At 27.2% G+C, this 72,089-nt stretch overlaps 1 protein-coding gene and 1 long non-coding RNA gene across 4 annotated transcripts; both read left to right on the top strand.

Annotated features, from left to right (window-relative positions):
* Positions 1 to 7,614: 7,614 nt before the first annotated feature.
* Positions 7,615 to 10,697, top strand: LOC145844244 (uncharacterized). The gene is made up of 2 exons (XR_014370277.1): positions 7,615 to 7,744; positions 10,206 to 10,697. It is a non-coding gene; the product is annotated as an uncharacterized LOC145844244 (long non-coding RNA).
* Positions 10,698 to 25,492: 14,795 nt separating this feature from the next.
* On the top strand, positions 25,493 to 55,646 carry LOC145843766 (uncharacterized). 3 transcript variants are annotated; one of them, XM_082950986.1, is made up of 53 exons: positions 25,493 to 25,633; positions 27,190 to 27,453; positions 27,797 to 28,090; positions 28,912 to 29,060; positions 29,351 to 29,491; positions 29,926 to 30,024; positions 30,692 to 30,726; positions 30,940 to 31,088; positions 31,609 to 31,764; positions 31,968 to 32,088; positions 32,659 to 32,903; positions 33,082 to 33,324; positions 33,588 to 33,707; positions 33,814 to 33,988; positions 34,286 to 34,420; positions 34,647 to 34,754; positions 34,979 to 35,111; positions 35,441 to 35,698; positions 36,035 to 36,213; positions 36,462 to 36,666; positions 37,357 to 37,445; positions 37,613 to 37,779; positions 37,866 to 37,928; positions 38,415 to 38,513; positions 38,689 to 38,826; positions 39,334 to 39,420; positions 39,720 to 39,814; positions 39,966 to 40,092; positions 40,546 to 40,691; positions 40,866 to 40,986; positions 41,518 to 41,632; positions 41,852 to 41,960; positions 42,027 to 42,288; positions 42,475 to 42,624; positions 42,948 to 43,070; positions 43,696 to 43,814; positions 43,947 to 44,051; positions 44,551 to 44,678; positions 45,209 to 45,354; positions 46,959 to 47,164; positions 47,475 to 47,615; positions 47,919 to 48,104; positions 48,407 to 48,575; positions 48,829 to 49,108; positions 49,730 to 49,872; positions 50,232 to 50,325; positions 50,655 to 50,809; positions 51,068 to 51,271; positions 51,601 to 51,739; positions 52,015 to 52,439; positions 52,561 to 54,269; positions 54,485 to 54,588; positions 54,885 to 55,646. In XM_082950986.1, the coding sequence occupies exons 1-53, from the start codon at positions 25,561 to 25,563 to the stop codon at positions 55,027 to 55,029; spliced, it is 9,771 nt and encodes a 3,256-aa protein (XP_082807112.1). In that variant the 5' UTR covers positions 25,493 to 25,560; the 3' UTR covers positions 55,030 to 55,646. The 3 variants fall into 3 exon arrangements, with proteins under 3 accessions (XP_082807112.1, XP_082807111.1, XP_082807115.1); XM_082950985.1 differs by having other exon boundaries at positions 42,027 to 42,294; positions 54,885 to 55,645; XM_082950989.1 differs by having other exon boundaries at positions 42,027 to 42,294; positions 54,826 to 54,921.
* Positions 55,647 to 72,089: the final 16,443 nt, after the last annotated feature.

Raw genomic sequence — 72,089 nt, 5'->3', positions numbered from 1 at the left:
TTATTTTGTTTAATAATTTAACTTGAACAGTAAAAACAATTTTACATTTGAATAGTTAAATAAACTATTTCTAAATTTGTTTAAGAATTTTTAAGAAGTGATTTTTACATTAACTTAACTTTTATAAACGAAAATATTAAGATAAGTACTGTAAAATTTATGCTTTTAACAAGAAAAAAAACAATAATCACTATTTAAAAGATAACTTTTAAGTTCATCCTGGAACTTTCCAAAATGAATTATATTTTTTAAACATAATGGTAGCTTAGTCCAAAACTTACTACCTTGGAAGGATAGTGATTTATGACCTATTTTGCTGTTTATTTATAATACAAAACATAAAACGTCGATTTAATTAACCTTTTTAATAATCTAGTGTACACAGTATTTGAAAAGGTTTGAAATTACTGTATCATATTTATAAACCATTTGCAACTTATTATTAACAGATTACTCATTTTGTTTTACATTTATTTCACAAAGCTTTTCAAAACTATACTAGTGCCATTTTCAAGTGGTAAATGTTGAATAAATTTTGAATTTTTTTTTCTTTGGTTAGTAAACAGTTTAAAAAATAACTTTAAACTATGACGTATGAATAAATTCAAATGAATACAAACTTTTGAGATTTAGCAAGTAAAACTAAAGTACAGATATGTTTATTAATAAATTGTTAATAATTTTGCTATTCCATTTAATGCTATTCGCGTATTTATCTTAGATCGCTCTTTCTCAATCAATATTGATTACAGGCTGTAGAGTTCGCTTTGCTTACATCGTTTCAAAATTTTAAAGTTTTTATTTCAGAGTTTTGACAGGGTTGGCAACTAAAAAGATGTTCAAAATTGCGCTGTTTTTCCGCAGTGGTCTGTATTAGACTTTTAAAGGTCTTTTCCCGTTAGTGTCACTACTCACTAGTAATATTACAAATCATAATAACGATGCTTACTCTAAGACAATTTAGCACAGAATATATTTTACAACATATTTGGTTTGATAGAAACAGTTAAGTTGTAGAAATTCAAATATTATCATTTTGGGCTAAAGTTACGCCGTGCTATTTATCTTTTTTAATGATACAAAACTTACAGCTATCATTTGTTTCTTTTTCCCCAATTGAGCTTTTTCTGTGCAAAAAAAAACTTTTGATTTAAAAATTTTTATTGTGTTACTCTCTAGACAATTGCCTCCCAACACTGTGTCCCTCGTGCATTTAAGCGTGTCCGTACAAAAGACACACTTTAAACTTGTAGCGACTAAAATTGACACCATTTTAATTGTTTGATTAGAAAAAGTCTGAAAATGACCAGGGGACAAACATCAATGAATAAAGATAACGTACATAGTACTTTTGTTGTTTGATTATTATAAGTTTTCAAGTTCCAACAAACTTAAGTTTTATGTTAAATATTAAGTTTAACTAGTACATAGTACAGTTTTAACTAACTAAAAATAAAATCAAAACTTAGAATTTATTAATACAATGACTTTCAAATAATTTCAAACTTATTTTTAGCTTACACAAAGCTCAATAAAGTCTTTGCTTTTGGTGGACTAAAAGTTAAAAAAACAACATTTTAAATAAGCTGCTCAAAACCTTTTAAAAGTATAAACAATTTACCGATACTTTTAGTTACTTATTCTGTTCATAAACTACAAAGGCTATTAATAAAACCTACTGAGTAACTTATTTTTCTTTCCTAAAAAAAAGAGCATTTACATATTTAAAGGTAAAACATTAAATAATTAGCAAATGTACTGTGCATTGCTAACAATACTTAAAAAATGTATATTGTAATTAAAGGAAGATTTGTGGGTTTCACTATGAGCTTAATTAAAGATTAGTTTTTTTTTATAACACATCATAATTAAACAAAAGCTCAACAATTTAGCCGAACCACTCCTATATCTATTTGATAAATACAAACACTTTAATACTTAATACACTTCGGTTTAAGACAAATATATACTTTTATTATAGCATTAAACTATTGAAAACCTTTTGCTTTTTAAATTCTTTACAGATGATTTGTATTTTTGTTTAAAAGAGTTTTTGTTCAGTTGTAAAAATGTATTTATAACCTATCGGTAAAATCTATCGGCTTGTTACCACGTTTTAATTTAAATGGGATTCAGCCATTAAAGGTAAAACTGCGGTGCGCGAAAGATAAAACATGTCCGCAAGCTTGAAATATTGTCCCGCGAAAAAAACTTATTTAATGTACAACCAGATGTTCCGGAAAACTTAATTTTTTAAAACTCACACTAGATACATAGGATGGAGTGAAAAAAGGTCTTATGTACGTTTTACGGGAAATTAGAAAATTACACTAGATATTTCGGATCTATTATGAAGAGTTGAGACAAAACTACAACTTCGGCCCGCGAGTATTTTAGCCAGCGACCACCAAAAGCTTGTCGACCATACTTGTTAAAACAAATCGGTTTAGTTACTCGAGTAAAAAAATAATAATGAAAATAAAACAAAAGTTTATACACTTCGGTTATCAGTTGGTACAGAAAATATCAGCATTCTGACAGATCTGCTGCCTACACCTGTTCTAGTTTAATAAAATTAAATGTATCTATTTCTTACTTAAATACTGTTTAGTAAGCACAACGTTGGTCTTTTATGTTTTTTAAAATCTGTGAACACTAGATTACACAGAAAATACTATTGGAGAAACACTACTTTTCAAGATTTAGTATCTTGATATATCGTTTTAATGTCAAGATTAAGAACTATCATTTTATCTTTATTTAGCTTTTTATCCTGGACATGACGTTAAACTGTATCCAATCCGTGGTGTAAGACTCGACAACCAAATGGTTTTTGTTGAGCGCTTTTTTTTTCGTTCAATAAACAAATAAACATTTCTAATAGAAAAAGACAAAATATACTTAATTAAAAAGTATTTCAACCTTTAAGTTTTCTGTTAACAGTAAAATAACTTCTTGCATATAAGTTTGCGATGAAGATCAAAGTCATAATGATGATTTTATGATCTTGTAAAACAAAATTTGCTTAAACTTGTTTTAATACTATACTAAGTAATTTATTATTATTATTTATCTTAATTTATAAATTTAACTTGCACATTGGGTTACAACATTTCATATATTATCTTGTTTAATTTTTTTTAATTACCAAATAAGTTTTACAATTTGAATTAAAATATACCTATATTATGTAAAGTCTTTGAGGCATATTCAGAAACATTTTAAAGCAGTTTTGACAAATTTTTATGGTTTATCATGTGATAAACCACTGAGTGTTGTTGTTGAAAAGTGCCACATTCATCAAAAACTGCAATCTTTGAATTCTGCTGCAAAGCTTTTGCCTTAAGCAACAATAAATACTGTTATTTCTGCTTTTTTATATAGTGAAATACCATTTATTAGTTTCCATATGTAAAGTTTACTAATATATTTTAATACTAAAATAAAAATCAAAACAATTTTACTAATTAACTGATAAATAAAAGTGTTAAGATTTGAAAAGTTTCAAAAATGTCAAAGCTAATCAGTTAGTTAGTTTTTTATGGTAAATGTATTAAATTAATGAAAATCTAATTATAATGTCTTAATGATGCTTTTCGTTTTTATATTTTAACCCACTCAAAGTTCCATTTGTGTTGTTTTTATATTAAAATAAATCAGTTTTATTGTTGTTATGTACTAAAGTATGATGGAATATATGTTTATACTACTTTCTTTTATTATAACATCTATATTATCAAAAGTTTTGTTCACTGTTGTTTTGAATAGCGCCAATTTATTAAAACTAATTTTTAGAACTCTATGTTCTTTATAACTGTAAAGATGATTTTATTTTGTTGGTTCACATTAGTGGCAGTGATCACAATTGGAATGTTGGTGTTTTTTTTAGTTCCATTGTCTTGCAAAAGGATTCAAGAATTTTATTGCACTAATTAGTTTATTAACCTTATTTGCTAAATAACAATATAACCAATGGTTTTTTTATTTTGAAATGTAGTTTTGTTTATTTTGGATAATAAAGTTTTAGTCATTGAAAGGGCTGGCAAAATTACTTATGATAAAACTTGCCTTGATTTTTGCATAACTTTATTGTTGAAGAGGGCAGACACTGGTATGTAACTGAATAAAAAACTGTTTTGAAAACATTTAAAACTTTAAAACATACTTGAAGTTTTCTGTCCATAACAAAAGTTATGACAGATGACACATAGCTATTAAAAAGTTTTTGTTTAGATTAAATTTTAATTTTCCTAGAAAAATTTAAGCAACCATCAGAACAAAGTAATTTAAAATATAGTTTTACATACTGTGTTTTTTATGGCTTAAAAATATATTTCAAAGTTTTGTTAAATAAGTTTGATTCGTAAAGTCATTTAGAGTTTTTATTTTACTTTGCGAAAAATACATTATGTATATTTTGTCCTTAACCTAATAAAATTCCAAAGGTTTTAACAATTTCCACACTCATCAGCACATTTTTTTACAAAAATTAACTTTGGCTTTTATATGAAAGCTTAAAGTACAAACTACTAGCCAGTTAATTTTTTTAATAAAAAAAAAAAATATGACAAAAATTAAAAAAAAAAGTTTTTTTTTCAAAATAGTTACAAAAAATCAAACGATGGTTTAAAAAATCTACAAGTTTATTGCATACTTTAGTTCAAAACAATTTCGGACAACAGTTCTTCTTCAGTGAACTTTAAACTAACAGAAATAAAACACATTCATGCTACTTGAAAAATATATATTGTGATGTAGTAATTCAAAACTGTGAATAAAACCAAATTTTTAAAAGCTAGCAGATTTTTTACATTATAATAATATTTTTGTATGTAAAAGTAAATCCAGATGAAATTGTTGATTTTTTGTGACTATTGATGCAGGGAATAAAATCAAAGTAAAAACAATTGACTGTGTCCGATTTTAGAATTTAATATAAATCTTGTCTTTTTTCAAAATAAAATGGTATTTTTACTAAAAAATTTTTAAGTCCAAAGTAATGTTTTTTGTTACTATATAAAGATTAGACTGTGAAAGTTTGAAGAAGATTGCTTGAAAAATGTTAGAGGAGATAGTTTTTAAATGAAATTGTTTTTTTTCCTTTCCCATAGGGAACCTATTATGTGGCCCAACTTTGACCGATCATATCTTAAAAAATAATTTGAATTTTTCAAAATAGTTAAAAGCAGTTCGAAGCTCAGTGAAAACTCTATAAAGTAAGACCAATTTGTAAGAAACATGGCCTACCTCCTTATGGACTTAAGTTATGAAATTTTGTTTTAAAACAAAAAATCTATCATATAGATATAATTGTTTTTTATCATCAAATTTTTTTATTTAAAAAAACATTTAAAGTAGCTTCACAGTATCATTTCAATGTTGTTGTACTATTTAACACAGTTTTATAGTTAAAACTTAGTTTTAAATAAAAGATAAACCCAAAACATGTACTTTTAAAAAACCTTGAAGAAATTTATCAAAAACAGTTGGCCTACCTGCTTTAATCTTTGTTGTTAATTATTTTAAAAACTTGTATGAAGTAAATTACCTTTATATTTTTTTGTTTTATATGGTTGTATCAGATTTTTTTCATAACTGGTTATAACCTAAAAGTTTTTTTTTGTTCTATATAAAGTATTTTATGGTATATACTCTAAACTTGTAAATAAGAGCTAGTTTTAACTTTTTTAACAAAAATCTTTGACCCCCTTATGAGTTTAACTTTTAAAAACCCAGAAGAAGTTTTTAAAAAATCAGTGGCCTCCTTGTATAATGGATATATTTATGGATAAATATAACAAATAACATTTGTCTTGTTTACGTTTTTAATATCAAGAAAAACATTTGTGAGAATTTTTTTTTACATAGTCTTTTTATTTATTTTAGTTTTTGTGCAAAAAATACAAAATAAAACAATAACACAAATTTTGTTTATTAATTTGTTTCTTATAAAGTTTTTTTTCAAATTAATGGTTATATTTTTTAAGAGTATTGAAACAAGTATTAGCACAAAGCTGTAAAAATAATCTTCTTGTTTGTTTTTTTGATATAAAAATTTGTATAAAAAGAAACAATTTGTATATAATTTATGTTTTCAAGTGTTCTAGCTTTAAGTTTTTGCATAATTAAAACTATTATCTTGGTATTTTCAGGTTTAATAAACATTAGTTTTTGTAAATAATATTTTTGAGTTGGTATACTTTGTTAGTTAAAATAAAATTGTAATTTGTTAGTCAAACATCCACCACCGATAATGAGCATCATACTTATTCTGCTTATTTTAAAACTCATATTTTAAATAGATACATCACAATTAAATAAGTTACAAAAATTATAATATAAACTTGTATTTAGTTTACTCGGCAAGTTGTGATAACTTCTCTTATTTTTAAGGTTATAATTTAGAAAATTTTTGGAAACTATAAAGTTATTATTTGTATGTCTTTTGATTTTATTCTTGATTGTTTTCTTTTGTTGGTGTATTTAAATATTTTAGCTGACAAGCAATCAATATTTGTTAACAAAGTAATAAATAAAGTTTTTTAAATTATATATAAGACTAAGTTAAGAAGTAAAGTTATTAAGTAATTATATTTTGGTCAAACTCATAATTTTCAACTAAGTAATAAATAGTGTTGTAAAGTTATTCATAATACTTAATTTAAATTCTAAAATTATTAAGTAGCTACATTTAAATTTATCTCATAGTGTTTATTAAGTAATAATTAGTGTTCAATTTCTTCATAAAATGTAAGTTGAATAGTAAGGTTATTAAGTACTTACTTTTGAATCAATCTCATAGTCACTAACTTAATTATAAATAGTGTTGTAAAGTAAATTATAATAGTTAAATTAAATAGCAAAGTTATTAAGTAGCTACATTTAAATCAATCTCATATTTACTGCATAAGTAATAATAATGTTGTAAAGTAATTCATAATACTTAATTTAAATAGTAAAGTTATTAAGTAGCTACATTTAAATTAATCTCATAGTTTTTAACTAAGTAATAAATAGTGTTTAAAAAGTATTTTATCAGACATAAGCTAAATAGTAAAGGTATTAAGTAGTTACATTTAATGGTATTTTAGTAAAAAAGAAGTGTTTCCTAACCTTACATTGAATAGTTAAGTTGTACATTTGAAAGTAAATTAAAAACATAAAGTTGATCAAAATGACTTAGTAAGATCAAGTAAAGGCTATAAGTGGCTACAGCCAAAAGTACTTGCAGAAAAGTTTTTGTAAATATGAGTTGTATTAAGTTAAGTTCAACAGTAAGTTTAAATGAGTTACTAGGCAACCTTCTGATACACAAATTAAGTCTACTGGGTATATAATGAACAAAGTTTATATTATATCAAGCAATAGTCAACTCTCACAATACTGGAGGGATTGTAAGAAAAAAAAACAAAAAATTTGTTTACCAATCCTAGTTGGTGTCCAAACCAGTACCCTGCAGTGTTAGCTTACATGATCAGCTTCAAGTGAACGTATCAATATGAGAGTTTGAAAGTTTAATAAAAATAAATCACATATCCAAAAAAATCTTACCCTGGAACACTAATCTAATATAGTTGATAATTTCCTTTTTAATAAAAACAATAAGTGTGAACAGTTATTCTTTTACAGTTTTATTCTAAAAGCTAAATTATGTCGTCTAAAAATGCCGGTGAGCCGATTGAGCAGGACAAGTATGAACATTACAACTATGAACAAGACAAGTTGACTGGTCATGGTGGAAAAGGTAAGATGTTTTTTAGTTTTGTAAGGTATAATTGGATATAATACTAAAAAAAATACTAGTCCTGGACAAGATGTTAAAAGGTATCCAAGTGGTGTGCAACTCAATAACCGAAAGGTTTTTTTGTGCACCAGGTCCTAGGACCAACTATTTTGAGCAATTTTATTTTTGTTGTTCAATAAACAAATACTAGGCATTTACAATTTTTATTAAAAACCTTTTAAGTATCAAAACTTATTTTGTAAACAAATTCATATATGTTAGTTTAAGGATTGTTAACACACAGTTAGCTTACGGCTTTATTTGGCCTATTAACAGAAACCTCTGGCCTGCTATGGGCTAGTTAGCTATAAAAAATCTTTTGAAAACCATTATAAATTGAACTTTTATGAAAATATTTATTTAAAAAGGTATTCTTAGTTTGTTTCACAGTGTAAACAGTAGTGCTTGTATAAATATTTTATTGTTATTTTGAATTTGAAATTAAAAGCTAAAAAAATTGTACAATTTCTAAAAGTTACAACACCCTTATAAGAATGAAAAAAAAGTTATTTAATGTTATATACAATAATGAAAACATGAAAATGTCTTCTTTTTATGAATATAAAGTTTTAACTTTTCAATTGAAAAAAAAGTTCATAAAGATTTCACAATTTCTTATACTAAAGGTCTTTAGCTCAAAAAACTAAAAAGAAGATAGAATATTAAAAAATTTAAAGTTTCCAAAAAAAATATTGGTAAAAATGTGGTCCATTTGTTTTTTTTTTCAGAAACTTTTTTTAAATTATTATATCAATCAAATAAAAATTTTTACACTTTATACAAACTGACTTATAGTTTATACTATAAGCTTTCATATAAAAACTGATATGTTGAATATTGTAAAAAAAATATGGACTTCATACACCCTTAGTAAAAGTAATAATAAGCAACCTTAGTGCTTTAAACATGTATAATATTAAATTTCATTTACCAGTTAGTTATTTTAAGTGTTACTTATCGATTGAAATTGCCCAATAATCTATGAAAAATAATGATAATTTAAAAAAGGCTCATAAATTTCAGATTTTAAATTATGGAATGTTTTTTATGCTGATTTAACTGTTGCCTGTTATTTAAGTAATTTTGTTTTTAGAAATAGTATTTAATCTTAATACAAACCCCAGAATATCCAGTTTTAAATTTTAAATTTCCACTAAATTGTAACAGATCCTTTTTTTGCATTTCATCACAAACCACATAATATAGAGTGAAAGTTTAAAGAAATTTCTTTTTTTGGTTTTACCTTTCGTGGGCTGAACCCATTTAAAATTCAAAAAAATCTCTTTATAGCTGCAATTTGCCAACCATTTTGTTTTAAAATGTTAAAGTAGACTGAGTAAGACTTAGCTTTGTTGAGTTTGATACTGTTTTTGTACTTTAAAAGAGATATTTTTAAAAATAAAATGATCAAAGCTTACAGATTTTCTTATATTAAAACACTTTAAATAAAAGTTTAGAAACTAACCTTTATAATCTAAGACCACTTGTAAATTTTAATTAAAAATTGTAATTTTTGTGTTAGTTAAGAGTTTTTAGTGGAAGAATTATTTGTTAAAGATATAGGGGTAGGTCAAACATTTCTTATAGCAGAATTAACTCCTGTTTTAGAGCTCAAATTATATACTATTTAATACTGTACATAAAGCTTAAAATATTTGATTAGTTTTTAGGGTATAGTTAATTAAGCAAAGAGTTTATGCATCATATGGAGAAATGCATTGATTTTTTTAGATTTAAAAAAATTGACTGAAAATTATTATTTTTCTTCTTTTTTAATAAAAATTCTCTAGGTTTCAAGAAATATGTGTTGCAAGGAGTTAAAAAATTATAATTTTCTGACAAAGTTTTATTTTTTTCTAGAAAAAAAAGTGTGTTTGTGTAGTGTGTTATTTGATTATTTAGAATCAATGAGAAAAATATACAAAAATCTATATCCTTAGTGTTTGATTGTAAGATATTGATGTAAAAAAAGTAAGCTTTAATTACTTTCTGTATGACAATACAAAAACTGAAAAATATATACTTATGTACATAAAAGTTTTTTTTATATATTTTTGCTTTACATGTAGTTGAAGTATAAATATAACATGTATTTAGTGTTCCACAAACCTTTGTATCGTTGCAATTTATACTTCGTATTTAGAAAATTTCATTTTTATTTTTAAAATATTGTCGATTTTTGTATTTCTAGGCTAATTTGATGTAAAAATAAAATAAAAACTAAACTTTTTATGTAAAAAAAAATAGTAATTAAGAACTCTTGGTGAATGAAAGCTATGCAAATAAAGCAAATGCAATTTGCCCTACAAAGTACATGTTTTATTTTACTTGAAATTTCAGGACACAAAACAACTTCTCATATTTTATGGCAATGAAAACAAATAGTTTTTATCCCAATCAACTTACTTATTTTTTTTGCTAGGGCGCTCAAAAAAGGAGTCTGATCAACTGAAAAACAAGGATCCAAGCAAGAAAGTTCCTGGTATGGTGAAAAATGGAGAAGAAAAAAGAAAGAATGAAGCTATTGGAAAACAGTAATAAGTACAAAAATATTTAGTTGTTTTGGCTACTTGTTTTTTAAACAAAGTTTTTTCTAATTTCCACAATGATTAAGTTTAAATAAAAGAAGCTCTTTTTTTTTTAAACCAAACAGTAACAAAATAATGATACCATTTGTTTTTGCTGAATATGATATTTCTTTTTATAATTTTACTTCATCAAGTAGTTTACGTGTTTGTTGCAAATGCTTTTATATTTTTATCCTTACCAATCCTTGTGGCCGTATTATGTTACTCTAGTATACTCTTCTATACATACAATAAAAACAAAGTTGTTCTTTATGTTTTACAAGTATTACTATTCTATTTTGTTTCGTACTCATGTGAAATTTACTTAATAAAGTGCTTCTGTTTTCTGTTGCTTCAATTAAAAATGTATTCTGTTTAGTAATCCAGTAATTAATACCTAAAAACCATTTAGCCAAAAGTGTTATATTTTTTAGATTCTCATGATTAAGTTGTTATCTATTTTATATTTACTAATAATTATACAATGTACAGGTTTAAAGATTGAGTTGGAGTTTAATAACTTATCTTGAATTTAGTTGAAAGAGTTTAAAAATGTATTAAATTTATTTAAAGTATAGTGAGATCTGTATTTTATGACCCTAAAACATTTATGAACAAAAAATAAGGAGTAAAAATAATGATTAGAATTATAAGCCAAGTTTTTATTGTTTATAATTCTATGAAGTTATGTGCTGAATTATGTTATTGATAAAAATCTTGTAAAATTTACTTATTATAATTTGGTAATATCTAGTAAAGCGTAAACACGTTTAGTCATTTTCATAAGATATGTATTCGTCATTTAAATAGTTTGTTACGTATATTATACATGCTAAAACAAATTTTGATACTTTGAAAAACTTTACTTTGCCTTTTTAAAGTACAAGTTCTATCCGTAAGCCTAAATGTTGTACTTTCGAGTACACTAAGAGAAGCTATCAAGACGCATATTGATGTTTTAGATTAGTTAAACTACAATAGCATACTAAAAATAAATTTATACATAGGTATTTGAAAATTACTATAATATTAATATTTTAAAGTAATTCAATAATAAGTTAGTCTCCCAGCCTTTAATAAAAAACAATCACTGTAAAATAAAGTTTTGTAAAAAACTGTTTAATTTACACATGTACTTTATTAAATAAATTTAATTTAAGAATGAAAAGATGCATATTGGAAAGGTTTTAATTATATTTTTACTAAAGAGGTCTATTTGTTTGATTAGTTAGGATTTACATTTTTTTACGTAAAGTTAAAACCTAAATCTAGTAGAAAGTTAGTATTCAAATTTTGGTTGAACTATAATTTTTTTATTTAAAGCATACATTTTGATTATTTATATTCTTTTAAGGCCTAAACAAATTTATTTTAGCAAGTGAGTTTGAAGTGAAAGAAAAATCCAAATGAGAGAGAAGAAAGTTGTAAACCATTATTACAAAAAAATAAAGAAACAATTACAGATTGAAAAAAAATCTCTTTAGTTGAGTTGAAAGGAAGGTTAAAGGTTACGTTATAAAAGTTTTCATTTAAAGCATAGATAACAGCAGCATTAATGGTAAAAAATTGCTTTATTAGATTGATTGAGATACTTGTTGTTAAACTATGTTTTCTATTACGATTTTTTTTTTCATTCTCTAGTAGTTGAGTATTTTAAAACAATTTTGTTCTTTAATAAAGTTTAGTTGTTGGTTTTTTGTTTCAAAAGGTTAGACATTAAAAAATAAACAGTCGAATTTTAATGCTAATTTTTAATAGACATTGCTGACTAACACAAGTTTGGAATTTTTAGTAGTTGAATTTAAAAATAAGTTAAAAAATAAACTTAGAGCATGCTGTAGTTTTTATTTACAAACAAACAGTCTAAAATTAAAGAAATTTTACATTTTATTGTAGTAATGTGTATACACAATTCTTTTGAGTTGATTTTTAAATATATAAAGCAAAAATGATAAAAAATATAAAAATATAATGTATATTTATTTTCAATTGTTCAATTGTTGTATCTAAACACATAAGAAGAGCTTGTTTAATATATACTTTTTTATCATCACTAAAAACTAAAATAGATTTGTAGGGCTATATAGTTTTTTCTATTAGAGTTAAACTATCATAATATAAAACATGTTTAACTACACCTGTGTTCTGTTTGAGGTTACTAGATAAATGTTTGTATTTTTTTACAGAAAATGCTAAGCTAGACGACCGTAAGTTTTTTTTTGTATCATATAAAAAACGTCATATAAAATTTTTTTAGTCAAGTATCAGTATTTTAATAAAATTAGGACAACAATTTTTTTCTAAAAACTTTAGTACAAAGATATGTGTTAGCGTAGTGTATATATTAATATATTGTAAAAAACTCTAAAGTTTTAATATTTATTTGATTTTTAGATGAATTTTTTGAATTTATATTGTCATTTTTATTTGTTTTAGTGAAATATTCTATAATATAACAATATTGCACCTATCTAGCATTGTATTTCAAATGTGATTAGTTTCAATAGAAATCTTTATGTTGAAAACTGCAGAAAACTAAAATTTTGTAATGTTGAAGAACAAAAAGTACAGAATACGCTAACTAACCAAATTCCAACATCAAACAAAGTTCATATAAACACATGTGTAAAAAACACAAAAACTAGTGTTTTCTACATAGTATTCAAAAAAATAACTTATAGTTTTAAAAATTGCCAAGCATAACAAGTTTATATGCTGTAAACTTACATGTAAAAACTTGACTTGTAAAAATACAGTGAATGGTCTGTAACTTTGAATTTAGTTTTACTGCTATAAGCTTACTTGAAAGTTTTTTGTATCATATGAAATTTTTACTTTGATTGGTAAGTTTTTGAAAATTTGTTCCTGTATAAATAATATTATTTTTAACTGTATTTTTAAAACTTTACTAATATGGCACGCATAAAAATTGTACAAATGTATTATTTTATTATGTAATTTAGACAATATGCCGTTTAGTTTTAAGTTTAGTATATAGTGCACTAAATGTTTGTAAATTGAAATATATCAAATTATTAAAAAAAAGTCGAAACTTTTTACAATTGTTTCAAAAATTGTGCACAAAGTTCTCATCAGAGCAATTAGTGAATACTAGAAAGCAATTACTCAGAGAGTTACTTAATGATGCATAAAGCATCAAGTTTGAAACAATTGTAAAGTGATGTCGGTTTTGTTTAGTATACAACATATAAACTGTAGTTTTTTAACCCTAAAAAGCTATTTGTATCATCTTTAATAAAACAGTTTTGTTTTATAAATAATTTTAAATGTTTAAATTAGCTAAAAAGTAAAGTTATTTGCTGCTAACAAGTAAAAAAAAGACATTCAAAATGAATTTATACAAGATAAATTTCATACCATCAGTTGTAACATAGCATGTAATAACTTAAAAATTCTCAAGAAGTCTTAAGTTCTTGATAATTTCTTATGAATTTCTTGAGAACTTCTTGTTATAAATTCTTAAGAATAGTTAGGAAATATTATGCATAGCTTTATGCAACCGACGTGAGTAGCACAAAACATATCTTGTATAAACTAAATTTTGAGTCTCTTTATTTATCTACATAACATTTAATTTGTACTAAATTTTTAATCTTACTGCAAGTCTACATTTTTTTGTCGTAGTTATCAGACATAAAGGTGCCATTGACGGAATGAGTTCTATTTGAAATCTTTTTAAGAAACTTTTAATAAATTTTCTGCGAATTTTTACAAAATAAAGCTTTGAATAAATACCAAAATAAACTTTAGATTTAAGTGTTCTTTTTCGATAAAAAAATGTTATTAATTTATAAATTTCTTTAAAAAAATATTTCATATTTTCGTTTTTTTCTGGATAACTCTTATACTTTGAAAAAAATTAAGCAAAATCACATTTTTTAAAGCAGCTTACTCTTTTATAAAATTTTTATTAAACTTATTAAATGAATCAGAAAATTTTAAATTTAATAAAAGCTTTGTAAATGTTTTTATTTAATCTTAGTTGCCGTTCCTACAATCTTAAAGTGTCTTCAGTTTTTCTTAAAAGTTGTTTTGAGTTTTCATGACTTTTAAAACGTAGTTGTGAAAAATATGCCCTTTTTCTAAACCATTTGATTGTAGTACTTATTGAAAAAAAGTCTAGAAACAAATTACTCATTTAAATTATCTGAAGTTTTAGTAACATTTTTTTCGTTTATCTTCATTTTATCAATTTGCAAAGTCCTTTTATACGCTTGAAATTCAATTCAAACAAGACTTTCAAATTTTTTAGACATAAATGTTTTTTGTTTTAACTAAATTATGTTTGAAACGTTCTAACCGACACATAGTATTCAAAAATATTTTTATTTCAGTGAATATTTAAAAAAGAGCACTAAACGCATTGCAACAAAAATACCATATTTTGAGTACACAAAACCAAGCTGTATACACATAAAGCTATCAAAAGTTTTAAAGTTTTTTCAACTTGTTTTAGATTTTATTTAGAAAATTTACAAAACCTTAAATTAAAATGAGGTACGAATCCGTTAATAAAAAGAATTAAATTTGTTACATCGTTTAAAATTATGTTTTTTACAGTTTTAATTTAATATTAAAAGTTAAAAATAAAAAAACATTTAATTTCTTCTTTTACAGAGTTTTTAGATTACTTAAATACTTTAATATCTTATACACTTTAATATTTGAAATTTATTTAACTATCAATTACAAATTTTATTTAAACATTGCATTCAATTAACTTGTTTCAAAAAAGTTTTTTTTCAGAAATAATTATGAGATTAAAAAGATATTGTATGAAATGGTGCAATTATGACTTTGGTAGAAATGAATTTCTAAATTATCTTGCATATCTTATGTTGTTTATTATATTTTTATGGAACTACTACGTTTATAAACTTTCAGTTTATGTATCTGTTCGCGAATTTGAAGTAAAGTCTCTTGAAAAAAGTGAGTTGTGTATTTGTTACCTAATTTATTTATTCAATTAATTTATTGCAGTAGTAAAAGCTTAATTGTGTTTTTTATTCGACTATGATTATTTAAACTATATTCAACAATAATTATTTAAATAAAGAATATTAGTTGAACTAGAATAAAGAACGTCCGAATTCAAACACCAAAATTTAAAATATGACAAATTCAACTCGTAAAAAGTGTTTTAAATATCAAAACTTTTATATTTATTTTTTACGTTTTGTATTTTTTTATTAATTTAACCTCAATGTACACTTTTATTTATTTACTTCTTATTTTCACTGACTGTTTCAGGCGACATCGACTTCTACCAGCTCAACATTGAGGCGCTGCCTCTGGAAAACCTCTACTCCTCCCACATCAGGGGAATTTACCAGATGGGAAACCACCTCAAGCTGCCCCCGCCTCCCCCCTTCACCATCTTCTCCTTGGACCACCCGATGAGGTACTCCCAGCAGCGCGACTTCGTGCTTTTGAAAGATTCTCCCTACAGGTGCGGCCGGGAGAATTTCGAGGAGGCGGACTTCCTGAACCTGGATCGCAACCAGGTTCTGCTGCTGGTCGCCGTCCGGTCGACCTGCAGGCACGTTGCCAGGCGACGGGCGATCAGGAGGACGTGGGGCGACGAGCGGTTCTTCGGGATGAAGACGGGTCGAGCGATGAGGCTGGTGTTCGTCATCGGCAGGTGCAGGAAGGGTTCGGACGCGCGCGAAGTGGAGATTGAGATGAAGGAGAACAGCGACATCTTGCAGTTCGACTTGGAGGAGGAGATGAGAAATTTGACGAGAAAGGACCTGCTGCTGATGCAGTGGTACCTGCGGAGGTGCCGCCACGTCCCGTTCGTTTACAAGGGCGACGACGACGTCTTCCTCCACACCGAGAACCTCCACAAGTTCCTCACGACCGAAGTGAAAACTTTGGAGGACCGAATGAACCTGGCGGCCGGCTTCGTGATGCGCAATCAGCGGAGGGACAGGTACGCGTTTTCTCCCTACCACGTCCCCTACAACCTCTACCCGCACCACACCTACCCCGATTACCTGTCCGGCACGGGGCAGGTGTTTAGCGGTCACGTGATCAAGAAGCTGTTCCAATCGTCGTTCGAGCTGAGGGTCCACCCGATGGACGACGCGTTCATTGGCTCGCTGATGGAGAGATCGGGGGTGGTTCCCCGCCACGACGACAGGTTCCGCATGTGGGGGCTGGCGAGAAAGGGACTGGAGTGGACGAGCTGCAATGTGGACAGGCAGCTGCTGGTGACGTTTCCGGATGTGGTTGACAATCCGAAGAGGTGGTCGGATTTCGACGCGTTCATCTGTGACGAGATCGAAAAAGCTTGGAAGAATTATTTGACACTGGACAGGTCTACTTGCGATTAGTTATTTAAGTTGTTTAATTGAAAGCTTTCGTTGTTTTTACTGCTATAGTTTTTAATGACTTGTGCATGTATTTAGATATTGAAAAATTTCTTGAATTTTTTTGTAGTTTAAAATGTTAACTTTTACTTATTTTTTTAATTTCTAACTTATGTTTAAGTTGTATTGACAAAAACATTAAAAATTGTTTTGAGCGTATTGACAAAAACACCGAAGTCTGAGGTTTTAAAGACATGCTTTTATTTTATGCAAATTACTTTTACATTCGCACTCTAAACAGATCTTTTAAGTAAAATTAGAAATTTCTACATTTATTTGAAACATCAAAGTTTTGATGAAGCTGCTTTATTTAGCTTTTTTTATTTAAATTTTGCTTTTTTACTTCGTTTCTGTTAGAATCATATGAGAAAAAAACCTCTTCTGTATATTTGATCCTTTACTCGTTTGAAAAACTTTTAAATACATCATTTTTAAATTTGTAGACTAAATTATAGTAAATTAAAATTTGTTTATAAGGGTAAAAAATAACAGTCTAGAATGCATACTAAAAAGCTGTATGTATTAAACATTTTCAAAGAAGTTTTGTTTATAAGTTATTCTCTCTTTGATTAATTTATTTTTTCCAATTGATTTCTTTAATCGTTACAAATCGTTTACTGTGAACAAAGAATTTTACTTACATTTGACAATAAGTGGTACAATTTAGTCAAAACTGTTAGATATTAAACTAATATAGTATATTTAATTATAAACCTATTATTTTATACTATGTTTATTTAGTGCATGCCAAATTAAGCATTTATATGCATAGACATATAAACTTTATACATTGTACAGGAAACTTAGAGAGCTTAAGAATGTTTAAAAAATAAGTATTATTGTTTTTTAAATAGTTTTGTTTTTTATACTTACAAAGACTATGAGGTTAAAAGTTTTCTTATAAAGCTAAACTGAACTGTTTATGGGTTTGTTCTTAGTGGTCAGTAGGCACACCGTAAAAAAGTTAGTATTTTCATATTAACCAGGGTTGCCAAAAAAGCTGGAAAAACCTGGAATTTGACAATTTAGGCTAAATAATTAGTATATGATAGATTGAATACGGCTAATGTGCCTTCTGTTCTTTACCCTCTCAAACATCAAGTTTAACAACTCATTGAGAAACAACATTCAGGGTTCGTGCGCGTCAGGCTAAATCAGGCTAAGTCAGGCTAAATCAGTTTTTTGAAAAAAGTTGAAAAACGTCAGGCTAAATCAGTTTTTTTATTTAAAAGTTTGAGAATCTCAGTTTTTCTCAGTTCAAATGCTTCAAAATTTTTGATTAAAAAAAGTTGAGAAATTTTTTAAGATCAAATTGAAATATGAATTTATTTCTAAATAAAGATTTAGTTATTAAAGACAAATCAGTCAGTATTTGTAAATATAAATGCTTAAGACCTTTTATTGAATCTCTAAAAAAGTTTAAGAATCTCTATTATTTTGTTTTGAGTAGATTATATACGTCATAATTATGAAACTTCATAAAAAAATTAAACATTACAGTTTAGTTCAACAACTTTGCTGTTTGTTTGAATTTGTTTACGTCAGCTATGTTTTTCAGAGCTTAGTTAGTTGAACTTTTTTAATTCCTAATTTAAAGGCTTTATACCAAATACTTTTTATATTAAAACTCTTAGCGGTTTATTCATATATTTTAAAGTTATTAGAGACATTTACAACACTAAAACTTAGCTTTAAGATATAAGTTCTAAGTTTTGTGGGAGTATAAACTTTAGGTACAATTAATTTTTCTTTCCAAAAACAAAATATTAAAGGTTTTTTATTTAAAAGTAAGCTTTTTAATTCTGATACGACGTCAACAATCACTGTATTTATAGTTTAGGATTCATAATTATGTATCAATTTTAAGTATTAGTCAAAATACTATAATAAACATTTTTGCTTATTTTAATACTTAATACTCGTGTAAACGTTTCATTTTAAATTTTATTAAAACGCGACAATGCACGTCAATTTATTTTAAATCTTCTGGTTACAATGTTTTTACTTAGTGCTTAATTAAATTGAACAATTGTGTTTAGTAATATATATTAAATTTGTTCACTAGTAATAGATTAGATATAACACTTATTTTAAAATTTATCACTGAATTTGTTATGTAAAGGGCATAGGGGGGTTAAATCACCTTGTTCACAATTTAGTCTTATTTTATTGAGTTGTAGCTAAGCTATGAGTTGCTTTTTGCAGATTTTTAATGCTCAAAATACTTTTTAGATAAAGCTTGTTGAAGTCAGAGACTACAATAGTACTAATCAAGACCCCCCAATACCTAAATTGACTTCTAAAGGGGGTTTTCCTTACTTTGAAAAAATGTCAGGCTAAATTGTTCTCAGTCAGGCTAAATGAAAAAAATTTTGCGCACGAACCCTGAACATTGGTAAAATAAAAAGTAAAAGTTGTCTATTTTCGTATTTTTTATATAAGAAAACAAAGACTTTCAAATTTTTTTTGGTTAATTTAAATATTTTTCTCGATCGTTAAGAAACAACTTTTTGAGTTAGAGCGTTATTCTATAAGCTAGTCGTTAAAAAAAGTTTTTAGTACAATTAAAAACCTTCATTGATGAATGTTAGCAGTGCTACCTCGAGTATCTATGTTCAACTACATTGAGCGATAAAAAAAACTTTGCATTTCAGCGTTTAACGTTGTATGTAAGAGCAATTGTCGACTAGCTTAACGGTTGTCACAACAAACGTATATTATTTTTGACTCGTTAATAAACACTATTAGCTTATACTGTTCTGTAAGGCAAAACAAAAGATTGACCGATAATATTCAAGCCATAATCCTAAAAAAGCTCTTTGTTTGTTTTTGATTTTATTATAGTTATTTCTTCGTAGTTGTTAACTTAATTTAAAAGTGCTGTAAAAGTGTTTACGCTTGAGAATTTAAGCAGCTAATTTATAGTGGTGTTATTATTGGCATACGTGCATTTATCTTTCATTGTAAGTTTTATAGTTACGTTGTATTAGTGTAACCTTATTTTGTAGAAGTTATGTTTTTATTGTACTCGTTGCCATTGCGTCAAAGGCACTATTTTTAAGGATTAAATTATACTTACATGACGACTTCGATAAATTTTGTAAACAATGTACTGTAATAAGTGGATAGTTAACACTGTTTGACTTCGTTGAATTTTTTAAACTATTTCATCGATGAATATTGGTAGCAAATTTTGTTCGCAATGTCATAAAGAAATTTACTTTGTCTAAGAAATTTTTAATGCGGATTTTCGATAAAAAATTAAACTCCCAAATAATTTTGATAAACTTTCCCATAAGAGCAGTTTAATTCAATTTGAATAAATTTTAGACTTGGACTAACCTTTTGACTGTCGTGCAATCTTATCATGAAATCATTTAATAAACAAACATATAGTTCAAAATAAATTCGTTTAATCATTTTAGTTAGTTCGTTTGTTGTCGAAATTAACTACTGCCCTAGCTTAAGTTAAGCTTTCAAGAACTTCATAATTTGTTGTTTAACATTTGCTTAAACTTAAATTCGTCTTTATAATCGTTTAACGAGTATTTTATTGGTAAATGTAATAGTGAAATGAAATTTCTTGTTAGAAATGTTGTACATAAAGTTAGCTTTTAATAGTCAAAAAACTCAGTTTCTTGGTGTTGAAAAAATTAATACGAATTTTCCTTAAATAAAAAATAATGGTATGGCATCGCTTACTCCCACTGTTACAATGTTTGTAGTTATTTAATTCGAAAACAAGAACAGTTTAAACTGTGAAATGAAGTTTCCTTTTGTAGAAAGCTTTGAAATAAAATGTATAAAGGACAACTTTTGACAGTTTAGAATTTGCAGCTGCATTTATAAGTTTCAATCTTCCAGTGTTGACAAGTTGTTTTTCCCAATTTTTTTATCTAAAGAGTTTCATATTGTTCAGTAACTCCCAATATTAAAACATTTCATAATTTTCTTGTTCTAAAAAACAAGAAAACTAAAATTAATTTGTCTGTGAAGTGAAATGCTGGGAAATAGTGGAATAAAGTATATAAGTAAGATAAAGCTTTTAACACTTAAAGATCTGCAGTTTTAGTTATCGTTTTGGTTTTGAAAATGTTATTCCCAAAATTTTCTTAGCTAAACAACTTTATGTACTGTTCTGTGATTGCCAATTTTAAAGTACTTGATAGCTATTTTTTAAAAGCCAAAAACAAGTTAAACTTACAATGAAGTTCTCTTTTATAAATCAATTTGAAGTTTTATTGCGAGTTTACTTAATTTAAATTTGGAATTTCTCTGCTGTAGTTCGTCACAATGTGAAACGTCAATGTTTTGTGTCGTGTAGCTTGTGTTTGTTTCTCAAGAGTTTAACTGAAGTATAATGCTTTTTTTTGAGTAAAAATATACTTTAAAGCGTGGTAAAGTCTTTGTAAATATAGTGAAAATTGTTTTAATTGCTCATTAATCTTTTTCTCTTCTACTTAACGTGTTTTTGCAATAGTAAGAGTTTTCATTAAACTCAACAAATTTTTAATTGTATTTTATTTAATTCGGTTATTTTATATTTTAAGATGTTTTATTGCCGCTTGAGCTGTATAAACTAGTCGTGTGCGGAAAACGCATTTCTGTCTATGAGCGATAATTTTATAATTGAAAAATCTACAGCTAAAGCAATCTTAAAGTTTTACGACTAGTATTGCTAAAGTTATAAAAACGCTTCTCAAGTGCGACTTAGCGTTGTAAGTTTAATATTTTAATTCAATTTATTTTATAACGAAAAATTTTGCTAAATGCACCGGCTGAAATGCAAAATTTGAAAATTTTAGTCAGATTAAATTTTAATTTATTAGATTAAAAAAAGCTAGTAGATCTAGAACAAAGTTTTTACTCAAATTAATATCTCAATGTTCGAAAAAGTTTAAAAAACATGCATCAATCTTACATAAAAATACATTTGCAAGTCAAACAACTGTAATGTTAATATTTTGCTTTAACATTTTCTTTAAACATGTGCATTTAAAAAACTAAAGTTTTTTATTAAGAACTAACTTTTTTTAGGAGCCCAATCGTCCATCAAAAATTGTTTTTTTGTTAAATGTAAGGTCGCTCGGAACCGATGTACGAGGCTATTTCAGAGTTTTCCCGTCGTACGTTGAATTGTAGCTAAACTCACTGCTTTCTGACTTTGTGTCTGAATAGCCAGAGTCTGATTCTTGTTGTTTAAGATGCAATGTTGTCACCTGGCGTATTGGTTGCAGTTGTGTCTCTTTAGTCTGCTTTTGTTTATGTAAATCTTCCTTGTTAATTTCAAAAGCATTTTTGGCTGAGGAATCTGCTACAGTAGGCAGATTCTCATCCTCAGCATTCATAGTTTGTTGAGTCGTTTTCTTCATAGTAGCGTTTTTATATTTATTCGCATTTAGAATATATTTAGCAATATTATTACTATTATTAGCAGTATTAAACTGCTCATTGTCGACGATTTTAGAATGTCGTATTATTTCATAAAAACAATAAGATATTTTTGTCTTGTCGAATGAAACTTTTGTAGACGAATAAAGAACTTGCGTCCTAAAAGAGTTAATGTAATAAACATTGCTTTTAAAATGAAAAGTATATCAAGAAATTTATAAGGAATGAGGTTTTTTTTGTGTTCTCAAATTAGACGGTTTTGCCTCTGTATTATTAATTTTTGCAATGTAATATTCTCTATTTTTAATAGGATCAGAAATAAAATGGTTACTGTCAGCAGAGGTAAACTGCTGGATATTTTTAGACTTAGGACGAACGTTTTTATTTTCTTTGTAAGATTTGCGTGTCTTCTGTAAGCTTTTATCGCGTAATAAACTCAAAGTTTTGTTATTTATATTTAGCCTTGGAGTATTTTTGTTTTCCGAAATGTTTACCGTTTTGGGTAGGTTAGACCGTCTATAACCTGTGTTACAGGTTTTTTATGTACCATTTAAAGATCTCCCTACTGTCGTGTATAATTGCTATAGTTTTTATTTATTTAGGTGAAATTCTACTCGTGTTAGAAATATTACGGCAACTATTATAGCTTTTATTAAAGTTTTTTCCCTTGTTATTATAGTTACGTTCAAAATTATAAGTAATGAATAATATTAAGAGAATACTTAGCTGTAACCAAAAACTTTTACTTAACTAATAGACAGATAAAAACAATAAATATACGTAAAATCTGGCTTTTTCACATAAGTATTTTAACTCAATAAACTAATAAATCTTTTGTTAAAGATTTTTTTTTGGTAGTTACGTCTTACAAGCTTAATGCAATATCAAAATCTAAAAACATTTTAATCTAAGAAAACAAAATGTTTTTTCAGTAAGTCAACATAAGAAAGCTAACGCTTGTGCAAATATGTTTTTCAAATCAGTTGTCCATGTTAAGTTTTTATTTTAAATTGTTAATTTAACTCGTTGAAATGCAAACTGAAAAAAAAAATACATTAGAAAATAAACAATGGTTGTCTTGAATTAGACTAAGTATAGACCAAGCTTATGTAGGTAACTTAAAATGGTAGGCAGAGTCTTTACAACTAATTTAAAAACGATAATAATGTTTTTAGTTGAAATGTTTTCATAAACTTTTAACGAGTTTTAAATGTAAACTTACAATTTGGTTAGTGTTTTTATTAAAATATTTTTGCATGCTTATTCAAGTATAACCATGATAACTTAGCAAAGTATGTTATTTTTGCTAGTATTTTTATAGTTAGCACATATTGAATTATCATTGCAGTAAAACTAACTCTTTAAAAAGTTAAGATAGTACTTTGGTAATAAAACTATACAAAGTAAGACTGCTAAAATATCAGCCTTTAAAAAATAATATAGAATAAAAAAGTTTAGTAAAATTACAGTTTTGAAAAACTTTTACATCTTTAAGTTTTATTTTTTATGTAAATATTCCTAAATCATCGATTGTTAGCAAATTATACTAGTTTTCTTAATTAAAATATTAAAAAAAAAAATCAACAAATCAAAAAAATATGTTATTAAAATACACAAAAACTTTGAAATCCGTTATTATTCCAGAAAATAACTCCAAAATGTAACTCCAAAATGTAAACTTTAGAATAGTGGTCATCAAGGTATACACGAAACTTTTTTTGGGGTGCACGAAGTTTTTAGGGTACACGAAACTCATTTAGAGGTGCACAAAAATTTGAGATTACAAAAAAAATACATAGAGTTAGATTAAGTATGTAGTTAATATTTAATAAAACATTTAAAAAATACTGAACTGGGGATTTTGTAGTAATTGCGGAGAAGTGTTCAATTAATAAGTATGTAAGACCATATAACTAAAATATCATTGTGAAAATAAGGTAAAACAAATAAAGAGGTAATTAAAAATAGGATCAAACAAAAATGTTTCAGCTTCAGTTTTTAAACGGTTTGCATGTAAATACTAACTGAAATATGACTTTTAAGGAGAAATGTACAAATAAAAGTGTTTGCGTAGTCCCACCACTAGCGGCGCTTATTAAAATTATATCTTGGGGTGCACCAATTTTATTTTTTGCCGCTTGGTGTACACAGAATTTGATAAGCTTGACGACCACTGCTTTAGATAACCATAAAGTTAAATACAGACTTTAAAAAGAAAAAAAACACGGTGCTATATTTTAATTTAGGTAGAAATAGATAACTTATAAGTTTTACAGTTATATAACAGTCTTTCTTAAAGTTTGCACTCGTTTATAAAAAAAATATAAGCAATAATATATACATTTTAAATACATATATCTTATGTTTTAATTCTATAAAGTTTATTTTGACATCTTTTTATAAACTTAAATACCTTGTACACTTAAAAATACTATAAAATTATAACATTTGTAGGTTTGTTTACTAATGAAATTTTATATATAAATCTAGTGTTACTAAAGTTTCCAAATCTAGTGCGTATCTTTAATAAATATATTAATAGAACTAATTTTTGGTACTTAGCGGATTTTACGATACTAAAAATGTATAGATAAGCTCAAATACATACCTTTTATTGTATATACTTAGTCTGTTAATGTTTGTTTTTACTTAGACTATACGTACTTAAATATGATGTAGCATGTATTTTTTATTTATATTTCAAATTGTGATACAAACATTTTTGTAAATTTGTTTCCTTACTTGTTAAAGTTTTTTATCGTTTTTTGTGCAATTTTTTCTATTAGGATTTTTTCTCAATCACTAGTAGTTGAGTATTTAAAAATATTTTTGTACTTCTTTAAATTTTAGATGTTGGTTTTTCATTTTAAAACATTATATATTGAAAAACAAACCGTCGACGTCTTACACTCATTTTTAATAAAATAGTAGAGCAAGTTTGCTGACTAAAACAAATTTAAATTTATTAGTAATTCATTTAAAGATAACTTACAAAATTAAATTAACAAAACAATTTTATAAATTTATAATAAAAAACTTTGAAAACAATAATAAAAAATAACCTTATAAACAGAAATTTACTAGGATAATTATTAAGAAACTATTTATAATCTATTAAGCAACAAAATATTTGTGTCACACCTTAAGATTTTTTTAAAGTCTTAGAATATTTTTGATCAGTTGATTGTGCTTCTACAAGTTGTCTAATGTTTTTACTAATGATTGTCACTACGCTTATTATATCGTCATAAACAGACCTGAGTTTACGCATCAGTAGTTGAAATTCGCCGAAGGGTATTTAGAAATTTGTGCTTTACCGAGCCTTCGTTCATAATAAAAATATGATCACATGTTTATTACAAAAAGTAAAACAAAAATAATGAAACACTTCTATTTATTATTATGATTTTAATTTTTAACAATCAGAATGATGCTGATAAAAGCGTTGTTTTTATTTAGTTTTTGTTGTTTTATTTCGGGTTTCGATGAATTCAATGCAGGTATATTACAAGTTTGATTTTTTATTGAAATAAGACTTTAAAAGTTACTATTTATCAGTATGTTATAAATATAAGAATTTTATGTTCACGTATAAGACTAAAAAGTTTTAATCAATGTCAGTTTAAAAAATCTAATTCTTTTAGACGATTAATTTAAAAAGTTTCATTGTTCAAATTAACTTTCAAAAATCACTAAACATTCTTATCTTTAATTTTTTGAAAGCAAGAATTACATTTTCAGACTTTGATATTTAAAGTTTAAGTATTTAGTAATGAATTTATAATCAAAGTTTGTTTTGTGTACACTGTACAGCTTATATAATAACCCATATAACAAAATTTAAATTTTGGAGTTAGTTTGTGAGAAAATAGTTCTTGCTAAGTAGACTAAATCTAACGAGTAATTATTGATTTTCACTTAAACTATCTTGAAATTTTACTGTTATAAAATGTACATCAAGCATGCCGTATTAAAAAAAGCACTATTTTAATGTCGCATAGTAAAGTATAAAACTTTGTAACTAAAAAAATACATACCTTACCTAAGTCTTGTTCGGAAGTAAAAAGTTGTCAAACAAACCTAAAAAGTATTCAAAAAGCAAAAGTAGTTTTACTAAGTTTCTGTTATAATTAAAAAAAATCTTATAACGCTACCTACAAAGTTTAGATAGTAAAAAATGTATACTTGCCAACAGTTTTACTAAAATTAAATTAAGTTTTTGTTCAAACTATCACATTTAAGTAGTTTTTTTTTATAAATAAAATTTATATAAAATGGTTTAACCCATTATCAATCGTTGTTTCAAAAAAAAATAGTTTTGAATGTTTTGGTTTTTAGCAAATGTTAATCAATTGTTTTAGTTTATTAAAGTTCTTCAATCCAAGTTAAGTATAAGCTTGTTTACTGAAGTTAATAGATCGATAACTAAATCTTACGACAAAGCTGAAAAAAATAGTAATCTTTTTATTAATTAAACAAAGATATATCGAATACTTATTACATTTACAAATACAAGTTTATTCTAGCTCATGATTGAAATAAGTAAAGTTTTGTTCATTGATAGATACTACGAGATCTCACAGTTTATCCATGCATTAAAAAAATAATATGTAATTAATAGTTTAAATAAAAAATTATAAGGTTTGAGTGAAAACAACTGTTTATGTACGCTTTATTTACTTACTACGTTTCACTGCTCATAAAGTACAGCTTTATCGAGTCTCTGGAATTTAAAAATAATATAAACATATAAATATATTTAAACATATAAATATATTTAAACATGCTTAAGCGTGTATTTTTACTATCAGAAAAATACTGCACTTTTTTTACTCACAAGTATTTGACAATGGTTATCCAACAGTAAACACATAATGTTGTATACTTTTTTATTGAACGTCAATCATTTACACACTCTGCAGAGCTGTATCTCATGAGCAGCGAAACCAAATAGAGTAAATAGCATTTGCACAAAAAAAGTTGTTTTAGTTTTTTAGCGGGCTCAGATATATGGTATTTAACATGTTGTACAAAAACTGCTTAAATTATGTTGCAGACACGTTGGAGTTCGACGGGGCTTCTGAGAGCGTGCCCTTTGAGGCCGGGGCGGCGGAAAACCTCAACTTCGAGCTGCTGCTGGAGAAGAGATCGGAGAAGATCAAAATAGACGAGGAGAAGGCGAAGGAGGAGACGAGTGGGGAGGAGGAGTGCGAGTTCGACCCGTACAACGTTCAGGTCGCCAAGCTGCCGTCGGACGATGACGTCAGCGGTGATGACGTGACGTGCGAGAACGAGAAAGCCAACCGACTTTTCGTGAAATGTTTGTTGTTACGTCGAACTTGAGAGTTTCAAAGATGAAGTAGCGTAGTTTTTTGAGTGGGAGTTAAAGCGTGCATTAGTACTAGAGAATATTTAATTAGAAAATTAGTTTAAACTGGTTTTATACAAGAGTTTGTGTTTTGAAATTTTATGTTATGAAAGTTTGCTGAAAACTGTAAAAGTAAAATTAGTTTACAAAAGTTTGCACAATTTTAGGTTTTTAATAGATATTAGTTAGTTGATAGATTTCATAGTAGTTTTAAAAATACCAAAGTTTATTATAATTTTTCAACTTACATTAAGTAAGAAAAACTTTTTACTTTACTAGTATGTTTATATTACAGGTGGTCCTCCATATGGAGGCATTGTGTACAAACTGGAAATCCCCAACTACGATTCAATTGTGACGTCATACACAGCTTCTCCCGTCTTCGAAGTCACGCCAAAGTGCACATGGGGGATGGGTCCCTGCGTGGTCCGGTTTTACGCCATTTTCGGCACGGAGAGTGACGTCAGCTGGGAAATTCCCGTTGTCAACGCGACGGGTGAGGTTTCTCACTTCTCCCATGCGACGTTCGGTGTTGAAGGTGAAGAAATGGAAATTAATTTCAACTGCGACGCTGAAGAAGCGTGCACAGGTATGAATTTGTTTCATATGACTTTTAGTTTAAGACATTTTTATTATGTGGTTTGATTAAAGTATCAATTGTTTTTTAATGCTATTAGTTAGTAAAGTATAACTTGTCTTTATTTTATTTAAAATCAAAACGTTTGTAACTTTAATGTTTCTATTTGATGATGTTATAAACTTTTTGCTTTGCTTTGTAAAACAAATAACGTAGTAATTAAGAGTTTCATACTGTAATGTTAACTACTATTTATCAGTTTAAATTTTCAAAAGTGTTTATTTATATGTATAGTTTTGTGATAAGTTTAAGGTAATAATGATATTTAGTCTTTTTTAATTTAGATTTGGTTTAAGTCTTTTATCTCATATCTTTTTCGTCAAAGAGAGAAGTATTTAAAGTTTTTTGTTTTTTACAGTATTTTAAAAAGCTTTTAGTATAAAAACTTTAATTTTGTTCTGTAAGTATTGAGATTTAATAATTAACTAAAACTTGCTAAAAATTATAAATAAATACAAAGTTAATCGTAGCTCAGTTGCTTTTTTGATACCTTGAAAACTGTCTGACTTTAAGGTGTTGTCTGATTAAATCATTTTTAAGTTTGTTTATTTAAGTAAGGTGCAAATTTTCAAAAAAAATCTGTAAAATTAATAAGTTTTCATATATTCTCGCTTGCTTTAGTCAGATTTAATTTGTATACTAAAACAAAATACTCTAATTTAATGTTGTACAAAGACCTAACGAAGTTTGGCTTAATATTTTATTTGCGTCTGCATATAGTTTTTTAAGAAGTTTTGTATATAGTTGTATTATACATTACGTATTTTCTACAGCACAAATTGATGACAAAAGTCCCATTGAGTTTTATGGTCAAAAAACTATTACTGAATATTTCCAACGTGGAATTCACAAGTTAAAGATAAATGAAAAAATTACTTCATACATTTGTGTTCAGAATATATTAACTAGTGTGTGGCTTGACGTAAGTCGTGACTCCTATGAGATTTTTATAACACTATATAATTTAAGTTTTGGTTTTCAAACTTTTGAGTTTTGGTTTAAGATTTAGCAAAACTGATGTTAAATCTATTAGTTAGTACTTAGGTATGACACATTTAAAGATAAATTAATAACTTTTAACATGGAAAAATAACTTCACTATTTAGATAGTTGTTTTAGAGAACATAGAATTATTAAATTATTAAAATAAAAAAGTATTCTTCAATTAATTGTTGTTTATGTTGTTAAACATATATATGTGTTAATTTTTAGGGCATAACACAAGCGAAAGCGGACAACACGAGTAATTATTATCACGTGATGCAAGAGGGGGCAGTTGAATACGTCATTTATGAGTGGATCGTCAAAAAGGAAGACAAAATTATTAAAAAAGTTACTAAAGAAGACATGATGGTTGGTGAGACTTTTATTTTTGTTTTCAGCTGTCAAATTTTGAAGCCTTAGAGCTCGTTACGTTTTTAAGACGAATTAAGAGTTTTGTTGTATTTTATTTATAATGTTTTACTGAACTATTTTTTTGTCATTAATTGTATTTATTTATAGTTTGTTGTGATATAAAACTGTTCAAATTGACATTTTATGTAAGTATTTTCTATGAACTTTTAGATACAGGCATAACATTAAGTTTTAGAAACATTAAAAGTTTAATAAATTGAAAGTTTTTCTAAGCTATAAAAAGTATTTTATAAACCACAACTTTTAAACACCTTTTTAAATAAAATACATGGTATTCATTATTCATTATATGTATATGAGTTAGAAATGTTACATAATTTAAAAGTTTAGATTTTTTCTATACATAGATAACAGTTCGTAACTTGTTTTAGTTTCTACACGCATTTTCTACACCTGGGAACTACACCATTGTGGTAAATGTTAAAAATGACGTCAGTCAGCTACAGACAGAACTCCAAGTTGTCGTCACAGTGAGTGTTTTGAATAGTTTTTGTAAACAAATTGTTAATTTAAATCTTAATGTTAGAGCGTTTTATCTTATGATTAACATTCAAACGTCTACTAAAATGTTGTTAGTTTTTACTTTGTAAAGCAAACGTTGAAAACTTATTATGAAAAAAAAGTTCTATGTCTCATAATATCTTGTTTGTTATAAACTTATTGTATATAAGTTAGAAAACTGTATGAATTACAGTGCTCAATACTAAAGAGCTTAACTATGAAATAATTATTCAACGATTGTTATTTTAGCCGACACTGTTTCTCCTAAAAAGGTCTTCAGAGGTTTTTAAGTAACATTTTATGTTAAAAAGTGTCAGCTAAAGTATAAATTGATGAATAAAATTTTTATAAACTTATTGTAAATGAACAAAAGTGTTAAGTAAAAATAATTTAAGTTAGTTCAAATTTATTTTACTTTTGTAAACAAACGTTTTAGACTAAACACCTTGTACGTATTTATTCACTTGTATTTTCAAAGCTGCTTAAATAAATAATAAAGATTTTATTTTCTATATTAAAGATGTAAAAATCAGTACTGAAGAATTTACTTTTTGTTACTTTTTATTGCGGTTAAAATATTATATAACCAGTTAGTTTTAATTACAGTAAAAAAAAACATAATCTTTATTTTTACAGGAGTCTATTTTAAGGTATATGCCAGAAAATAACAGGTTTGCTTGAATTTAATAACACTAGAGTGGTAAATTTTAAAACTTAAGCAAACAAATTTAAACGTTTTCATAAGTTAAGTATTAAAAAGTACAGTAACTAGTTTTATTCTAAACAATATTTTTATCTTTAAGATTTCCGTAAAATACTCAAAAATGTTTTTTTATAGAAACTATGAACAGTTCCCTTATACTTTACGTAAAAATAATTATCAGTACACTGGACTACGGTTTTGTTGAAGAGAATTGGAACGAGGGAGACGAGTATGACGCAACAACTGAAAATAAAACTGACAGTTGGATAAATAGTTACGACGATTTGACTCTTTATCGAAATAATAATTCTATTGCAATGTCAAAACCATGTTAGTTTGTTTTAACAAATGTGTTTTGTGAGTTAAGTACTTTTCAAGAAGCTGAAGTATTTTATCTTCGATAGTTGTATAAACAATAATATTTTAAAATAATAAACTACTTACACTTCAACAGACTATATATCATTAAAATCAATCATTATAAGAAAATTTAACTAAAAACTTAAAAATGTTAACCAAAATTAATAACGTTTTCTTTAAGACTATATTTAGTTTATTAGTTACTTTGTTGGTATGTTTTAAACAGCTTTATAAAAAAATTGCTCTAAGGAAATAAAAAGTAATAAACTTATTTATTTTTAAAATTAAATTATATTACTTTTTAATATGCTTTGATACAAATCTAACTTAATTAAAAAAAAAAAACTAAAAATAGGTAGCTAGAAAATTTAAACACAGTCAATTTTGTTATATTGATTACTAGCTAAAAACTATCAGTATAAACACATAGTTTTACACATTATAGTTGTTTAACAAGTTTATTTTGATAAAACTAACATGTGAAATCTAGACTACGTTGCAATGTACGATGTACTGAAAATCAGGCTGGAAAATTTTATGGAGTCATTCAAAATACTAATAACGAACGAAAACCAGTTTTATGAACAAAAACTAAATCTCGGTGGTGTTTTAAACCAAGAGGCAAATATACAAATAACTCTACCAGGTTAACATTTTTTATAGTAATGTTTTTATTTTATTAATAGAGTTTCTAACAGAAACATATTAAAAAAAAGTTTCTTTTCTAAGTCTATATATATTTATGTGCTAATTAATTTGTTACTTACAATAAAATTTTTTAACACTCACCAGTTTTATTATACATAACTATGTTTTAAAACAAATTTTAACTATTGTATTAACTAACAGGTCAGTATTCAATATCAGCGGAAAGTGAAGTATCGGGCGAAGTAAATCGCGCCAATATTTTTGTTATAAACAATGTCACAGATATCCAACTAAAACAACTATACAGTCATGAAAAACAAAAGTAAGCCAGGTTTTTTCGAATTAAACAATTTAATTTAAGCATGTGTAAAATATGAGCATAAAAAATTAAAAATATTTGATAACTAAGTTTTTTTTGTAAATAGTTTTAACTTTGGTTTATTAGTTATAATGATGATCGTAAAACTATGTTTGAATGTGAGCCAATTACATAAGTTTGAAGTTATTTTGAGTAGTGTGGAAAAAAAAGACGTTTACAATTTTTCTACTAATTTAAAAGAATTTTTTAAGTACGTATAACTTTTTTTATAAATTAATAAATAAGTATTTAACTAGCAAATATTAAATTTGAGTTATTTCCTAGCTAACATTTAATTTATTAAAAATAGTCTTAAACTCTGTCATACTTTTAAAATAGGTTTATCTATTGTATAGTTCATTCTCATTATCCAAGTATCACAACTTTTAAATTATTATAAAAAGTTTTCGTTTTTTATTTATAAAAGTTATCAGCTAGAATTATGACGAAAGCTGAAAAAACACATTCCGTTACAATCAGCTCGTCTGTAACAAAATTATTTCAATCATCTGTTAAATGAAAATAATTTAACAGGGTCGTTTCAACTTGCCAGCTCCTCCAAACTTCATTCTCATTCTTCACCAACTCCTCCTCCTACGAGTGCGCTCCCCTCCGCCTCTCCGCTCTCACAAACGGGGATTTTGTGACGTGCCAGTTCACCGTGACCCACCTTCCGACCGGCCACGAGGACGTTGCCAGGGTGCGGGCCATACCGGTGGCAAACGAGGAGGTTGGAGAGTGGACGCAACAGTGCTTGCTGGACCATTACATATTTCGACGTTTGTGATTGGCTGATATTTGTTTAATTGTTTTTCTAGAATTTTTTTTTGAGCATAGTGTATGTTTTATTAGTAAGTTTTATATTACAATTTGATGTAGACTTATAAAGCACTAAACATTGTTATTTTTTTGGTAATTTAACTCTTTCGCAGCTTTTTAAAAACACAAAAAAATTAGACGAGGGAGGGTACAGTGTATCAGTGAGCGCGTTCAACAAGCTCGACGAAGACCTGATCTCTTCAGTTCGCTCCTCATCTCAAGTGAACATGATCGCGCAGACGCTCCCGCAGGTCACTGCTGCAAGGCTCAACTATTACGTCATAGTAGGTAAACCGGTCACCTTCAACCTGACCAACCACAACCCGAATCAGGAGGTCGGCATCAGGTGGATACTGAGAAACCAAGTTCTTCAGACTGACGGTTACTAACTTATTGTAGACTATTTTTAAAGATAAGATTTAAAAAAAAACTGTTTTGATTAATTTAAAAGTTTAAACAAGTTTGAAGTATTGTTTATTTAGTTTTAATTTTTTTTTCTTTATTTGGGAAGCATAACGTTAGTTAGAACTAAAAGAACGTTTATAAGTATACTTTAGAATTTTGTAAAAAACTTTAAAGTTATTAAATATTTTACTGATAATCAAACTAATATAAAAAAAAAAACAATTAATAATTAATAACAGCTTTGAGTATCACTAAAACTTTCAATGAAACTGGAAAAGTTCGCATCATAGCAAGTTTAAACAACTCAGTGGGCCAGAGGAACATAACTTTGATTATAAATGTACGAGAAGAAATTAAAAGTAAGAAAAAGAGTTATCATAGAAAACATTGAGAAAAACAAAAAAAACTTTTGATTTTCAATCTTGATTTCCAATACAACATTTAAAAAACTTTTTTATATTGTAGAGGTCAAACTTATAGCGGCAGTTCAACCTTTAAAAACATTTGAAAAATACAAGTTTGTTGCTGAAACTGAGCCGAAGGGACTGGGAAAACATTTTTCCTGGCAAATGTCTAACACCAGTACAAATGTGAATACTTACAGACCGACCTACAATCACATGTTCTTCATTCCCGGAAAGTTAGTTTCTAAAATAAGCAGAATACTTTTAATATAGGTATAACAGATGGAATGAAATCAAAATGTTTTTAACGCTTTAAAATAATGGAAATGGTGTTATTGAAAAAAATATCTTCAAACATAGTTTATATTCAAAAAAAAACTGAACTGTAAATAACTGTTATTACTGACAAATATGTTTCTTTTCTTTTTTAACTAAACACTAAATCAGTATATTTAACTTTGTAAATGTGTATAAACTGAATAAAACTTTTTAAAGTATCTAATATATTTTGACAATCTTATATTATTTTTAAGGTACAAGCTAAGTGTGGTAGTTGTTAATGAAGTTAGCAAAGTCACCTCTCAGTATGTAGAAGTCGATGTTTACGAAAAAATTACTTCAGTAAACATAAACGGACCCAAAGTGGTCAAAATAAACCAGCCCGTCGAGTAAGATATTTTTGTAACTGAATAAAATAACTTATGGTAATTTAATTTGTTTCTTTTATTTTTAAAACAAACGATTTTTAAAACTTTTTGGTTGTGATGTTTTTTTTTTCGAAATATGTTTACATCTAGTTTTACTTTTAATATTGATATTATGTTTTATTAGAAGATATAAGTATTTTACATTTATAAGCTTAACAATAATATTTTGTAAGCATGTTTAATACAGGTTTGAACTTGAATTGGTCACTGGAAATGAACTGAGCGTTCAAAACTGGAAATTTAACGACGGAGTCACTTACTTGAACAAAACAAAAGTCACACATGTTTTCAAAGAGTAAGTTATATTTGAACCGATTGCAAATACTTAAAAAAATTAGAAATGCTTTGGTTATTTGCATCTAAAAATGTTTTAATTAAAAAAAAGAGAGCTTATTCGTCACAAAACTGAGGCAATAAATAGTTTAAGTTAATTTTGTAAGTTTCAAACACTTGATTAAAGTTACTTACTTTTTTGTCTTAAAAACTGACAAGATAAACATTGTTGTACAAAATGCGAAGGTTGAGACTTTATGAAATCAAAGTTGAAGTTTCAAACCCCGTGAGCAAAGGAACTGCCGTGTTAGATGTATATGTAGTTGACGAAATTTGCAAGATACCAAACGTTGAAGTGTCGTTTGACTCACATCTGACTGTTAGAATATTTGTTTTAGCACACTTTTCATGGTTGTTTGTTTATAAATTTTAAATGTTCGTAAGTTTTTTGTCTGTTGTAATAACTCCAAAGTTTTAATTCCGCTAGATTGGAATCAAGTTTCATAGAATACGTTAAAGTTTATTCAGATTCATTTATATTCTTTTTAAATTACTAAGAACTAAAGAAGAAGAAGAAGAAGAACAAAAAAAAACTAGAGGTAGAATATTAAAAGAGACATAAACTTGAAAAAATGTTGAAAACTGCATTTAAATAAATGGGATTAACTATTAAAATTATAAAAAAAATCATAAAAAATTTAAAAAAAGGTCCTGAGAGCGCAAGAGACTCGAATCGAGGCCAAGCTGAAGAACTACGAATGCAACGAAGCCGCAGACGTCCGTTACTCCTGGAAGATCGTCAGAATGCCCCACTTAGCGTACAAAGAAAAGTTCCCGTGCCTCAACGCTGATTTCAGCCACCCCTCTGCTGTGATCAACGACGATGTGGGTGTTTACCAGGACGGCAGAGTGGTCGTCATACCTCCCCTGTTCCTCACACCAGGAAACTACTGTCTCGACGTCGAGGTGTGTTTTATATAACGGGTATTAATAAAAAAATGAAAACAGTTATATTAGAAAATTTCTCAAAAGCTAATGTCTGTCAGTTTTTTGAATAAGAATACTAAGATAACTTTCGTGTTCAGAATTTAATATAAGTTACTACCAGTCAACTTTATAATTTTTGAGTTGTTGCATATATATGCTGTAAAATAGTAGTTATTGGTTGGTGTTAAATAAGTTTGCTTCTATTTTTCAACAATTTCAATGCTTAAAGTTTTTTGCTCCTCGTCTAAGTTTAACCAAACTGGTCAGTTTTTATTTAACCTTATAATTTTCTTAATGTTAAGTTACCCCATTCAGGTGAAGTTGGAAAATTCTCCAATAGCAACTTCTCTGCGTCACAAGCGAGAACTGAAAGTACTCAAGTCACTTTTCTTCCCTCAATTCGCTCCTCGGTCTACTTCAGTCGTTTCTCGCTTTGATGACGTCATAATAGACGCTTCGAGCAGCTACGACCCGGATGGCTTAGTAAAACCTAGGTTTAACATTTTTTTAAGCACTTTAGTTTCTTGTTTATAATTAATTCCTTTTATCTTTACAAACTGGATTTTTTTGTTTGTTTTAGAACTTTATGTATAAAAAAAAGAGTACAGACTTTTGGTTTTGAGCATCTCATAAAAATTATATTTGTAAAACTTTCTGTTAAAATGAAAATAATCACTTTATAGTGTGGTTTAGAAAATTTAATTCACATGAATTTATCTATAGTTATAGTTTATTTTTGAAGGTTTTTATGGGAATGTTACGCGATTGGGGCCCCGCTGACTTCATGCTTCAACGACGAGTTTTACGAGGACGACTACCATGACTTTATAGATATATTGTATGCTTCAATTCACCGCAAGTTTCCCGCCAATGTCGTGGCCGACTCGCCAGTCTTGAGGTTTCCCGCCGAGCTGCTGACCAACGCGGTCGGAAGTTTTCTTTTTAAGGTTCGTTGCTTGTGTGAGAAATAATTATTGTGTTTGAGTTTTAATTTTTATTATAAAAATTAAATTGTTTTCTTTACTCATTCAAATCAGCATTTCTAATTTTATGTTTTGCAAGTTTTCAAGGTTTGTTGCTTGTGTGAGAGCGCATCATTATGTTTAAGTTTCATTGTTATTTAATTTTTGTTTTAATAGTTATTAAAAATATTAAATTTTTCTCTTTTTTCGAATCACAGTTTAAGTTACGTTTAGGAAAAAAAATACTACCTAAGTAATGTTATAAGTTTGTTCACCAGTAATTTTTAGTGAAAGTATTGTAACCAAATATTGTTAAGATTTAGATACTAGTATTTCTAATTATATTTGAGTTGCAAATTTTGCAACTGTTAGCTTTTTTTGGTCGGTGTAAAATTATCTCAAAACTTATTTTTTACAGGTACATACATTAAATTCGCTAACTTAAGCCCATAACCTTTTACTATACTCATGCAACTTTGATACTTCCTATACTTTCTGTAAAAAATACCTTTGATAGTCAATAGTATACTTTTCGATAAAAGTATGATATTAAAACAAACATACAGTACTTTTTATCCTTTTTAGTTTATGTAAATTTGATTTTATTTCACAATTTGTTTATTGTTTTTTGTTTGTTTAGTTTTATTTATTTTATTTAGAAAAAAAAAAATTTAGGTTAAGTTGTTCAACGAAAATGACGAAGAAAAGTCAGTTGGAAGCGAATTTGAAGTGACAGTAGACAAACACGTTCACCATGCTTTAAAGTTAATATACAAGATTTTATTAATTAATTTCAAAAAATTACATTTTGCTTGTTTGCGATTTTAAAACATACTACGTATTGAGTAATTGTTAAATTGATTGTCTAAAAACAAGTTGTTTTTGTTTTAAGCTTTGAATAATACTTCAAAATGCGTATAAACATTCAAAGTGTCCACATTGAATGTCCACTATGTTCAAACTCGATGAGTTCTGATCGCCACCTCGTCCTGTCTTCCAACCTGTTTTCTCCTGTAGAAACGCCTGAAGTTGTGGCGATCAACTGGAAAGTAAGCAAAGTGGAAGAAAGAATGAACCAGGAAGACATATTAGAGCCAAGTATTTTGTTTTCAATTCAGTATATATTCAAACATTTATACTGCTTTTAACTTTACATTTTTATAATGTTGTAACTTGTTTTTCAGAGGAATATGATTGTTCACCGAAATCAGTGGAAAATATTGAAAAGCTTGCCACCAAAGTTGCTGGTTGGTCTTAAAATTTTTGACACTTTCTAAATTTTAGAATTTTATTATCTTGTTAAAAAGTAATGTTTCAAATAAGCGTGATATAAAAACACACAACTTATAAAAAAATTTAATGTATTAGTATTATGTAAGTTGTTTTTATTTATTTGAATTTTGCGTCTAAAAACGTAGTTTGAATTCAAAGAAAAATTACAATGTTAAATACAAAACATCATAGAAGTTATTAGTTATGTTCAAATAGCACAGTTCTTAAAATTTTAAAATTTATTTGTATTCTTTATCAATTTAAGTTTTACTAAAAATATATCTACAAAGTAGATTTGTAAAAGTATTGTAAAAGACTAAGTATCAATTATTTTTTTCTTGATTCTTTAATTATCTTACAACTATACATCTTAAAATAATTGAATGTAGTTTAATTTGCGCTGTTTAAACCTATTTTGTTTCGTAAAACAAGTATAAAAACATAGAAGTATGATTTTTTAGTTTCTGACTTAGAAGAAAAGTTGTACTACTTGCAAGCATACAAGTATTTGAACAACTACACTGAAGCACTAAATCAGTCGATGAACAACTACACAACAGGTTTGTAAAATCAATCGTTAGTTTGTGTTTACAAAAATAAAAAATAAATTTTGAACTCATTGAACACAACTTTATCAGGGCACTTTATTTAGTTAGCATAAATAAAACTAATTGTGCTGCGTTTTTGATATAACATTTATACAGCACTTACAAATCAAAATATTTTTTTAATCAGTTCTACTGAATGAAAATGCAACTGAAACTTCAACAAGTTACGAAAACTTTTTGAACTCTGTTGGAGATTCTGGCAATTATCAAAGCGGAATAAGAAAAATTGAAATTCTAAACAACTGGGATGAACTACCTGATGCTAGTTAGTTTAATTTACTAATTGCTTATAATTAATAGAAGCTTTATTAAAGTTTAACTTTAGGTAAGGTTACTAGGTAAGATGTTTGTAATTAATAAATTTGGCTTAATTAAAGTGGTACTAAAAATTTTAAAACTATAGTACATAAAGATGTTCAGCAATTTATTAATTTAGGTAATTTTAGTACATAACAGTATTTAAACTTAATACTTCAGTATTGAAATGAATAGAAAACTTAGTTCGCACTCATTTATAAATAGTTTAATCTAATTTTTTGTGTAAGTATTGTGAAACAACATTACTTATTTAAAGAAATTTTCAAGATATGAAAACTGGCTAAAATTTGCTTTTCTGTTCGTTTTATTATGCTTTTTAGTTAAAATTTTTTTAAGACATTAGCAATATTTTCATACCGAGAACCCTTTTTTGGCATCTCGTGTTCAAATGTTAACAATCTTATAATAGTTTTTATTTTCAATTATGTTTAAACCGTTTCATATTTATATTTAGATGAAAGTGCTATATGGAACAATATTCTTGAAAACGGCGACGAATCAACACGCTTCAGTTTCGACCAAGCATTCAGGACCGGACCTGGTTTGTATATTTCTACAATGATTTAACTTGTGCTATGTTAGATTGATGTTGAAATATTGTTAAAAGTTTATATTGAAAAATATTCAAAAGTTTATGAGTGTATTTTAGTGCATTAAGCTCAAAACATTAGTGAGGTTAATTTTGTTTTTAAGCAGTATTAAACTGTGCAAATACATATTTTGTTATGCTTTTTTATTTAAAAATTTAAAGTTAAATTTTATACCTGCCAGTTGTGAGAAATTATAAAACAAATATTTAAAAAGAAATGATGAATTTGATTATTTACAATTTAAAAACAGTTGTTGAAGAGTTTCCCGAATATTTAGAAGAAGGAGATTTTCTATTCAATGATGATGTTTATGAATCGGACCTTTTCACTCAAGTTGAAACACAAGTATTTATGTATTCTATTGATTTCAGTTGTAGATAATAACTTAAAGTCATACTCAAAAATAAAATAAGTTTTTTTATTTTTCCAACTTTAAATTTTTTGTCATTTTTTAGATTATGATTAATGTAAATTTGATACATATCGTATTATTCAGACGGACTACGTCACACTTCCAAATGACGAGCTAATCATCATAAGGAATGAAGATCTCGTTGTTTTTGATTCTCAAAACTTCGAGGAAGGACGATCGTACTCCATCCAGTCAGAATACATATTAAAAAGTTCTTTTTATGTTTTTATTTGCAAAAAGTTGAAAAAAGTTATTGTTTTATAAATTAGTATAAAACTTTTTAAAAGCTTTACGCTACGCGTAGTACAAACATACATTTTTAGATATGCTTTGTGTAAGCTAAATAAATACTTTTGGTCAGAGGAACAACTTCAAAATTAAAATTTTATGATTAAATCAGCTTTTTACTAATACTGTTTAAGCTAACAATAAGTTAAAGACTGAAGTTTTAAAAACAAACTTAAGTTGTTTTTTAATGTATAATAGTTATTTGTTTATACCGACGCTAAATTCGTTATTTAGCTACTTGCTTAACACTGTGTATATATTTAAAAATTAAACTATATATAGTTAGATAAATTTATATGTTCGAAAAGTTAAGACAGTTTGTAAACATAAGAGTATATATTTACATGGCATACCAACAATAAAACTTCATAAAAAGATCAACCGCCAGTGAAAGCGAGCCGATTGGTTCATTTCGGTCACGGTCCAGTGGACGGGAGGTGCGCGGTGTTGAGTTTGTACGACGAACAGAACATGTACAGAGTGTTTTGCAGAGACTGGAAAGTTGCAGGTTCCAAGAAGGAGGTACAAATAAGTGCATGAAATTATCATTTCAAACCTTTTTGCTTTATTGGTTGATATTTGTCATAGCAAATCTGCAAACTTCTCAAAAAAAAAAAAAAAAGTTTTTATTACCTCAAGTATTTTTTAAATTCGAATAATTTGATTTACTAAAAATTATAAATTAATTTCTCTTAGGATGATGTCTTATTTTACGAAATAAGTTACCACTACGGTAATGAGACTGAAAAGCATCCAATATATTACGGCACCATGAACGAATACGACTTTATTCTTCCGACAAACTTTTTCAATAAAAGTAAGTTTTTAAAGTCATGATAACAATAAGAAAATAGCGTTGTTAAATTGAACCTTGCTACAAGTTTTTTTTAAATGATTATACTTTGATCTTAAAAGTAGGGGACAAGTTTAAAAGTTATACATCAAAAAAACTGTTTACACTTAGTTTACTTTAAATTTTTTATCATTTTTTTTGATAAATTCAAACATTTTAAAAGTATCTGATATAATTTTCATTGGATATCTTTTGAAGTGCTGTCTATATTCGAGAATTTATCAAAAGTCTAAATTGAGGCTGTATTATATATACATTGGAATGTAAGCAAAAGTTTGAAGTATCTAAGGGACTTGTAATTTTGTATAATTACTTACAGTTGGTAACTTTTTAAATTTTTTAGAACATGTAGCTGGATAAATAGTTTAGTCTAGAATTATTGTTTTAAAGTAAGACTTGTTTTTAGCTTATATTATAATTTTTTTTTTGTTTTTAAACAAACTTCTGAAGTTTAGTGATTGTAAGAAACTAAAATACAGTAACCTTTAAACTCAGATTTGTTCGTTGAAATAGAAATACATAACTTTGATGAAATAAGGACTAGTGTCTGCTCTTATTATGTTAATATGACCAAACATGTACATGTTCAAAACAAGGAAATAAGCTATTTGTAAGTTATCAAGTTGTTTTTATTGTTTAATTAAATTAGTGCTCTTATAAAGTAAAAATAAAGTTTAAATTTAAAAGAATTTCAATTACTTTGTATACTAAAGCTACCATTGTAAGTTTTAAATAAGGTTTTTTTTTGTTCAACTTTTTTATACAAAGCTGTTTTTTTCTGCTGTGCTGTTTAGTTTTTGAAATAAAAATCATTCCACACTCTTATTAGTTACAACGAAACTTCAACTTACTCGGGAGATCTGATGCATTCAGTATCTGAACACGATTACAATTCAGTCATTCATTTCACCCACGTGACTTTAGACTACTTCAATCAGGTACTAACATTGAGTAATGAAAAAATACCTTAAGCGTCTTAAAGTATACATTTTCACCAACTTCAGATTTCAAGCTCAAATTTCGACGGTTATGAAAGAAGCAAAATTGAAAGAATATACTCAAACCTGCTTGTTGGGTTGGCAAGCATCACAGAAAAATCACTGAGAACAAATTGGGAGAAAATAAATTGCTGCCACGAGCTGATGAAAATGATCAGTTTGTATGACATGACGTACCCGAGTTATGAGTTGTTAAACTGTGCTACCGGCTCTCTGTCTCAAATTGCGAAAAAAGAAAACAAACCAGATGGGTTTTCAAAATCGTTAGGTATAGGTAATAGAAACTACGTTCTTTTAAATTTATCTATAGTATGACAAGTTTTAGTTTTTAAAGAAAAAAATTTTTAAACAAAGTTTAACTATGAAAAGATTACTTAGTATTTACTTAATAGATAACAAAAATTAAGTAAAGAGGTTATAAATGTTTTAAAAAGTTACTAAATTAAACACACAGCAACCGAGTTGAAAATCAAAGAAAAAATTGATGATACTTTTGCTACTGCATTTGAGATTTACTCGACGATATCAGATGTTAGAAACAAAACTTTTAGTATCAAACAAAAACTGTCTAACTTGTTGCTACTTTTCAGAAGAGGCATTGCAGGTAAAATTGTTTGCTACTAAGATTTATTTTATATTCATTAAGTTTGTCAGTGATGAATGTTTCAAGTTTAAACAGTTTGTTTAGTTTTACTCATTTAAAAAAACTATCAATGTCCTGGGCTAGACGTTAAAAGGTATCAAAATGTATGCGACTAGATAACCGTAAAGTTCTTCGTTCACCAGGTCCTAGGACCAAATATTTTGAGCGCTCTTTTTTGTCATTTAACAAACTATTCATAATGTTCAAATTAAGAAAAATAGTTTAATTTGTACTTATATAAAGTTTGTTGTATCGTATTTATAATACATTGTCACTTTTAACAGCTTCAAAACATTCGACTTTAGAATTCGAATCTGTTTATTTAAAAAATGGAAATCATGTTGTGTTTTCTCAATCACAGTCTAAAATTCTGGTTATAGACAAAATGACGTACGAAAATAAAACAGGTTTGTTATTTTATCACTGCATTAATAGAGTTCTTTATTTTTCTTAGATATTAGTTTTTAAAGTTGTAATCATTAAGTGAAGTGTTAATCTTTAGTAATAGAGTGAGTTTTACTGACTTTGTATATGTCTTGTTTAAGTAGTTACAATATAAGTTTATGTTAAAAATATCTAAAGTTTTTGGGGATTGTTATATTTTATATTTTAAACTTAAGATATTCTACTTGCATTAAAATGTCAGAATATTTTTAAAATTAAAATTTCTGTTTAAGATGTAAAGACGTGAAATCATGAACTTTTATTACTTAAAATATAACAGCATTTCAACATAAAGTATAAATAGGAAAAACATTTTAACTGTTTATTTTTTAAAAATAGTTGTTTTTTAATTAAATAAAATGTTCAAGTATTTTAAGTTAAGTTGTGTATCAACTGTTTTATAAATGTAACTAATAAATTAAGACTAAAAACACTTTTTATGAATACAAAATTAAACTAGTTAGTAAAATTAAGCTCTTCTTTATGCGTTTAGTCAAACTATTTTGATTTGAAGTCTTTTTTTGAACTTGAACTACTAATACACAAATTTGTAACTTGAAGTAAACAAAACATTAAATAATTTTACAGTTGAAGTTGGAATAAAGTTTCCTGAGAAACAAAACTTTCCTTATAAAAGCCTTCAACAAACTTTAGCTCTCCAAAAATTTGATTTTTCAGTCAATAATGATCTGTTTTCAGACGTAAAGGTACAAACTTTTATTTTTCCTCATTATAGAAAAATTATTGTCAAAATTATAAACTTATGTTTTATAAAAGACTGAATATACCTAATTTTTTTTTGATATCGCTATAAGTTTCAACCGTTTTATAATTTTTAGCTAAGCAAAGATGTGCTGTCTGTTTGGTTATCATTTGACAAGCAAGATTTAAAAATACAAAATTATGAGAAAAATATGAAAATTCTGTTACCCCCAAGACAACAGGTATCTATAATACTGTGTGAATATTAATTATCATCATGTAAAAGTTTTTCTTTTGAGTTTGTTTAACTAACATCTTTAGATAGAATCATATTCCATACTCTTTTGAACATAAATTCTTATGTGTAATACTATACGGTATTTTTTCTTAGATTTAAATAATGAAACTAACTATATAAACTCTACTTGTAAATAAATTTTTAGACAACTTTAATGTGTTTATCAGTAAAAATTTTATCTATATAAATACGCATTGCAAGTAATTAAGTTGTGTAAACTATTGAATTTTAGAAAAGGTATTCTAGTTAAAGCTAAATAAGTCAAGATTTAAAAATTCTACTGGTTAAAAGTTTTTCATTTATTTCTAATACAAAAAAGTTTGTAAAAGTAAACTTAATCATGCAATAAGTTTATTAAAAAGTAAAATGTTTGTCATGTCCGTGTTACATGAAAAATAGTAGTTAAACGTCAAGAAATAATAAAATGTATTGATATTTTTTAGAGCACATCATACGCAACAAATACATTTTTTTATGGCACAGAGGTTGTATTTCATAAAATAAACAATAGTGGACTTTCAAATAGAAATAGTATTCTCATTTCTGTTGAAGCAGAGGAAAATTCTCACAGGTATTTTTTTTATAAAACTTACATTTTTTTTTAAAGTAATCTATATGCTTTTTATATTTCTGCTTAAAATAAGACTCATACTTATGTTTACAACTATTATAAAATAGCTTTAATTTTTCACTTATAATATCGTTGTTTATTAATTTTTTAAATGAGATAGTTATAGAGTAACTTTTAGTTTAATGAAAAGTAATGGGTGGTAATAAATGCATTTAGATAATACAGGTTTAATTACTAACACTATGCTAAAATATAAAATAAAATTACCGTTAGTTTAATTGGTTAGTATACTAAAAGTATATTTGATCTAATGTATGTTAGCTTTAATTTCTAAAAAGCAAAAAAAAACTAACCAAGCCACGTTTTTTGTTTGCTAAAATTTTTCATACAGACATATTGAATAAAAAAAAAACATTAATAAAACTGTTTTGTTACAGACTTTATGACACGTTTTTTGTTTGCTGCAATTTTTTATACAGTTATATTTCATTTAAACAATTGATTTTATTATTAAAACTGTTTTGTTACAGACTTTATGACACAATAGTCGGACTCACACAAAGAAAACTGAGCATGGATGACGTAATGAGTTTTTCACCTGAAAACAAAAATTCTCACAAGAATTTCTTGTCTTATGGTGTTATATCAAAAAGGTATTCAAGGTCTAAAAGAAAAGGTTGATACTTTCTATGAATTAAATTTCAATAATGATTTTGATGAATTTAACTTTAGATTTCTGATCTTAAACTTTTATCTTTCTTACAATAGTTACTTTTTTTTGTCTAATGTGTAATAATTTCATTAGAAAATTACTATACTAATATATAGTTTTTATCTTCTAAATCACAATTAATAATTGGAACAAAATTTAGGTTATTTTATTTTTTTTGCTGACATATATTTTTTTGAGTTAAAATTCTCATTAATAGTTTTTGAATTATATTTAAGTTGTTAAATTAGTAATTTTGTTGTTTATCACTAATAACAAACATAAGAAGTCCAAAATATTTCAATTTCGAAGCTTAAAATATATACTATTTTTGAACAATAATTTCAATAAGTTCAGTTACTTTGAATATATTTTAAATCTGAAAATCGGTGTTCGAGTTTTAGTTGCTACTGTAAAATTAAAAGAAAGTTTAGATTAAGTAATAAATTATTTAAAGGATTTCGGTCTTATACAAAGTTAAAAGTAAATTAATTAGTAATTTATAAAATATCGTTTTTAAATTATTAGTGTGAATTAATATTTGAAAAATAATTTCGGTGAATCAAAGGATCTCGGAGTTTTTTGTTTATTTATGATAAATATCATTTAATTTAAGATAAAAAGATAACAAATTAAAGATAACTTAGATTCCTTTTTTATCTTTTTCTTCAAATTAAAGTAGCATTTATTTTTTTTTATTTGTATTAGTGATTTTATATTTAATTATAATAGCTTTGTTTACACTTTTTCAAAAGAGTAACATAGAGGCAATAATTTTTTCTAACTTTTCCTACTACAAAATATAAATAAAATGATACCTACAGATTTAGTCCAAAAGCAACAAATAAGGACAGTCACAGAGTAAAGAGTTTCCTTACCAGTTTAAATACTAGCACAGCAAAGCGATATATCGTATTTTTCCCACAAAAAATTCTTAAATTTGTTATTCTTAAATGCTTCTGTTATCAATAGAAATGAACAAACCGTCTCTCTGATGTGCTCCGAGAAGAGTCCACCTCTTACAGATGCAATTTTCACTTATGGCGTTTTAGCATTTTAGTCTTTTAAGTCACTTTTTGTTGTTGTTCAGCATGTGATTAAAACCAACACAGATCTCTAGGTTAATATTATTTTGATTAGAGTTTTTAAAGGAATGAAAAAAAAAAAAACAAGATGAAGCACTAACCAAAACCTCAACAAGAGCTCAGGACTGGTTAAAATGTCATATTTGTAGATTATGACTAAGAAGATGTAGCCTCTTGTTTTGCCAGTTTCGAATCTAAATAATTTTGTGATCTATGCTAAAAGAGGAGGTCTCTTCTGTAATTTATCCGAGTCTTGATGCTTGTCAAACATCTCCTGTGAGAAGATTGGCTAAAAGCCTCTGAAAATGCTGCCTGCTTCAGTCGATAACTTCAGAGAAAGAGCTACAACCATAGTCTTAAAAGATGGACATCATTTAGAAAATTAATAGTGTATAACCCTTCTTAATTATCAAGTTATCAGTTCATTAATTTTTGTTTATAACAAAGTTTTTTGAGCTAGCACAACTTAAACCTAACATGCATCAGATTCGAACCGTGTGGTCAAGCTTTTGCTTCAATCGCGTTCTTTTCAACCGAGTTCGGAGTACTATGTCGTTGTGTGGAAGATGCACAAAGAAGGCGAAGGTGGTGTTGTGTCAACCAAGAAGATTGAACTTATGGTGAATGTTTGGGTGTCGGATTGCTACTATTGGGTTGAAGATAGTAGAATATGGAGCACGAACGGAGTAAAAGTATGTGAATGCATAAATGTTAATTTCTATGCTTTTATAGTTTAGTTAAGATGGAATAATTTAATGTTGTAACTTGTTTTATATCAAACAATTTAAAGTTCTCGACTTAAATGTTTTTAAGGAGATTTTTATCTATATCTCATACATACATATGAGTGAAACATTGTTTTGTTAGTAATAAACTGTTAAAGTAAATACAAATAGAATAATTTAATAGAAATAAAATGGCCGTTTTGAATAAAGTTGATATAAAGTAAAACTTTTGTTTCAGAAATCTATATTGTATCAATTGTTGTCTATTATTTTTCAGGTGTCAGTTGATTCAACAGTAGAGCAGACAGTTTGTTTGACCAATCATCTGTCTACTTTTACGAGTTCCTTCAAGAAGCTGTCCTTTTCAACTTCAAGACAAAAACTCTACTACTATGAAACAAACTACAAGTTTTTAACTGTAAGTTTTGTGGTCACAATAGTTCGAAAGCTTCAAATATTGTTACGACTTTTTTGTGGTTTGTATATGAACAATAACAGTTCTTTTTTTACATAAAACAGAAAAAAACTTTTTAAATCTAAGTCTCGTCTTGGACAAGACATTAAACTGTAATTGTGGTGTATGACTAGATAACCAAACGTTTTGAGCGTTTTTTTGTTGTTTAATAAACAATTAATTTATTATGGTTTGTCACAACAACAACATTGAAATTTTTAACTGCTAGACCAAAGAGTTTAAGAATTTACATAAAAAATTTAACAGATTGTTGCCTTAATCACTTTTATCAACGTTTCACTGCTAATGATGTCTCAGCATCTCTCGAAAAACATCAACCAATCGGCTTCGAGTAAAAACGGCAACTTCTTTTCTGATTGGCTCGGTTCGAGCAAGGTGCTGGAAGCAGTCGTGCCTGCAATTTTACCCGACAACAAGTTTTACCACACACAGGTGAGCAAATATGATTTACAATTTCAGCAAACTTGATTCAAACGTAAAATTTTTTTTTGTTACGTAAAGTTGTTAAAACTCTTTTCTCTAGTACAAAATTACAGCTAAAACTTTAGTACGAAAAGTGTATTCAGTTACAAATATTTTGTTAGTTTATAATAAGATTTGTAGCAAAATTGATTGTTTGTACATAAGTTTTACAAGTGGTAAAACTCGTTCGAGTAATACGTTTTAAACAGCTAGTTTTGAATATTACACAACAAAATTATTTGCTTGTTTGACTTTTTAATAAAATTGTTCAGACTTATGAGATAGTGATTCAAACTAGTTGTTGGCCGGGAAGCAACTGTGATGCTGATACAAATGTCTACCTGAAGATGCACACTGAATCACAGGGTTCTTACAAGAAGCGAAAATTGACTTCATCTTCTAACTCGGATGTTAAACCTCGTTCTACAAACTTCACAACAGGTTAGTAAGTTATTTTATTTTGATCATTAACAAGTTTTCAAAAACATTTTTTTTTAAGTCCTAATACTGTAGGGATAAGTTAGTGTTATAAAGAAAAAAATAATTAAAATGTACAACTTATAATGATTTTAGGTAATCAAAGTATAATTAAAAAAAAAAAAAAAATAATAAATAAATTTCAAATATCGAAAATGATTTTAGTTCCTGTATATATTTTCACTCGTTTTATCACATCTAAACTTTCATTGTTTAGGTTCTTCAGAAGCGTTTGTAGCAACATTCAGCCAGTCCCTCGGAAACCTCAGCCACGTCACATTGAAATATGGTGACAAGCATCAAAAGAATGACGTCAAAGATTGGGCTGTTGATTACGTAACAGTTCGAGACATCAATACTCAAAAGATGTTTTATTTTCCTGCGTTTAAAACAGTCCGCGCGGGTGACAAAATAAAGCTGAAAAATTTAGATGGAAACATCAAGTTCTCGACTTCTTTTCTTTACAGATTGAGAAACTACCTCGTAGAATTTCACAAGTTTGATACTACTTTTTTTTTATAATATATATAATAAATCTAAAGTAAGTTTAAAAAATTTCTGAGGAATGTTTGTTTACAGCACGGTTTTTTATATTTTGCACCCAAATTGCACCTTGGGCCTCAGGGGGCCATGAGGTCATAGTTTAAAACTAAACTTTCTGGATTTGATGATGAATAGCAAAAAAAAAAGTCTTAGGCGTTTTTAATGGCAGTTTTGAAATTTATACCAGATGTTAAAGAAAACTTTTAGAAAATTTAGAAGACAATAAGCTGTAAAAGGGGAAACCACAAAGCCATGATTTGAAACTCTCACTAGATATTCTGGAATTGATGATGAAGAGCAAAAAAAAAGGAAAAAGAAGATCTTAGCCGTTTCATTAGTAGTTTTTTAAGAACTCTTTTAAGTTTGGGCAGTAGCTTTTTTAGTTATTTTATAGGAGACCGTTTGAAAAAAAGTTTGGGAATTCCTGGTTTACAGTAATTATACTTTATATAATAAACTAATATTTGTAAAGTTTTATGATTTGCTAAATTTTTATTTCAAAACTTGTTGTGTTGTTTAAAGTTTTTAAGTTATTCTAACACTCAAAAACTATGTAAATAACAATGAAACAACAGTTTGATGTCGGTATTCACTTGTCCTCAGTGGGGTAGTTTGAAGAGATCTCAAAGAGTGATCAACTTCATTGCGCTCTTATCATCCCTCCTTGCGCTCAGCTGTTCAAAGAAAATTTTCAACTTTCAGTTCTTTCATTTTGAAGGTTTGTTTTAAATTATGACGTGTTTAAACAAAAATTTTTCAGAATAATAGTTAATTCTAGTCAACAAATTGTTTAAGTAAATTTATTATTTGAATATAGAGTAGACGGAACAGTTCTTATAACCTTAAAATTCAAGTTTGGGAAACTTTTGATAATGATGCATATTTTTACTAAAGTTTTAAAAAACTTACTGTTTTAAAATAGATTTAATAAAACAGTTTTTATGAAAATTAAAGAAACTTAAACAGTAATGCGACTAAACAAAATTAGTTTCAGTTTAAGTATTAGTATAATATATCTGAAAAAGTTTTTCAATATATTTCAATTTTTTTTAAAACAGCTAATATTTTATTTCAAAGGTTACTACTTGACAAAAATAGAGGAATTAGTGTGGTGTATTTGTATATCGTTTGCATCTTGGTTGATTGTACAACCAGGCAATCTTGTTTATAGGTAATTTTTTATTGTTAAAATTTTATACTTTTATTAAGCTATTAAGAAAACTATATCTCTTGTGATGCTACTGCTAAGTTTAACTAGTAAATCTAAAAGACTTAATTAAAATGTATCATACTAAAATTTCAATTGAAAAACAAAAGCTTTTATTTAGATCTAATAAAAAAAAATAATAAAGACTAAAAGAAACTCGATAACCGAAAGGTTCTTTGTGCACCAAGTCCTAGGACCAAATATTTTGAGCCGTTTAACAAACTCTAATAATATATAATTATTATAAATTTAAGTCAAGACTTTTAGGAAATAAAAAATAATTTTCTTCAAAGATTAACTAAACTAGACGACCGAATTTCCGTTGTAGTTGAGGACAACACAAGCACAAAAAATACTGATTCCCAGACTTTCGATGATAGCGAGTACTTTTTTGATAATCAGGACAAATATTTCAAGCACGAATTACCAATGAAAAATTTTTCTCGAAGTACGTGTAAATATGTACACTTCTCAGGTTTTAGATATAGCTCCTAAGTATACTTAATTTAGATTTTATTTATAGCTTATGTTATTATGTTGTTTTATAAAATAAACAACTAACAAGTCTATTATTTTTTCTTTTGTTTTAGAGTAAAAAATTAAAATGCATGCACTAATATTGAATTTTATGAATAATTTTATAAAAACACTATTATTTGTTTGATTGTTAACTTTTTACTTAGAAATGATTTTCTTTACGAAACAGGCGGACTGAGAAAAACGGAAACGCTCGCCAACTTCGACTTGCAAAAAAGTTTCGGCTTTCTCGCCAACTCGCCCATCGATGACGTCATAGCGGAAGTGGACAACGTCATGCGCTACTCGTCAGCAGATGATCACAGCGAGCACGACAAATATTTGTCGTCGTATTATGACGCGTACAGTGACGAAAACTACAGAAGCTACCCAGGTGTGATTGATTCTAATTTATTAAATATTTTGTTCAGTTTTTATAATGTAAATTTAATATTTTTTCAGATATGAGTAAAATAAGTTTTACAGCGTATTAAACAATGACTTTATAAATATATATTGTAATAATATATGAGTTCTTTTATTTAACAACTATTTTCCATTTTATCTTAATACGGATTCTTAATAATGACATCTTAAATTTTACTTTTATGACTTTCATGTCACTGAGATGTGTCACTGAATTAAAAAAAAAAAGTACTTTCATTGTCGTATAACCAAGCTTAATTTTTAAACACTTCTTTTATAATATATAATTTTCATCAGAAAACGGTGACACGGCTGTCTCGGTCATGTCTTCTGACTGTGACGTGACAATTCCGTCTCTGATGATGTCATCTGAAACGTCACGCATAAAAGACCACTCGTACTTTCCAAGTGACGTTATTGCTTCCGAAACTGGCAGGTTAGTTGTTTACTGAAATAAATAGTTTGAGTTTATGAAAACAGATATTTTCACATAATGTTGCTTATTTTTTAATAAAACAAAACGTTTTGAAATCCCTACACCATTTTATAAGATAGAAATTTTAAATCTTAAAAAATAGAAAAAAAAATGTTTGTTTAGTTAATAAACCATAAAAAGTTAAATAATATACAAGTTTTCAATTGTAGATTGCTTTGGAAAGTATCATAGTTATAATACCAAATTAAAACAAAAAATTGAAAAAATTCAAACAGCGATCTGGTTTGGTTAAACTCATTGTCTCAAGTTGAACATAACAACTTAGGAGAAATGCACAACATTCCGATTATTACGTCATACCTGCCGCCACATGCAAGCAACAGCCAACCGAGAAGGTTTCTCCCGCGCTTTTTCAATCCCGTCGCAACAGCCTACCACATCGTTATAATTATGACGTCATACGCGCATGTGACGTATGCGTGCTTCTTCCGCCCTTGTTACGTCACGGATGACGTCATGAATTCGTGGTGGCAGAGTTTCGTCGTCGCCTCGCTGATGACGTTCGCGGTCGTCGACGTCGTGGTTGTAGTGACGGTGGCGCTGTTCAGCGCTATGACGTCATCAGAAGAGTTAGGAGAATTGATGCCGAGTGTGGAAGTCGTCGACACCGGAGACTACTTTTACAAAAACAATTCTTCTGGTAAGTGTTTAACTTATTTAATAAATACTTTATCAACCATTAAAGAATACGAAAAACAACTTTCCAAATAATTTTTGGTCGCTAATTAAAAGTAAAAATATTTGATGTACTATTCATGCAGATTATGGAATCAAAGAAGACTGTGTGGAAAATTTTGCGAGCAGCAAAAGCTCAAGATTCACCACTCTCATGCAGCAAGACAAACCGCAAAGAAGATTTGAAAAGAAACGAAGCAGCAACCGCATATGCCAAGTTTCAAAGTGGAAAAGATCTAAAGCCATAAAATCGTTCAACAAAGTGTTAGAAATCTTGTCAATGTGGCTCCTTGTGCTGATCTGCCTCACGAGTGAAAAGCACTCCGGGGGCGGCGACACTACGAGGGCGAGATCCAAACTCGAGTTCGAGTCGTTTCTGCGCAACACCACAACTTTAAAGTTTGACGAGTACAAAGTGTTGAACGATCGAAACGAAGCTGGCAGCAGTTTGCTAGTGGCGCCAGTTCACCAGCACCTGCTTTCGAAAACGCTACAGCGAGACAACTGTCAAAAGTTGGTGCAAGTCGGGCTGAAGAAGGCGAGTGACTGCAAACCGGTTGGTGACATCAAAAACGTGGACGGTGTGAATTACGAAGTGGACCAGCGACGTACTTATAAACCGTGGATGAACAATGAGTTTATAAAAAGTAATTTGAATTCGGACTTGATAATGAGCGATTTGATCACCTTCGATCCTAAAACTGAGTTCTTGATAAAAACGAATCATAAAAGTTACTTCAAAAGCAACATACTTATGAAAAAGAGCGCAGTTAGCGAAGTTATATCTGTTTCGCACTCACAAAAAGATTTCCTTCTTTCCGAGCTGGTATTCGTAATTTGGTTCTGCTGTTACAGTTTGTACGCTCTAATGAGCAAAACAAACGAAAGTTTGGCAAAATCGAAAAGCAAACATTTCAAATACGAAAGCTGCGTAGAAGCGTCGGTGTGGGTTTTCGGTGCGGCACATTTGTGCGCAGTAGTTGCGAGCAATTGCTTGAAGAAGCGAATCGCGGTCAAGCTCGAACTGACTTCGTACAACTTGCGATCAGACGATGTGTTCGAGATTTTTGATGATTTGGTTTGCAGCGATCAGGTCGAACGTTGCTTCCTTGCAGCTTGGTTTGGCGCGCTTCTCTTGAAAACTTTGATGTGCATCCTGCAAGCGCTTGACGAAAAATACTTAAAAATAACAAAACTCTTCAGAAAAACAAGAGTTATTTTCAGCTCAGTTTTCATAATGTTGATTTTAGTCGTGTTAGCTTACCTGATGAGCAGACTTTTTCACACTTCACCGATGAACGACTTATTCGCGCTCTCTTGGCCGGCAATGCTGTCCAGAAGCGCACAAAAATCCCCCAAACCCAAACTTTCCTTCCTAGCCAACGTCGCGCTCTTCCTCTACTACTCCGCGCTCTTCTTCGTCGGCAAGATCGTCCTGAAGGTGGTTTGGAGCTCGAAGAGAAGGAAGACGAGGAGAAAGGTGACGGAGATGATGGCGGAATGCTTCAGGATGTCGCTGCGCTTGAGGAAGAAGAAAAAGGTGAGGAGGGAGAAGAAGCTGAAAGTAACAGAAACGTGCCGGGTCCTCCTCCGAGTTCTCGCGGGGGGAGCGGGGCGTCTCGGCAGCTCCTGCTTGTTCGCCAGGCTGCTGCCGGGGAGGACGGATCGCATGCGGCGCGCGGAGGGGCGCGGATCGAAGAGGAAGCTGAAGGCGATCGAGGAGATGGGGGGAGTTGTTGAGGAGAAAGTCAAGTTGGAGGATCACGTGTACACCACGGAAGCCGTTCTCGCCGAGGTTGGTTTTATTTTATTAGAAGTTGAATTTTTTGTTTTTAAACAATTTGCACGTAGAAAGTTTCCTTCTTTTATCAATATTTTATGACATTATTGTCCTACTTGAGTATAAAATATACCCACAAACAAAAATTCATTGTCATATAACTTCTTAGTTTATTTTGTAACTGAACTCGTAAGCTTTATTATATATATAAGCATTTTTTTAACACATAGGTCGAGTCGCAAGTTGACGAGCTATTTTTAAGAGTAACTTCGTGGATGAACGATTATTGTTATGAAAAAATTTCAAATGAAGTTATATCTTACGCCATTAGCAAGTTTGTTTATGAAAAATAATTATATTTTAGTTGATAACCAGCTTAAAGATGTTTGTGTATTTTGAACCAAAAGAGAAATCAAAAAAAAAAGACTATTTAATTATAAATTTTAGTTTAAAATATTCAAGGTTTTTCAGATAAAATTGTTAAAAGTTTTTATTTATATATTTATTTTAGTTTTATATATAAAAAATATACATATGCACTTTTGTGACATAATTTAATGTTTTTATCAAGAATGAAAAGAAAAATTAAAAGGACGATCACAAAAGTTTTATCAAAACATTAATTTTTAGTGATCTGGCTTCAGAAACAGATGTAAAAAAACTAAAATCATTAAAAAGCAGTGTAAAGGAAGCTAAGAAAAATCAAAACCCAAGCAAAAAAGAAGTATTAAGAAGAACAAACAAAAGTTTTAAACAAAATGACCGGTTTTATTGAACATAAGAATATGTTAACAAACACTTTTTTCAATGTGACTTAAAGTTTAAAAATGTTAAATAAATGTTTTTCTTAAATGTTGAAACAAAATTTACAACTTACTTAATTTAAATACAAGTGTTTATACTTCTTTAGATAACTATAATCACATTCACAACCATGAGGGTACTATAAAAGTGTTTTAAAAGATATGTTTTTGTATTTAAAAATGTTGTAATAATTAAAAAAATTATTTCAGTGGTTATCTACAATAACTAAAAAAAAGTTGTTTGAACTAAATTACAAGCATATTTTATAACTTAGTTCAAAAACAAAGAAATCACTTTTAATTTGATTGAGTATGAGTTTTATTTTAAAGCATTTGCTATTAGTTGTAATTATAAAAAATGCAAATTGTAAGATTAAGTTTATTACTTTAGTAAAACATCTTTGACTTGATTAGTATAAAAACTTTGTTTCTTAACTTTCTACATTTTAGTTTTTTTATTTTTAAACGATTTTTAAACATTTGAAATATATTTTTGTTTTAAGCTTTAAACTTTTCTCTTTTAATTGAAACATTTAAAGAATTTTTAGTTAACATTACGCCGTTGTTTTAAAACAGTATATATATAGTATTGATTAAAGATTTTTTTTAATATATTTTATGGTGTATGACTTAACAACCATCTAGAATTAAACAAGTGTAAGAAAAAAAAGTTAAGCGATGACTAAAAATAAACTAGTTACTACTTATTAACACTGTTTTTATTTTTGCTACAAGTTGGTTATGTACTTGTTTCGAGTTTCACTTTTCGTTCAAGACTTAACCCACACAGTATAAATACAAGGCTGTTAGCAAAAAAAGATCAAAAGTGTCTGTAAAAATGTTCGAAGTATGTTGATGAGGTTATGAAATTTAAACTCTAACGCTTTTTAGTTGCAACAAAAATAGTTAATGATTTATTATTTTTGAGAAAAAACAATTACTCAGTTTCACCGCAGAGCGGATTTTTAAATTGTAAATCTGTAGTAAAATAATAATGGTAAAAATGACAAATAACTTAAAGTTGGTTTGAAATAAGGTTTTTGTTAATTAAAAAAGCTTAACTTAAACCAATTTTTAGTTATTTGTAATTTTTGCCATTATCATTTTACTACAGATTTACAATTTGAAAATCCGCTCTGCGGTGAAACTGAGTAATTGTTTTTTTCTAAAAAATAATAAGTTATTAATTATCAATCTCCTATTAGTGGATAGATTACTGTGTCCTATTTATTTGTTCTAAACTCTATAGTTAAATAAAATTGGTTGGTTAAAAAACTAAAACAAAAAAGTTTAACTCAACACAAGATTAAAATAAGCGCCATAAAACATGCATAAGTGTAGTCGCTTTTACCGGATATGCTTTTTCACCATTTCCTTTTTTAACTTTCAAGTTACTCACAGCTCTGTCAAGAAACAGTTTGAGCTAAAATGTCAGCAACGTGTAAAAAACAAACATTTATTCAAAATAGTGCAGTCTGAAACATTCTTAAAGTTGAATTGATTTCTAATTATTTTTTACTGAGCTTCAGCCTTGAATAGATTTTTTTTTCCAAGAACAATGCCTAATAAGCGAACACTAGTACATTTTAGACTTAAAATAAACAGTTAATACCACAGATTTTCGACAACGTTTGTTTAACACATATTCTTTTCACGTATCGTTTTCATTCAAATACTGAAACTTTAGATTAGTATTTTAAAAAGGAGTTTTTACATTTAGTCAAGCAGAAACAATCGAATTAATAGAAAAATAATCATAAATAGTGTAGTGTTGTAGAAAAGATAATGCTTTATTATATTTCATTCACTGATTCTAAAACAAAATTATTTTATTTGTAAGTTTTTTCTAGTACTCCAGTTTAACAAGGCTAATTCAACAAAGTATACTGAGTTAAACTAATAAAGATACTTTTTTTTTTATTTATATAAACCAGGGTTCGGCGAACTGCGGCCCGCGTGCACGTTTTAGTTTTGAATGGAATTCGGCCAGCAGAAAAAAAATTTGCGGCCCGCAAGCATGTAATTGTGGCCCGCTGAGCAAAAATTTATTTTAAGTTAGATATTTTTTAGGTAATTTGGTTTAATTTGATTAGTTTCGTTTTGAGAACCTGTATAGTAAAACAATTTTAAAATAATTAAAATACTTTACTGCTTTAGCATAAAAATCTGAAAAAAACAGATTAGAATTCATCAAGTATTTTTTCTCAGTTTCATAATAATTTTCTTCTTACAACAGCTTGTATTTAGTAAGTTAGTTATATAATACCTATTTAAAAAATAAACTAAATGTAAATGTTTTCCATTTTATACAAAAATAATGCACAGTAATTGACTAAAATGTCGCTTCTTTACAGTTTAGATATTTTGTTTAACATACTTTTATACCTAAGTTTCTATTATAGATCTTGTATTACTAAATATAATATTTTGGTATGAAAAAAAATTAAAATAACATAATAATAAGAAATAAGGTTTATTTTATTTTGGTTTTGACAAATTTTGATCTTTTAGAAGGTTTTTGTACTTTAAATTAATTCCTAGTTACACCAATGTTCAAAGACACTGATACTAGTTACTACTTTTTATTTAGCACTTATGTTAGATTACGTGTAGTTTATGCAAAAAATTTTCTATTGTTATTGTTCTACATGTAATATCTAAGTGTGTACAGACACATTTGAAACAATGTATACATATGACATAAATTAAAGTGTTTTTTGTTAGGTTTATATTTTCATTTTTCAAACAATGTTTTTTTGGCAAAAAAGTAAATTTTTATTCGATACATAATAATAAACTTAATTGCTGTTTCTCGGAATTACATATTTAATACAACCTAGATTTAGGGATGGTAAATTTATTAAGTTTGTACATTGTTAATCAAAATAGTTCAAATTCAAGCAAATAAAAAATTAAAAGTTGACAAACAAATAAAAAATGAATACTTAAAGGCTTCAAATCTCTGGCCAATTTAGTTATTTTTTATGCGTTTAGCTTGCAATGCTTTTTGTATTCTAAAATATCAGGCTAGTTTTTGGTCACTTAGGCTGGCTTTTTTTTGCTTTAAAGAGTGGCAAATTAAACTTATTATGTATGTTTTGTTCAATTCGCAGTGTTGGTTTGAATTGTAATATACGTTAAATTTTAAGTCTTCCAGCTGATATAATTTGATATATTATCTATATTAACTGTATACAAGTGTGAACAATCAATGCTGCCGGAAAAGCTTGGAACTTTACAGTTTATGCTTAAAATATCTGGAAAACCTTGAATTTAAGAAATTTTGTAAAAACTTTAAATTTAAAAAATAATTTCAATTTGAAGTAATGAAACTTCAATTTGACACAAAAAATCTACCATATAAATATATTTTATTGAAAAACACATTTTAAGAAGCTTAACAGTATTTTTTTAAATATTGCTATATTACTAAAGGCAGTTTTGTTATCTTTAATATAATTTTATACTAAATATAGAAGCAAAAAGTCGCACTTTCAAAAATCGTTTATTGCACCTTCGGAACTGGTGTATTAAATTTTTGTTTTTTAAATTTATTTACCTCTTGCTATGCTTTGCATGGAACTAAACCTATAGATTCTTCTAACACGTTAGTAAAAACAGCTCTAAGAAAAATTCTCAGATGATCAGTATTTGTTATATCAGTGTTCTATCTCAACAGATTGATTAAAGTCTTAATTTAATTTATGCGGCTGTATAATCTTCAGACATTTCCTAAACATGACTTCTTGTTGTCATTGAAGAAATAAACAAAATCTTTTACTACTGCTAATACAAATTCATACAAAAAGTTTTTAATTTTAAACGGTATCTCCTTTTGATAAACTACTTTTGCTATTTTATAATTTGCCGAAACAATTTCTTTTCAGTTTGTAGTTACTGAAGATAACCATGATATTTTTTCTTGCAATAACTCCTAACTAACGTTTTTAAATCCTTATAACTCGTCTTATATTTCACATTTACTCTTTTTAAACGAAATATTTATAATGCAGATAAAAAACTACTAAAGTGCTCAATAAAGATAAGTTTAATCTACTTCATTACTGTCTTAGTAAATTTTTAAACTTATACTTTTACTTTATATATTTTATAATATTTAATAAATTTATTGCCGATAAATTAAGAACTACTACAATGCTCAATAAAAATAAGTTTAATCTAGTTCATAAAGAGCAAAATAAATTTTTAAATTGATAATTTTACTCTATAACTTTGTTTAAATATTTAAGAAACTTAACTGTCCATTCAAGCCGACTTACAAAAATAATCAATCTTAAACAGGGTTTTCAAACAAACAGGCTAGTTTAAAATTTGAAAAACTCAAACTAGATTAACCCTGTTTAAAACATTTAAAAAAAAACTCAGGTGTGTGTAAAACTTCTATTCAAACACTTTAAATAAATATTCGAATTCTCAGAATAGTTTTTATGACTACAGGGTAGTTTAATAATTATATATACTTTTTGTCTTCTTGCATATTTTGTACTTTTTTATAATGATAATATTTTAATTAGGTATTCAAGCTAGGTTAACAGCAATTTTTTTTTCTACTTTTAATAAACTTAGGCTGGTTTGATATAAACCAGACATTTTTGCTTTTAAAGTGGCAACCATGTAAAAGACTAGCTAGTTACAAACGAAGTATTTTATTATAGTATAAGAAACATTAATTATGTCAAAAAATTTGTTTACCTTTTTTAATTTGTGTGGCAACCCTGAATCATGTCAAAACCTAGAACTGATTATTAAAAAGGTCGCAACTTTTTAGAGCAAAAATGTTTGTTGAGTGTTAAAAACATCTATCCTGAGTAACATCAAACTAGTCAAGTCATCCTAATTTATGAAAATAAAAATAAAAAAATGTTACAAGACTAATTTTTAATATTCAAAAATGAACAACAGTTATCTTTTTTTTTAATAAAAAACCAAAATAGTTAGAAAATAAAGATAGTCTTAGAGAAAAAGTCTTTAAAATTTCAAAGTTAAGAAATTTAAGTAACAAGTAGTTTATTAAACAGTTTCAAAAAAATATAAATATGTGCAATGATTAGTAGACTGTGTAGTGTATAAAAATTTTAAAACGTTTTTATCATAAGTATTCGTTACAGGTAATCTGAATAATGAACAAAGTAATTTCAAAAGCAAGGAACCTTGCAGCGTTTGTTTTTTTATTTACTGTTATTTTTTGCATTCATATGAGTAGAAAAGTCAACGATACATCAACAATCAGGTACATTAAAATTTTGTAGAGATTATTTACAATTTTTATTAAAGTTGATCATATATAATATTGTTTCTACATTTTTTTTCTAATGTTTTTCTTCAAATAAGTACGCCTACACATCTGTAAGGCGTGTTTTTTTTTAATTTTTTTAATTTTTAAGTTAAACGAACTATGATCTTTTACTATTTATAAAAATATTTACAGATTCGTTAATTTTTAAAATAAAATAGTTTGTTTAAAAACAAAGTTTGACACACTATTTTAAAAATTGTACTCACAACATATTATAATGTTGAGTTATGACAAATTATAACGAAAGCTAAAATATTTTTTTAGAAAATTCAAATCAAATGTACACAATTCTGTATCTGGTCAAATACATGACAAGTCGGAAGAAAAAACTACAACTTCACAAGAAAAAACTCCAACTTTACAAGAAAAAACTACAACTTTACAAGAAAAAACGTACACCGCCCACAGTTTACATAAAAAAGAAAATAGTTCTAGATGTGAAAGTGAGTGTTTGAAGTACACGAAATTAAATAGAATAGTTAAATTAAAAATAAAACGTTTGATTGTATTTAAAACAATAACTCCACAATGTGATTGGATTTTTCATGTTAGTCAAATTAACTTTTTTATATCAATAGTTATATTAACAATAAAGATTTTAGTGAGATTGATTTATACAATATTTTTATTTGTAAAGTATAACAACAAAACTAGATTAGTTAATGTGTTTAGACAAAATACTATAGTACGTAAGAATAGCTATCTTACACAGTTAGCTAAAGTTATTTAAACAAACAAAAACTTAATTATGCCAGTTGTGGATGATTACTTTAACTAAAACTGTTAAGGTTGTAAAAAACTACAAACTAATATTTATTAACTACTTAATTCTATTAAATTATTAATTTACATTAAACTAAATGTTAACTTTAAAATATATACTTTAGATCAAAGTCTCATATTATAAAACTTTTGAATAAAGAGTTTAGTGTAGGTTGTAAGTCGAAAAATTATTTACTACGGGCTTCTACTAATAGCTATAGTGAACAACAATGATTATAAATTTAAGTTTAAAGTTTAAACTATTTTACCAAATCCTATGTTTTAATCTTAAAAAAATAATTTTGATAAATACTGTTTTGCTACAGTAAAAATACTTTTACTTATTGCACAAAATATTAAATCAAATTAGTTTTCAATAGACTAAAATGAGTTTTGTTTTCAAAAAAGTATTTTAAATTGTTCTTAAAATAACACTTGCATTGTTTTTCATAAAAAGTATTCTAATAAAAATGCTAAATCTTGTAGCTTTTAGTTTTTACAATAAGAAAAAAAAGAACTCTTATTTTGTCAAGTTAAATAATCATTTTTGCAGCTTTTTAAGCTGTTATACTTCAAATTATAGTTACAGTTTACAGCTGTTATACTAATAAAGTCCAAACTATTTATTTGGTTGTTTTTTTTTTATGAAAAATAATTAATTTTATGAAACAAGCATGGATTCAAACACATTTTCTATAAAAAAATCAATTTGTTTAATGTTAGGATTAAAGTTTGTCACAAAAGTTTAAGTTAATAAAACTAAAATAACTAAGTATATTTATAGCTCTAAAGCGTATCTTATCTACGAGAAAAGTGTGTTTCGTTTTATTTGTCATTGTAAAAACTGCTGCTTTTGCTGTACAAAGTTTTAAATTTAACTGAATGATTTTTAAAAATTGATAAAACTTTATTTCTAAATTATAGTAAAGAATTCCAGTTTAACTGAATTTCGAATAAGCTTTTGTAGTTGCAGTATTACACAAAAAGAACCATATTTTAAACATTACTAGTTTCTACACTAAACTAAAAAAAATATTTCTTTTCTCATTTTGATCTGAGTAAGTAAATAATTTAAAAACTTTTAAAACAAGCACAAACTTTAAACTAATGACTTTCATGGTGTACACCTGTACAAAATATTGTGCACAGAATATTATTTTGCTGTGCACAGAAATATTAGTAAGAGGTAAAAAATTTTAAAATTAAATTGTTATATTGTTTGTTTTTATCAGAAAAAGCTAATTAAAACATAATCTAACGATTTTTAACAAGTTAATTACATACTGCTACACTCAAAACCTTAAAAAAACGGTGTATTTAACAGTTTTGATTTTTTTTAATCTAGTGTAGACAAAATTTATTTTTAAGTATTTATTTTTATATCAACTGTATTTTGATATTAAAATTATAAATAAAATTGTTTTAAATTAAATATTTATGTAGAATATGTAAGTATAACAAAAAATCAGTTTAATTAATGCGTCTAAACAAAATACTATAGTAAGTATAAAGAGTTGTCATATATGAATTTACATAAATAGCAATTGAAAAAGCAAAAACCTTTTGAATTATAACTTTTAGCTAATTATGTAAAACTGAAATTTTAAATATAAAGTTTAGTTTGAGTTTACAAGTCGAAACATATACTTATTACAGGTTTGTACAAATAGCTATAGTGATGAATAATGATTTAAGTTGCATGTTAAAAATTATAAATATTTTATCGAATCCACTACATTTTATAAATATATAAGTTTGTACTGTTTTTTACTGCTTCGTTATAGTAAAGCTAGCTTATTAATTTGTACAAAATAATAAATAAAATTAGTTTACGAAATGTTTTTTTAGTTTTTTTTTCGAAAAAGTATTTAAAATTGTAGTTAAAATATTAATTTTAACCCCTTTCACAGAAAGTATTACTCACATGGTTTACTAAAAGCTTTTAGTTTTTATAACTATAAAAATCATATTTTTTTTTGGTCTAGCAACTTTTAAAACTCAAATTAAAGCTACAAATAATATAATAACGTTTTTTTACTAATAAAATGTAAACTTATTTTTATGTAGTTTATGTTTTTTTTTTATATAAAATTAATTCAATTTCTAAAATTAGCTTGAACTAAAACCTATTTTCTATAAAAATATTAATTTTTTGATGTCTTGAATATAGTTTGTACACAAAAAATTAAAATTTATAGTAATGATCAATTAGTATGTATATAATCCTAAAGAACATTTTATCTATAAGAAAAGTGTCTAGTTAGTTCTCTTACGTTCTTTTATTTAGCTTTAAAAAAGTTGTATAAAGATACTGTTTTGACAACAACATAATGTTAAACAAGTTTTCGATGATACAGGTCAGTTGTTTGGATGTTTCCAGTTTATTTTGAAAAAAGAATCTAAAACAAGTGTTTCAATTATTAGAAATAAGGGAGAAGTTACCAGCATTGATTTTGGAGAAAAGGCAAGCAGGAACAAATGCATTGAGTACTGCTCCGAGAGGTTGTTGAAATTTATATCATACTTTTTTATACATTTGAAACTTCCAAGTATATTTATTCTTAAAAACTTTATTGTAAACAACTTTAATTATTGTAAAGTTTGTTTTTGTTGTAATTTCGAGAAAAATCTAACAAAAAAGGTACTTTAAATTTGACAAAAATAGCTTGAAAAAAAAAACTTCCATTATAGTCTAAATACCGTAATATCACAAAAAGTAATCAAAAGTCTAACTTATTAGAAAACTAAACTACGCTGGACTGAGGTATGCAACTTGTTATTGTGCAAATGAAGTAAGACACTTTATGAATATGAAGAATGTTGATGGTTGCGATACAAAATGTCGAGGAAATCCAGAAGATAGTTGCGGAGGAGAGGATGGCGTAGATTTGTACATTATTACGTCACGATGCAATAAAAGTGTGTACCTTTTCACGCTTTAAATTTTGTAAAAGTAAGCAAACCAAGACTACAAAAAGGTTTGGTAGGATTATTCATGTACTTTTTATTTATAATTCAGATACCTTTTCTATCTAAACCACAGACTTTAGCATATATAAAGTTTGTCTTCAATGTTCAAAGTACATAACGATTCGTTAAAAAAAAATGAATAAAACAACGTTTCGTCGCCAAATAAAGTTTTCAAAAAAAAATTCAAGTTAATATAAAAAAAAACTCAAAAACGTGATTACTTAACAGGTTATGAAACTTTGTGTAAGCTGGATTTTATATAGAGATACATCTTTAAATTTTTCGTATTTCGAAATTTTAATTCTTACAGAACGTCATATGTAATAAAATCGTAAGGTCTTAGTAACTTTTAATTTCAGTATATTGTTACAACTTTTTTTGATGTCCTTATTTTTGTTTCATAAATTTTGACCCGCTAAATAAAAGTAAATTTTCGAGCGACGTGATTTCTAAACTTTTTGATGTAAATTTCATTATTTAAGTTGAATAAAAAGTTAAAGTTGAACATTTAGTCTAATTAAAATAACTTAAATATTAAAAACTGCAAATTACAGCTTACCACAAAAGCTATAACAAACAATAGCACGGATAACTTTAAAAAATAGTAGTAATGAAGAATCAAAAACTATAAGTTATAAACATATATAAACAAAGTATAATATAGATATATAAAAATATATGAACATTATAAATAAGTATAAATATAATTTAGTTACTGAAAAAAAAAAACAATTAGAACTTTACCAAATTTACTTTACTTTCAAATTCATAAAGAAGTTTTACAAGAAGTAAATCTAACATAAAAACTTAAAAATATATTTCAACTAGAAAGTAGTTATTTAAAATAAGGGTATAAGGGTAAAAATCAAAATAAAATACAAAAAGTAAAATGTAAATGTTACTTATTTTTACTTTAAATATAAATGTTATCTATTTAGAGCCAATTTCACTTCAGCAAAAGTTGTTAGGATGTTTTAGAGCCAGTGACGATCTGTTTATACCTTCTAAAGAAATATTGACAATCTCTAAACAACCAACGACTTTATCTTGTTTTACTTATTGTGAAAATAAAGGTCGGGTAATTTCAGGATATAAAAGTGAGCAGTGCTTGTGCGGAGAGTTTACATCAAGGTAAGATTAAAAGATAGAAAAGAAAAATGTTTATGTATTGATTTACAAAAACTTAAGTCATAAATTAACTTAAGAAAATTAATCAAACATACCACTCTCAATGATCATAATAGATTACGGAATAAATTTAGTTAACTAAAATTACTCTCAAAGTATTAGCTGATAACGATTTTTACGTTTGTAATCTAAACATTGATTTCTTAATGAAGCAGTTTATGTTTTAAATAATACTCATTCATTTTTTAATTGAATGTATCAAAAAGTAACAATTTATGCTACTTTTCATTGTTTCGAGAGTTTTAAAAAGCTTGTTTTAAATTTTTCTAATTCTATTTTTTAAATTTTATTTTTTAATTTGGATCCGATTTAATTAGCTGCAAAAAATTAATTATTTCAAACATTTTTACTTTAAACACAGTTTTGATCAATCATTGAAAGTTTAAACTGCTCATTTCGTTTAAGTCTATAATTAGTTAGAAAAGGTGTTTTTAGTCTTAAACAATGCACCAATTCAAACTTATAACTATATATATATTAATATAATTTATTGAAATGTACGATTTTAAAAATGGTGGAACATATGTTTCATAAAGACAAAAAGTTCTTTAAAAACAAAGTCGTCATTAGGATCCTTATGATATAGGGCCACACCATCAAGTTAAAAAAAAATAATAAAAAAGTTTTGTTGTTGTTGTACAATAATTTTAAGCTATAAACTTTATTTTATTAAATATAAAACTTTTGAAGTAAGAAATTTGTATTTAAAAGTTTTTAAGTTATGTATAACTATACTTATTATGTCAATTAACTTTAAGATTTTTAAATAGATAAATTCTTAATTATAAATGTAAAACAAATTATAATTTTCTTTTGACTTTTATTTTACTAAGTAAGTTTCATAATTTTTACACAAAATAAAACGATACTTTTAAAATTTAAAATTTAATAATCAGATATTGATGACCTTAAATAACCTGAACAAACTAAACACAATAAAACAATTTAGTAAGTTTCAAACTTATAACTAAATATTAATCCTGTAGTTAAAATTATATAACTTTTTAGGCAAAATTTTCATCACACATTACTATTTTTTTAACCAATTTTAAGTCTACGATACTATTGCAGTTCTCAGTTCAGTTTGAATAAAAGCTTAACTTTCAAGGTTTCAAATACCTTTTCTAATAAAATTATATTTTAAATATTAAAAATAAATGAACGTGAAACTTTTTAAGAACAAATTTGTTACTGTTGTACTATTAGTTTTTTAAAATGTAGTTTTTTAATGATATTTTAAAATCTAACATAGATACATTCTTTATTAACCCATCTAAGGCATACAAAAATACTTTTAAAGCTTTAACTTGGAACAAAAAGTATCCAACATGAATTGTTCATTGTATTTACAAGGAAACAAGCAGGTTGAACCAGCAAATTTGTGGACTTTATTCAAAACATCAGTAGAAGACAAACGGTGTTCAGAAATGAAGTAATTGTTTGTTGTTTATACCCATATCGATTAAATATACCTAGTCTTCATTTAATATAAAGCATTTACGCTAAATTTGTATCAAAATAAAAATATATATTGAAAATAACTTAAGAAAATTTTAAAACCTACTATAACAGACTGAAAAACGGGATAGGAATCGAATCAAGAGTTGGTTTAATTTCACCTCCTGCATCTGGAAATACTTGGACTCGATATTTGTTGGAAAAAGCTTCAGGATACTTCACTGGAAGCGTATACGGAGATAATTCACTCTACATTAAGGGTTTTTTGAAATTAAATTTAATTGAAGTTATAAATTAAATACTCTAGGCTTTCATTTGAACCTTACTTCAAATTATGTAACTAAAAAAATTAAAAATATTTATTGTTGAAACTTTCTTACATTACAAGTTTTAAACCAACTTATCATAGTTATTTTGATAGCTATAAGTTTATTACAATTTTTTGGTGATTACAACTTAAATAAAAAAAGAAAAATTCAGTATTATGCATAAATTGAAAAAAAGTGATTTGGTTCTAATAAAAGAGGTGTATAACAAATTGATAATAGATATGTTGGTGGTACTAAGTTAGTAAATATATTGGACAAATTCTTACAAAAATGTAGTTGTTTAACTTTATAAATGAGGTATTTTGCAAAAAAATAGGTTATAACTGTTTTTATAAATATACTTCATGTAATTTAAGCTATACCAAAACGTATACAAATAGCGTACGTAAATTAATTAAACACAGAAACATAATAGTTATACTATACCTAAAGCTAGTTTATGTCGAAAAGTTTAAAACAGTTAGTTTTCTTATTGTAGAATTTAATTTAATTTTGTTTGTATGCTTTTTAATATGAACTAAATAAATATATCTTTCTTGGTTGAGTTTATTCACAAACTAATTACAAGAATGATAAAGTCTGTAATACAAGACATAATTAAAACTAGATAAATACTTATACATCTCCCCCCAGATTTTATCTACAAAGGGGATAAAACGACAAATTACCTAGCGAAACAAAGTTATTTTAAAACAGTTTGTTACAACTTAGACACATTTTTCAGGTCTAAAGTTCAACGAAATTAAACTCAAAAATTCAAAAACATTTAAAAATTACGATTAACTTAGTTCACAAACAAATTATTTCTTAAAACAAACTACAACTTAAACAAACAATGTGTAAAAAAAATTTGAGACGTAATTTTTACTTTTCTTTAATCAGTTGCTGAATACAAGCATTCAATAACTTAATTGATTCACTGATTTGAACTTTTCAGCTTTGAAGAACGAAACCACACGCCATTCATCTAACCACCTTGAAACTTGACTTAATTCGCTGATAAATATCTTTATCATATTTTCGACTTTATACAAAGTAGAAGATGCATTACTGATAGCATTAAACACTGAGGAAATACTGCTACACACATTTTCCAAATACTCAATACCAACCAACAGTTCGGCTTTTTGAAAGTCAATCTCTGCGTCCTCATCCAAGTTCACTTTGAACAGACGGCTGTTAGATAAGTCTGCTGTAAAGTCAACTACAAACTTTATGACGTCACCATTTGACTGAAATTCATTCATTAGACCATAAAACATTATTTCACAGTGAACATTACAACTTGACAATAAATGAATAACATCAATATCGGTGTCACAAAGCATTTGAAAAGCATCATAAAGTTTTACACGGAAACGCTGCAAATTATCCAATAATTTCACACACTCATCCCGGATACGTTGTGGTTCGCAATTAAACTCTGGTGGTCTGTTTGCTTTTCTGTAGAAAATATAAGTCAAGAAAATATAGATCAAAGCAAAACCGAGCCATTCCAGTTCAACATCAATTTTAAAGAAAGCCGGAGGGAAATTACACAATGCTTATTCAAAAAGAATCTTCCTTCTGAAAACACAGAACATTAAAACTTTTCTTGACATCTTTTTTCTCAAATTTACCAGAAAAGACAAAATTTTACAGTGGTATGTTTGCTTTTCTCAGATAAGGAATAAAACTTAGAGATTTGCAAACAGGAGAGGTAAATCTTTTTAGAAACTTACGATTTTGAATAGTTAAGCGACCTGATCCATCAAACTTGACAACACATTGATGGCATTCCTTCATTTCCACTACCACTCCACTTTTCCCCCACTTGCTAGGAAAGTTACCTGTTTGATTTAGTATCACGACATGATCACCACAATTCAGTGGAGGCAACGATTTTGTGTTCTCACTTATATTTTCCATAGACTTGAGAAAACGAATACTGAGAGATTCTTCTTTACTATTCCAAACGTCACGCCACATTTTTGAGATCTGCGGGTTATTGTAAGTCATAACACTCTTTCTGACGTAAGGTAATGACTTATTTGAATTTCGTCCCAAAAGGATCTGTGCAGGGGATAGTTTGCATCCTGGATCAGGCGTATTTCTCTGCTTAAGTACAGCTTGTACCATTCTGTCATTATTTAGTTTTTCATTTCGTAGACCAACGTTTTTCATTAACAAACGCTTAGTTGCCTTTACTGCTAATCCGCCCTACCGTTTGACACTGGTTGATATGCAGATGACATACGAGTCTGTATATCCCATTGTTTAAGAAAATCCTTGATAATTTTTGTTGAAAACTCTGAAACACCATCTGTAGATAATTCAACAGGAACACCAAAAGGAAAAAAATACGACGCAAAGCTTTACATAGCCCTTTTGAACTAGAATCATTTGTACCTAATTTGATTCTTAGTTGTTCTGTCCACCCTGAAAGTCTGTCAGCAGCTACAAAATAGTACCACCCTTTGAACTGAAAATAATCACAAACAATTGATTCAAAAGGAGCTTTTGGAGTAATGGTTCATTTGGAGGTAGGTGAGGATTGCTTTGGGATTTGTGCGGTTTTCGTCGCCATCCAGTGTGTAGAAATACATTTTTCTGTCCCTGTATCTCCTTTTTCTTCTTTACGTTCTTACGCTCGAACATATTTTTTCCTACGAACTCGGACGCAAAAGCTATCAGAATTTTGTGTAGACAATCCACCAACCAGAAGTGCGTTTGACTCATCAGCATTATTTTGGTGACTTTCATAAACTTTTTTACGGGACTTTATCCAGCATTTTTTACAGGCAAAACACTCAATATACTTCTTATTTTTCCTGCTTCAAACAAATTAATAAGTTGATTTATTACATATGCTATATACTATTAACTATTTTACCACTTGGTTTTTGTGTGGTTTTCTTTAAGAATTTGTATGAGAAAACTGAGGCTGTAACAGCGGGTTTTGACATTGCATCACGTGCCATCTTTTCCTTCAATAAAACCGAATGTCTCATTGACATTTTTTTCATCTAGATTTTCCCATCCTAGCACTTCTTTACGGATATCCTCATCGGCTAAACCTGTTACCATGACATCTTTTAGAATTATGTATGTAAAATCTATCATTTGATTTCAGCCATCCTTTGGGCATCTACATTTGTACGAGCATGTACTGGCCTTTTCCTTTAAACGGGCAGCAAATGATCTAGTGTTTTCAGGCAAATCATGTCTTGCACTAAGAAAGTCTGATCGTCGTACAACAACTGAAACAAGAATAACTGCAAGCTGCTTGATCATCCTTAAAAGCTCTTGCTCACTTAAGTTTTCTACATCTTCATGTCCCTTCAAAATAGCATCGCCTAGATCTTCCTCACAGCACTGGTACAGTTGACGATGTTTTTCTACCTCTGTCATCTCCATGCTACCATAAAAAAAAAGTCTACTTTTGTACAAATATGTTCCAACCCTCTTGATTGCTGTTTGTCCCTATTCGAGGACGGTCCATCTTTGAGGCTTTGGTTTTGAAAAATTTGCATCAATGTTAGCATTGTTGTGCATGATAAGCAAAGAGGCAACTACAGAAGCATCGACGTCTGGTGTTTCAAATGTGCAACTCTCACGAGGGCATTTAATCACAGGTATTGTTGATTTAATTCAGCAAGACTTTATCATAAATAAATGTATCTTTCTTGGTTGAGTTTATTCACAAACTAATTAAAAAAATGATAATGTATGTAATACAAAACATAATTAAAAACTAGGTAAATACTTATATAAGAACCAAATACTGACAATTCTTATATAATACCTTTAAATAATGCCAAAAAAAAATTCATTGTATTATTTTACTCGCATGTGCATTTTCATGTGTAGATTGCCGTAAAAACTAAATCCTGATATACGTAATTCTGTCGTGTATTAATCTTAGTAATATAGTAAAATTTTGAAACTCAAAAAATCGAATAGTTCTGCATTTTGTACTAATAAAAATATCAAGGCTAAAACTTTTTGTTGCCTTAAAAACAGCCAAAGACGTTTTTTTTCAGTGAAAACCTTTAAATTGCTGTTAAATACTTAAACAAAACAGGATACCTAGGAGAACGCAGTAAGGATGCAGTGATTATAAAAGATCATTATTTCAAGAACTACGTGACACCATCGGAAGAAGACGTCAGCAAGTCTTACTCGGCTGTTATTTTAATTGTTAGAAACCCGTACGACACCATGATATCAGAGTGGCAACGCAGTAAATCCGGCTCCCATACCGGATTGGTAGACATCAAAATTGTGGAGAAAGGTTTGAATTTTATTAATTCATTACTTTACTAATAATTATTCATAAATAATTAATTATTATTATTTTAAACTTAAAATTATTTTTGACATTAGGTGATTCGTTTTTGCAGTTTAAATTTTGTAATATGACGATGACCTTAAAGCTTGAAAACAAAAAAATCTTCAGATTTTTAATCTATAGATTTATTTTTATTCCTGTAAATTATAGTTTGTAGCTTTTGTTATTTTAAATTTTTTTTTGACATATCTTGAATAAATATTTTAGCAAATGCTAGTTAAATGTTTTTTTTTGCATTACCTTTTAAAATTATATAACTTTAACTTTTATTAAAGTAAGCAGAGTTTTGTAGAAATATTTCTAAAATTTAGTCATGCATATTCTCATAAGTACGAAACAGTTTTTATAATTTTATATTTCTGAGCAAAGCAAAATACTAATTCATACTTTTAAAACTTTTTTAAATTGTCTGTATAAGTAACTTAACGTTAAGATCTTTAACCTACTATGATACTTAAGTATAAAATAGTTTCATATATTGTTTGAAGTTTTATATAAAATCGACATACTTACGAACAAAAATAATGATTATTTATTTACTTATTACTACTAAACATAGATACAGTATGCTGGAATACAGTTAAATAGGTCAACTTACTGTATATTTATTAGTACGTTAGTTATATTCGAAGAAAATTTTGTTTACTATATTACTATAACAACTAACTACAAAGCTCA

Source organism: Thalia democratica, chromosome 9 (genome assembly GCF_965202585.1).
Source record: "Thalia democratica chromosome 9, ktThaDemo2.hap1.1, whole genome shotgun sequence".
Classification (NCBI taxonomy): Eukaryota; Metazoa; Chordata; class Thaliacea; order Salpida; family Salpidae; genus Thalia; species Thalia democratica.
This window is presented reverse-complemented; position numbering and strand designations above follow the sequence as displayed.

What these genes read in the sequence shown, in the direction of transcription:
- LOC145843766 (XM_082950985.1), top strand. Translation starts at nt 25,561, where the DNA reads ATGATGCTGATAAAAGCGTTGTTTTTATTTAGTTTTTGTTGTTTTATT. An exon ending in ACTACTGTCTCGACGTCGAG is followed by an intron (nt 35,699 to 36,034) that starts GTGTGTTTTATA and finishes TACCCCATTCAG; the next exon opens with GTGAAGTTGGAAAATTCTCC. An exon ending in TTCAAGGTCTAAAAGAAAAG is followed by an intron (nt 45,355 to 46,958) that starts GTTGATACTTTC and finishes AACATGCATCAG; the next exon opens with ATTCGAACCGTGTGGTCAAG.